Source organism: Salvia hispanica, chromosome 5, assembly GCF_029641045.1.
Source record: "Salvia hispanica isolate PSC_SH4W2 chromosome 5, Shi_PSC_v1, whole genome shotgun sequence".
Taxonomy (NCBI): domain Eukaryota; kingdom Viridiplantae; phylum Streptophyta; class Magnoliopsida; order Lamiales; family Lamiaceae; genus Salvia; species Salvia hispanica.
The window spans coordinates 26,704,538-26,776,181 of record NC_142696.1 but is presented as its reverse complement, the minus strand read 5'-3'; the positions used below and the strand labels follow the sequence as shown (position 1 = coordinate 26,776,181).

Sequence of the window (71,644 nt, the reverse complement as noted above, 5' to 3'; positions counted from 1 at the left end):
CACTATGGCATGAGCTGGCTCTCCGTCGAGATGTGCAGTTAGCGAACCAATCTCTGGGTCTAGGTCCACTAAGTTTGCCATTACAGACTCCTCTTCCTCCCTTTCCGAATGCTCAGTTTCTGACGACGACCGTGAATCCTCTTTCCCCGATGAATTCCACTCTTCTTCACTCCCTGATTCAAACGGAAATGGATCTACAGTTGACAACCCCGATCTGGTAGTTATGGCGGATGTTGATTCCTTAACTTGCCACTTCAACTGCACGTTCCTTGACCAAGATGGGTTGCTCCAGATTCCTGACCTTGAGCCCTTGCTCATAAACTGCCAAAAGCGAAATTCAAAAGATTAAAACTATTTACACCAAATCTCTAAACACATAAACAAACTACGCCATCCATCCCCGGCAACGGCGCCATTTGAAGAGTTGATTTTCTTGCTTGCTGTATCCTATCAATTTCTAATTACACACTTCCTAGATCCAGTAAATCAACTAGATCACAAGGTCTAGAGACTCACAAGACTGGAAGTCTGGTCGTTGGTACGCAAGCAAACCTTCAAAACCCTCAACCACAGATACTAAACTAGCACAGGGAAGTAGGGATCGATCCCACAGAGATGGACTCGTAAAATACATGCGTAGAGATTTGGAAACTATTTTTGGGTTGGCTGCTGCCACGCATATTTTGGGTTGAGGAATTTAACTAAGTGAATTTGGAAATAAAGTATGCTATGCTAACTGCTAGATCTAGGCAAAAAATGAATTATGTATAAGAACTAAATCAAATCAACTACTAGATCTGGGACTTCTACGAACATCTCTAGACCAAGGAGATTAAAACAAGTGGGGACCAAACTCTGAAAAAGGTAAGTACGGACAGAATCGAATCTGCAGCCTAACTAACTAAAGCATCAACTGAAAATGACTTCATCTTCTTCAACGAACATAAATAAATGCAGAGATCGAGAAAAACAAACTCAGATGTAGATTGGAAACATAATTTTAACGGTAAACGAAACAACGACGGAAATCACACTACTAGACGAAGCAAACCAAGCAGAACAAAATCCCCATAATCTCATGCACAAATTTCACCTCCCCTGTTCAGATCCACACTTCGGATGCTAAATCCACTCCGGATCCAAGCATCAGAACAAAAATCCAACCGAACACAACTTCAATACCACGATTCTCGAATCTCCTAAAATATTCAGCAACAAATTCAAGAGAACATCTCAAATAAACAAACCAAAATAGCAAGCATCATAATAATCAACACGAAATCTAACTTCATCAAAGCAAATCAAATGTAAATAGAACGGATAAACTGATTCAGCAACAAAAACAGCAAGCTCGACTTCCAAAAGTGAAGTTCGAGACGGAACAGAGTAGTAAACAGAAATTAAGAGAACAATTGTTTCTTCGCCCTCAAGGGACGGTGATGCACTGATACGAGACTCCTGAAAACGAAAACCACCCCAAATTTCCCATATCCCTAGTGTGTGTGCTAAGAGCGTGACTGTGTGTGGAGTGTAACCGATCTGCCATTCTTGTTGCGCACTCCTTTATTTATAAGCTTCGAGGTGGGGCCCAGCGAGGTATTGATTGACTTGATTGCCCTCAGCTTTTGGCTTCCTTCCTCTAGCTTTTCCTCGTGATTCCGTTCCTGCTCCTCGCTAGATATCCTCCTCCAGCATCTCCTGGATCTAGCGCTACACACACACCTGGCTTAACAAAACTTGTTAGATCCAGCAGAAATGTGATGTTTTTCACTACATAACCAATGCATGAAATTAGCCTTATCACTTATCTCCCTCAATTTCCGTCACCGTCAGTTCGAGGCAGTTGAGTTTTAAGCCCATTCATAAAAAAAACACATAACACATAATTCCTAGACCTAAACAAACCCTAAAAACACTAACATGCACTGACTCACATAACACATTTACACATGTCATACTGGCCATTTGCTCCCCCCTCTCCCTTCACAAGTGTCTGCCCCAGATACGGGCTGTGAAGTGAAAAATGGGAATGGCTAGTATGACAGACATACATTTATAACAGCACATATTATATCTAAAAACTTCTCACACTTAGACTATGCAATAGGCTAAGTGGGAGAGTTTCAGGTATACACATAGAATTAACAAAACAAAACAGAATATTACAAAACATGCTATATACACATATAAACTCCTCACACTTAGACTACACAGTAGGCTAAGTGTGAGTTAGCATGGTTATGAAAAAACACAAAACATAAACAAGACACATGCACCGAAGTAGCAAACCCTTTACTTCTCACACTTAGACTATTAGATAGGCTAAGTGATATGAATGGGGTTTGCTCACCTTAAATACACATAATTCTACCTATTTAACAAAAGTAAAAGAAAACAGAAATAAAAGAAAACTAAAAATTAAAAAGAAAATTAACTGGTCAGTTTGGGGGGTGGTTCGATCAAACGTTCCTCCTGCTCCTCCTTGGCAAAGGGGTCTGTGCAGGTGGTTCCTTTGGTTCCTCTTCAGTGGGTTCCGGTTGGTTGTCATCTGCTTCCTCTTGTTCATCACCTTCTTCTTCCTCAGGTTCGGTGGGCGCATCATTCTGGCCTCCATGTCCACTTGTTCCAGCTTCAGTGCTTTCATTTCCTCTCGCTAATTCCTTCAGTATGCTCTCCATCAGGGTTGTCAGCTTTGCCATCTCTGCCCGTGATTGTCTATTTTCCTCCGCTAGCTCAGTGACTGCCCTCTCCAGATTTTCTTGCCTTAGCCTTTGCGCTTGTTCAATCTGCCCAGCTTGCCCCTCTTGGACTTGTTGTGCCCTTCCACCAAGGGCTTCTCCCATTGGGTAGAATTGGGGCACTCCTTCTCTATAGTATACCAAGTTTGTGCGGACGAAGAAGTGTATGTCGAACAGGCCAGGAGCGTCGACCATGTACATCGGAGATAGGTCTTCTGCCTCTGTTATGATGATGTTCTTGCGCACGAAGGCTCCTAGTATGTGGCAGAGGGACAAGTTCCTAGCTGGGTGGGTTGCTATCAGGTGGCATTGGTAGGCTGTCCAGAATCCCAAATGCAGCCTCCTACCACGATTAGCGCACCACACCATGTACAATTCAGCCATAGATGTTCTGGCAGCCGAATTACTCTGTCCCAGTAAGTTGTATCCCAAGTAGAGTTGCACTAGTCTGAGCATGGAATTGTTGAAATGGGTGGATCTGGATGTAGTGGAGGCGAACTGACCAGCATCGGGGTGAGTTAGCTCCTCCCAGGCTTCTTGGGGCTCAAAGTCTATGTATCTCCTCGGTACCCCCTTCTCTCGGCTTCTCCATTCTGGTCCTATAGCCTCCTCCAGGCTACACATTCCCAGTCGCATGGTCCATTCGATCAGACTCATGGACAGCTCTCCACCGAATATCCTGAAGGAAATTGACACCTCGTCTAGGTCCGTTGTGACTTGGAACCTAAACGTGGTGAAGAACTCCTTCGCTAATCTCACAGATATCTCCGGGTCCTTATTCTCTAAAGCCACTCAAATCCCAATGCTTCCATACTGGCTAGGAATGAATCACGAACAGATAACTCATCTAAAGAGGGTATGTGGAGTACCTTTCCACATTTGACTTGCTTGCTGCTATCTTTCTTGTCGTCAAATGCGTCTTGAAGCTTTTTGGTGTTGTAGCACTTCATGTCCTCCATAAGCTCATCAGTGAGCTTTACCCTCCACCGTCGGTACACAATCCTCTCTACCTGAGGGTGGACTAGTTCTTGGTGGTTGTCGAGGAGCTGCTGCTCATGATACTCTTCCCCTTCTAGAGAGATATCGCTCTCTGAGTCTGACTCCTCGTTGGAAGTGTAGTCGCTGTCACTTAACCTCCTTCTTTCTTCTGTCTCTCTGATCACTATGCTGGCATTGGCTGTGCGCTGTTTCTTTACGACTTGCTTTGTCTTGACAGGGGCCTTCCCCTTTCTCTTTCTTTCCTGGATGTACTTTTCTTCGACTTCCATTGCCTTTGCTTCTTCGTCGGCTTGTGTTGAAGTGGCCTCCTGGGGAGTAGGCTCGGTCACCATGCGGGTACTAGTATCACTTCTTGTCGCCTCCTCCCGACCTACTGACTCTGATGCGAGGTCCAGACCCTCAGCCACCTTGTCAGCATTCTCCTTCTGGTCAGTCGACGTTGATGATACTGTCCATGTTGCTATTTGGGTGTCCTTCTGGCTAGCTTTCGAGGGCTCCTCCCCAGGTTTTGTAGGAGTAGTCCTCTCGTCTTCGCTAGAGACCTCCACTGCATCTACTGCTGTGTTTGCTCCTGCCTTGTTGGACTTCCACTTTCCTAAGCATCTCTGTGACACTCTCTGGGGTTTCTGCCTTTCTGCCTTGGGGTCGTTCTTCAACACTAGCTTCCTCTTTACTGACTTTGGTTTAGACACTATTGAGGCTTCCTCTGGTTGTGTTTCTGGTTCCTGCCTCTCCTCTTCATGTTTTTCAGCTTTCTCGGGCTGTTCTTCTATCATCTCCTCCACGGATTGGTGGACTACCCCCTCTGACTCATCTGCTTCCATGGCAGTTTCCCATCTTCCTACTGCCTGGGATGCGAGGTCCAGTACCTCAGCCACCCCTTCAGTATTTACCACGATCCTATCTCCCTTGTGTAAAACCGATTGGAACTCCTCACCCGTCATTAACCCTTGCTTCTTGGCTGTTTCGTTCAGGTCTATCTCCTCCTTCTCTGCTTCATTGGTTGTGGCTTCAGTGGTCATTATCTCCTCTGCTTCGCCCTTCTCGCCCTCGCTTACTCTCTCTCCGCTCTCCTTTTCCTCTATTTCTCCCCAGTTGGGATCTTGATAGGCGGAAAGAGGGCTAACGTCGAGCAGCTCTGTTTGTTGGTGTATGAGAGAAAGGTGAGAGGGTTCTGATTGTGCAGTTACTGTTGGGGAGGTCTTTTCGGATGTCGGGTTTGAGGTTTTTGGGGTGGTGATGGATGGGTTTACTGTGGTTGAAGTTGGGGTAGGGTTTGGTGTCGCCGGCATTCCTCCGGTCAGGCTAAATCCGGGTCGCTGTCCAATCCTTGTTCGGGTCCTGTTGCCTCCGGTACGCCGCCAGTGCGTCTAAAGGAACCATTGCCGGAATTTGTGTCGTCGGCGTGGGCTGTGATCGTTGTGGACTCGACGGCTGCGATTCGGCTGTAGCTCAGACTTCTGGGGGGTCTTCGCCGGTGGTAGATGCCGGGTTGTTGGTTGCTTTTCTCTTCGCCATGGTCTGTATCGGTAGTGGTTCTCTTTTTCAGTTAGTGGTTCACGGTGGTTTTTGGATTTGGGTGGTAGTTTCCAGAGTGGGGTGGTGGTTGTGGGTGAAAGAATGCAGGTAAGGGTTTGTAAAGTGAAGGGGAGTAGGCGGTGGGGTATTTTATAGTGGGGTGGGCAGTTGAGGGTTTTGACCGGTTGTAGGCGGTTGCCAGGTTGCGACGCTTCGGGTGGGAGGCGGTTGGGCATTCTCGCAGCTGATTGGACGTCCCCTGTCACGTCTCTGCTCCACGCGCCCTCCCAGTCTCTGCACTCGCCTGCAAAGCTGCAACACCCCAAAATTCAAACTTCACTCATCTCCCCCTTCTCAATTAGCTAAAAATAGAAATAAAGCAATTAAATGGCTCTTAAATATAATTCAGAGTTTCACCCAAGTGGTATCCTCGTGGTCAGTACGGACTCCAAATTAATATTTAAGATCCAAAAATATTTTTGGTATTTTTCTTACTTAACTTAAGTTAAATTACTAAATATTCACAATATTTACATCATTACTAAGGGTATTTAAAGTTTTACCTGGTCAATAAGCACAAATCATATTACGTTGACCAGGTGGAACTCCAAACCCCTTTTCTACTGGTCATTTAGACGCTATTGAAGTATAGTGGAATTTCTTCCACTATACACATCTCTTCATTTCCCCTATATATTTTTAATCTATGCCCATTAACGACAAAAGGTTCAGAGTTAGGGACACTCCCTGAAATCTCGACCGCTCCATTAGCACGTAGTGCAGTGATAATGTAAGGTCCTGTCCATTTTGACTTGAGTTTCCCAGGCATTAGCTTCAATCTTGACTGGAAGAGTAGTACTTTCTGACCAACTTGGAGATCCTTGGTTCTCAGATTTTTATCGTGCCACATCCTTGTTTTCTCATTGTACCACATGGCTGAGTCAAACGACTCCAATCTGAGTTCTTCCAGCTTTTGTAGCTGCAGCTTCCTTTCCTCTTCACAGGCCTTAGCATCCATGTTAACTTGCTGAACTGCCCAGTACGCTCGGTTCTCAATTCCCACTGGCAAGTGGCACATTTTCCCAAAGACGATGCGATATGGGGACATCCCGATAGGCGTTTTGTAGGCTGTCCGATATGCTCACAGAGCATCCTCCAACCTTGTGCTCCAATCTTTTCTAGAGGGGTTGACTGTCTTCTCTAAGATGCTCTTTATTTCCCTGTTTGAGATCTCCGCTTGCCCGTTGGCTTGAGGGTGGTAAGGACTAGATAGGCGGTGATGAACCCCGTACTTCTTCATCAATGCTTCGACCGTTCGGTTGCAGAAGTGAGTCCCTTGATCGGAGATGATTGCCCTCGGTATCCCAAATCGGCTGAATGTATGACTCTTGAGGAACTTGGTGACTTCTTTAGATTGACAAGTGCTCATGGCTTTGGCTTCTATCCACTTTGATACATAGTCAACTGCCACCAGGATGTAGGAATTCCCATAAGATGAGGGAAAAAGACCCATGAAGTTCATGCCCCAGATGTCGAACACTTCGTAAACAATCACTGGAACTTGTGGCATTTCATCCCTCGCGGAGATCCCACCGGTCAGTTGGCAGCGGTCACAGCCCTTGCAGAACTCGTACGCATCTCTGTTCAGAGTTGGCCAATAGAATCCGCTATCCAGCACTTTTCTGGCAGTCTTCCTTGGTCCGAAATGTCCTCCACATGCCAAGGAGTGGCAGTGCGTTAGTACATCCCGTTGCTCCCAGTCAGGAACACATCTCCTTATAACTTGGTCGGTTCCTGCCTTCCACAAGTATGGGTCATCCCAGAAATTATACTTTGCTTCACTATTGATCTTCATCCTCTGAGCCTTTGTCACGTTTGGCACCATTGGTAGCTCTCCTGTCACTAGGTAGTTGGCCAAGTCCGCATACCAGGGTTCCTGTCCTACTTTCTCCTTGCCCTTGGTTGTTGCGTACTGCCCAGTAAGCCTCATTACTTCTTCCTAGTCGATCTTCCTTGCGGAGAAAATCACTTCACACAAATGCTCTTCCGGGAATCGATCTCTCACATCCTCACCGTTCCCTTCTTGTACTATTCTGCTCAAGTGGTCCGCTACTTTGTTTTCAACCCCCTTTTTGTCTTCTACTTCCCAATCAAATTCTTGTAAAAACAGCACCCATCTGATCAGTCGGGGTTTTGATTCCTTCTTCGCAATGAGATACTTAATTGCCGCATGATCAGTATAGACGATGACTCTGGATCCTAATAGGTACTTCCTAAACTTCTCGAATGAATAGACAACAACCAACATCTCCTTCTCGGTGGTGTCATAGTTCTGTTGGGCTTGATTTAAGGTCTTAGATGCATAGAATATCACGTACCTCTTCACATCGATCTTCTGACCCAGTACAGCCCCCACGGCATAGTCACTGGCATCGCACATCACCTCGAAGGGGTGATCCCAGTTAGGAGCTTGAATAATCGGTGCAGAGATCAAATTTCCTTAAGAAGGTTGAAAGCAGCCTTGCAATGCTCGTCGAAAATGAATTCCACCTCTTTCTGGAGAAGTCTGGTAAGGGGTTGGGAAATCTTGGCGAAATCCTTGATAAATCTTCGATAAAATCCAGCATGGCCCAGAAAACCTCTTATTCTCTTCTGGTCAGTAGGGAAGGGCAGTTTGGATATGACTTCGACCTTAGCTTGATTCACTTGGATTCCCTTTTCTAACACCACGTGTCCTAAGACGATTCCTTCTGTAACCATAAAGTGGCATTTCTCAAAATTTAAAACCAAACTCCTTGCTTGTCACCTTTCTAGCACCACATCCAAATGTTGCAAGCACGAGTCGAAAGAGTCTCCGTAGACAGTGAAATCATCCATAAAGATCTCTATGCAATCTTCAATTAAATCCGAGAATATGCTCATCATACATCGTTGGAAAGTATCGGGGGCGTTGCATAGGCCAAACGGCATACGCCTATACGCATAGGTTCCAAAAGGACAGGTGAACGTGGTCTTATCCTGGTCCTCCGGATTCACGTAGATTTGAAAGTAGCCAATGTACCCATCCAAAAAACAGAAGTACTTCCTCCCAGCCAGTCGCTCCAGCATTTGATCGATGAATGGCAGGGGGAAATGGTCCTTCCTGGTTGTAGTGTTCAGCTTCCGGTAATCTATACACATTCGCCATCCCGTGACTAGTCTGGTGGGCACTAGCTCATTCCTCTCATTCTTAACCACCTGGATCCTTAACTTCTTGGGGACCATATGGATTGGGCTGACCCATTCACTATCGGGTACCGAGTATATAATGCCCAGCGAGAGCAACTTCAAGATTTCCTTCAGTATCTCTTCCCGCATGTTTGGGTTCACCTTTCTTTGCGAATCTCTATGCGCCTTGACTCCCTCCTCCAGCCTAATGTGGTGCATGCATACATCCGGGCTTATCCCTACCAGGTCCGTAAGGCTCCATCCAATAGCCTTCTTGTTTTTGCTCAGCACAGTTAGTAGTCTTGCCTCTTGCTCTTCAGTCAGCCCGCTATTGATGATTACAGGGAACGAGTCTTCCTCCCCGAGGTAGGCATACTTAAGGTTCGCTGGCAACCTTTTTAACTCCACTTGTGGGGGTATCGTGTCTGTAGGTAGAGGGTTCTTTTTAGAATCCTCCTCTCGCTCTTGTTCACCATCTGATTTTTCCTCCATACTGGCCAGTAGTAAAGCCCCTACGAATCCCGCTAGTTCCGACTTCTAACAGAATTCCGTAATTGTTCCTTGTTTTAGTTGGCCAGAGATAGGTTTAAGGGGCGGGGTAGATAAATGTCAATCATAGAATCAATGTTAACCTTTCTATTTAAGCATGCAGTAGCTCACTTCGATTTACATGCTCCAACTTTCCTGCCCCCAAATTCCATCTACGAACATAATTACCTCTCTCCCACAAGCATCCTATTTGTATTATGGTAAGTGGTCGCCAGAGGTTGATGAGATCGTGTTAAACACGATCATTAAGCTGAAAGGAACGATGCACTGGATGCTCCATGACTTCCCCCAATGGTTCGTGATGACAGCGCAACAGGAGGTGGCAGCGAAGATGTCTATCCAAGTTACTGAGTCGGAAATCAAGAAGCGACTTGATTTCATGAAACTTAGGTATGACACTTTCAAGGCGTTGCAGGACGACGGAGCTTTGTGGGACGTCCGGGCGGCATTTGTACGGGCCAACGATGACCTCCGGGCAATGATTCTCTAGGTATGATGTGTTACACTTTCAACCATTGCAGAAAACTCCTTTGGCCGGGGCATATTACTGTAGTGATTACCCCCATTTCTCGAAGCTCGCTTGCTTGTACATGTTAGGCGATGTAAAGAAGGAAGGGGAGGTAGAAGTTGTAGTCATATCTGACCGGACAAAGAAGGTATCCGCTGATGAGCCACGCTGTTACGAGATTAATGGATGCGACGCAGAGGTGAACTTGCTGGCGGTTTTCCCACCACGAACGGTTCGTCGTAAGCTCTTTCCAGAGGATGTCGAACCCCCAAGGGATCGCGAGTCATCAAATGAAGTTGGCATTTGTTTCATTGACTTGGACGCCGACGAGAAGCTGCACACTAGGATTGAGAAGGGTAGGGACTTGCCCACCCAACCCGAAGCAAAGAAAGACAAAGTTGGTCCATCAAGGTTCTCACCAAACACGAGTTTGTGTGCGTCGAACTCGCCTAAGCGGCGGTGGCCATATATTTACAAAAAACCAAGAGTGTAGATCGTGAAGAATGGATCGGCTCATGGGTGCCCAAATGACTAGTTACGTTTCTAATTGGTATAATAAATGTCATACATTTGGAAATATCTATTTGGGACCTATCTTTTGCTACTCGTAAGCTTGACTCATCGTGTAGTAGTTAAAGCTTGTGAATAGGTTTGGTTGTTACTATGTTATTTTGTGGTGTGCCCATATGTATAGTGAATAGGTGTTTTGAGTACTACATGGTATATTGTTCGCATGTTCCTTTTTGGTTAGGATTAACATATATATTATTCTTAGTTTATCTCCTTCAATATGCATTTGGTGCTATGTCCATTCACCACTTAAGAATACGATAATATATTATCCATTACTTGTGAAAAATTACATACATTGGATACACATATGTGTCTTCGTAGCATCAAAATAGAAGTTTGTTCATGGCTACACATATGTGTGAACGTAGCATCAAAATAACAACCAAAATAAAAGCTACACGACTAATATCCTAGAGTTCAATATGCATCATAAATATAAGCTTAATTAAACATAGAACTGTACCCAAAAGTCTCTGATCCAACTGCCATTCAAGCCCCCTTGTCATTCTTCTCGATACACATAAGTAGGTATCCACGATGAGCGGAGGCTGGCATGCCCAAAAAGACCTCCATCTCCATCTCCATCTGTTGCGGTTTATCACCTAGGATATTACAAAGGTGATACTTCTAGGCGAGTGTGAGACCATCGACAGTACCCAACTTATCAAACACATCTTGCCTAGCCTGCCCAAGATCGAACTCATACCCGATCCTGGATGAAATCACCTCCAAACGGTTGTTTTAGCTAGAAACTCCTTGAGTGCAGTGTCAGGACCATCGACCTTGCGCTTCTTACTACAGCCGAACTTTGTTTTGGATGTTTGTTAGTCACTGTTACCGAACTCATGTCCAGATTTCCCCCCCGGCCGTGAAGAAGGAAATGTCTTATCTGCTGACGGCTCATCCAGGCCATGATTGTACTCGTTTTCATTCACTTCAGAATGCGCGGCAGCATGGGCACGCATACGATCAGCCACATCATTTATCTACTCGGCACCGCCCCCACTCGCACGGTCCTTGCCGAAGATTAGCTTCTACGTTTCCCATAGCGTCCAAGACATATGGCGCATATACTGGGCGTCCTTGTCAGCCTACATTAGTGCATACAAGATTAGCCGTTTAGTTCAAGAGTGCTATTTCGAATATAGTATTTCCAATGATACAACTCCTTACCATAACGATTGCTTCCCATTGATCGTCATCACATTTGATCTTGTATTCATTGTTAAAATTGAACCCAACGCCACTCTTACTAAGTATACCTTTTAGGCTAGTGTAGCTCTTCTTCCAAGCAGTTATCTTCGATGTTACATGTGGCGTGCCTTTGATGTCCGTGTTTGGAAATTCCTTTCGGATGGCGTCCTCGATCTTCCCCAAATACCCAGCCCGAAAGCCGTTGTCAGACTTCCACCCCCTAGCGACGAGGTCGAGCATACAGGCAGCCATGACTTCTTCCTCTATAACCGTCCACATCCTACGAGATCGGTCGTCTTTACGAAATTTCCGGCGTGGTGACCGAGGGTTAACTGCAACCAATTGTACACATCAACTACAACCAGTGATGGCGTTATATGTATATTAGGTACATGAATAGAGTACTGTGGAATTTGTTAACAAAATGACTTCGTGATGGATTTCCCACTTCGACTACTCCAGATCCCCTCATTCTCATTCTGTTCGTCTAATCGCATATGCACAAAAGTCGAGAACAATGGGAAACATATCAATAACATCATCCTCCAGATTTATATGAACTTTGGAAACACCCAAATGACATGTCACAAAATTTGATTAGGTTCCCACACAACAAATGGTTCATAGATGATTGAAGTCACATGTATTCATAGCAACAACCAATCGTCAAAAATAACCAATAATTGACTCCAATTTTGCATATTAAACTCATAAAATCAATAATATATCCACAACTACCATCCGATCCGACCATATACATCGTCATATAAGTGAACACACATTCCTAGAACATCGTCTGCGGAAAATGTTGTGAAGGGTTGGTCTTGGCTTACCTCATTTTGGAGCTCCACTCGGTAAATGGTAGGGATGTTTGTGATCCAAGCGTCTGAGTTATATATTTGAGTACAAAGTTTGATTAGTTCTCCAAATGACCGCCTTTTATTTTAATTACGCGAGATATCAAATTTTTTGAATTTTTTAAGGGCAAACTAGTCATTTCGATTAATCAGGTCTTTTATTTTATGAGACAAAGCATAAATCTTTTACTTAATCAGGGCCCAAAATTGTTACCCCGAACGAGGTAATCAAATAAGTCGGTGGTGGGCCATACCCAATTTAATATGCTCAAGTAATAAATCTGACCAACACAAATCTGCTTAAGCGAATGACTCCAAAGGACATTATTTGTTGGATTGAGTTTCAGTATATTGTTTGTAATGTTAGATTTTGTTTTAGTATATTATTTGTAGAAGGCCCAAAATGTACTTAGAAAATAAATTCTTCTTATTTCTTTTGCATTTTATTTATGAATTCAATTTTCGTGTAATTAATTAATTAATACCTTGTTGTTATGCCAACTACTAATCATCGACTTAAAACCTCTGATTAAACAAACACCACATACTATGCCACACATAGCAACACATAGCATACCCATCGAATTAAATATCAAACATGATCCAAGCAACGTTGGTCACACATAACACACAATAATTAATTGATCAACCTAGCAAAAAATGACATATAAATTGCACATAACATATCCTTTCACGACTTATCATTTAAAAGACTAGAAAAGAAAATTGGCAGAGGCTAACTTAGCTAGGTTCGATGTCGACTTCCTAAAATGCAGAGCGCTTCCCACAGTTCACCTTCATCTAAAACCACCAACGAAAAAATGTTAAAAATAATTATAAATTCAAAATATGAATGTAGTAAAGAAATTCAAGAACAATGTTGCTTCGTCTTAAGACTATATCCACGGGAAAACATACACTAGGTCTTTATTCACTCCTTAGTAGATGAATAAGATTAGTAGAGAATGAAAAACAAGAATGAGATCAACACTCAAAACCGCAAAATGAATCTACACAACTGAAAAATCAAACTCTCAACGATCATCCACTTAAGCTGAATTTCTACCTCTTCTCTCGCTTTCTTTCTTTTTCTCTTTCAACAAATCTCAAGATTCTTTTATGTTATGTCGATGAACGGTCCAGATCTCAAGATCCCCTTTGCTTCATCCCAACCTTTTATTGAGTTAGTTATGTTGGAATAATTGATTGAACAATTATATAAAGCTCTCTATGATGATTAACCGAGAACGATAGAGAAGGAGCATAAACTGTAGAGCAGAAGCGTACCTTGATCCATAACGAATTGAAAGGCGGAATTGCTTTGCAGCGGCTATGGATCTTCCAAACGATCAGAGACATTCTTTGCAATAGTCTGCCGAGAGAATACAGAGATATCGAATGTTCTTCTGACGTCTGGGGACCATAAGCCTATCTTATATTTATATAAATATAACACCCTTTATTTTCTATTCGCTCCCTCGTCAAATAGAAAATCACTTTATGGTATCTACACTTATTTTTCCATAACAATTAAATACACTTTAGCCCAAACCTTAATCTTTATTGGATCACTTTAATTGGGCAACTGAAAGATAGCCATACACATTAAATTAGTCATGTGGAAGCCCAAATTTCTAACAATCTCCCACTTGGGCAACACATGACACCAAATAAATGTGTAAAAACCGAATGAGCGCTCAAAAGTGCTATCACATAGTGTATTTCCGAACAATCTTATTATCAACCATATCGACATAGGACTAAAGGGGCAGTCACCATATTTTTTCATGATTAAACCCATCAGTAATCACATATGCAAATATAATCAACAACAGATCAATTATGGAGTGTAGCATGGCAATTTCATGCAAGGTGATCATACATGTCTATTTCCAACTGGTCCTCCCAAAGTGAGATCAAACCAAAAATAATGGACAAAACATAATACTTTATTTCTGCAGAGAATAACATGAGTTTATAACTTTATGTTCAAAACTCAATATAGAGCATCAACTCTAACTACTCCCACTGAACGGAAGTACCCTTAAACAACATAACACTCATTTGGGCTACATGCCCATGAAAGACCTTGGGTGATAGTCCCTTAATGAGCGGATTTGTCATCATCAAATCCGTTCCCTTATGCTCTATATGCATTTGTCCATTCCGAACTCTTTATTTAACAACTAGGAAGCTCCTGTTGTTTTAGAATATAATACTGCAGAGTTATTGTCACAACATAACTTAAGTGGTCTTTCAATACCTTACAATATGCAGCCTAGTGACAAAATTTCACAGTTATATTCATTAACTAGATGCCCCAAAACAAGTTACGAATTCTGTTGTCATGGCAGAAGTAGCTACAAGTGTTTGCTCAGCACTTCTCCACGAAATGGCTCTACAGCCAACAGACACACGTAACCTAAAATGGATCCTTTACTGTATTGGCATCTAACAAAATCAGAATCAAAATGCCTAAAGATCTCTCCAAATGATCCAATTTTCTGTATGCGGGCATGTAATGCTTAGTTCTCTATAAATATCTCATAACCCGTTTTGCTGCTTCCTAATGATCCATATCGGGTTATTGAAATATCTGTCCAACATATAAACAATTAAAAATAAATTGGGTCTAATACACACTTGAGCACACATTAGGCTCCCAATCACCGAAGTATATGGAACCTTCTGCATTTTCTAAATCTCAAGATTTATCTTAGGGCACTGAATGAGACTAGGTTTGTCTCCTTTAGTCATAGGGGTATTTCTTTACTTGCAATTATGCATCTCAAATACTTTAGGCACCTTTTCACTATATCCCTTCTGTGATAATCGAAAATTATTTCTTTCGATTCCAAATACAAAAGAGGCTTCCCCAAGATCTTTCATTTCAAATTTATTCAAGAGAAAATTCTTGGTGTTAGTGCAACATATCATTATCGAAAATTATTTCTTTCGATTCCAAATACAAAAGAAGATGCATTTGCTCCCACTGAACTTGTGATACACACAACCATCAATAGCATTCTTTCTGAATCCAAATGAAAGAGCTACTTCATAAAATTTGTGGTACCATTAACGAGAGTCTTAAATGAGGTTGTTGAGATTGACTTTAAATGATATCATCCGCATGAGATTGAATGTTTACAACAATATTATCTTGAGGTTCTTAATATGCTTCTTCTTCAATGATAGTAATTGATACCTGATCATTGTCAGAAGCAGTAGTAGGTGTCTATACAGACTCCTCCTCAAAAGTAATGTTCCTTAACACATTCTTCCCCCAAACTCAACATCCTCAAGGAATACTATATTTCTCGTCCCAAAAATTAGTTCCTTTTGTGGGATCACAAAATTTAAAAACCCCTAAATTTTTCTGGGTAACCAAAGTGAGAATATATGCTACAGTCTTTAATGCCTCTCCCTAAAGCGAGTGCGACAAGGAAGAATGATAAATAATACTCCTTCACATATCTTTAAGAGTTTTATTTCGTCTTTTAGCTACACCACTCATGCTAGGCGATCCTGGCATGGTGTACAAAAGGACGATCACACACTCTTCAAAGTAGAAGGCAAAAGGTCTTTGACATTGTTCACCTGAGCAGTCATTTCTGTCGTAGTATTCGCCACCACGGTCAGATTTGACTTTCTTAATGCCTTTGTTGAGTTGGAGCTCAACATCAGCCCTGAACATTTTGAACTTGTCTAAAGCCTCAGACTTTTAATAGATTAAATGTAGGTGCCTAAAACAAGAATACTCATTTATGAATGATATAAAATATTGTTGATCATCCCAAGAAACCGAAGTGAATGAACCACAAATGTCCGTATATATCAATTCTAAAATGTATAGCTCTATTGGCACCTAATTTCTCAAGTTTGGTCTGCATTCCTTCGATACATTAAACACACAAATCAAGTTCTGAAAAGATAAGTGTATTCAATACAACATCTGACACAAGTCTCACAATCCTTTATTTTTAGATATAACCAAAACACTTGTGTCATAAATTAACCTAATTTTCATTAATTAATTTGCTTAGTCCCTTTTGATTCAATATGTAAAGCTTCTGAATATGAAGTAACATATCGAGCATATAAAGATTGTTATATGCACTTAAGAAATAATGTCCACAATACTAGAATTATTTGAAGGAAGAACTTTACTATTTCTGAATGAACAAGAGAAACCAAATTTGTTCAAAGCAGAAATAGAAACCAAATTCAGTCTAAATGACTGTACAATAAAGTATCCTTCAAAACCAGAATAATTTCAGTCTTTAATAACAATCTACAATGCCCAATAGTCTCTACTTCCACCGATTTGTCATATACCACATAGATGTATCTTTCACCATCAATTGACTTTCGGTAGCTCAGACAACCTTGACTGATAACCTTATGTGAGTAGTAGCACCAGAATCTACCCACTAAATATCATTAGGGACTAAATCCAAATTAACTTCAGAACAGACCAAAACAAGAATTGTAACTTCCTTTGTACGTCATGCGTGATATTTGTCACAATTCTTCTTTTATATCCATGTTTACCACAAAAGAAACAACTATCATTATCCTTATGTTATTTCTTTTGTGATGAACCCTTATCCATAGCAGCATTCTCGGTACACTTTTTCTTAATGCCCTTTACTTTATTTCTTGAGATACTGACCATATGTACAACACCAAATGCACAAACAAGTCTTTAGAATTCAAGCTTAAGTGAAGCAACATGAGACATTTTCATAATGTGCTCCCTTATGTTGCCCTTGCCATTATATACTTTATTGAGATCAAGCATGTTTGTCTCAACCTTATCGTTTTTCACAAAACGTTCCTTAATTTTGGCAAGTATTCACTGGCCTTGGTGATATACTCAGATGCAGTGCCTCGAAAGGCTTCTGTAGTGCTACGCTTAATGATCAGCAGACTTACACGATTTGAGTGTTCCCACTTCTCGTAGTTTCTCCTTCGATAAGAAGTACTATGTCCGTAGGAGAAGTAGGTTCTCAATCCTTAACGCGTAATCCAGATCCATGCAACCCAGAGCAATCAAAATATAATCTTTGCAATCCTTAAAATTTGACCCATTCAACACTAACATATTGTTCATGTTGGAAGAAATTGCAGAAGCAGACATCATAACTTAACAAAGAACAAAACCAAAATAGTTGTCATGCTCACATAATAAAATCCAAATAAGAAGGTAACATCTCGAGGTACCGGCACAACATCCATATCAAGTCTTTTGACAGTAATATGAACTTGTAATTGGTAACCTCATTGTAGTGATCAAACACTGACAATAAGATCTGGTCAAGTAATGTCCACCTTTTGGCATCACACTACTCACATGAACACTGAATAATTATCACGTATTTATCACCACATATATATATGTATTTCGTGCCAAACATTAATCTTCCTTTTGGCCGACTAATATCCGCATTAAAATACATACACACATACCGTCCTAACATTCGCAATAAAGAAATCTAGACAATAGAGGTTACTTTTGCAACGTCTTGCTTCGACTAATCTACATTGAATATTAGTAAAACATTACGAGGTACCGAGCACAACATCCACATAAAGTCTTTTGACAGTAATATGAACTTGTAAATGGCAACCTCCTTACAGTGGTTAAATACTGACAATAAGATCATGTTAAGTAGCGTCCACCTTTGGCATCACACTTCTCACAGGAAACTGAATAAGTGTCACGTATTTATTACCACACGTATATATGTATCTCGTGCTAAATATTAATATTCCTTTTGGCCGACTAATATCCGCATTAAAATACACACTCATGAGTAGAAAATAAGGAACATTAGATGTACCCAAGAATTTGAATTTAAAAATTCAAAACCGAATACAAACACTCGCAAAGGAGTCGTTTATAATTTTTCTAGAATAAAGTGATTAGCCAACGAGTCACTAGGTTCGCATACCTTGCAAACTCAGCAAGTCGTTAAATTCTTATGGCCAACACAATAGCTCCCCAACAAATCACAAATTGCTGATTCCTAATGAGATTCTATATATATTTTTTTTTTAATCAATTTTCACTAAAATCGACAAAATCCAAATTTTGATGTTTCCCAAGAACGAAACCAATAAACATAAACACATCCAAAAACAACATCAAATTAATTAAACAAATCCATAAAACACAATATATAGATTTTATGGATTCACCAAAACAAGCAATAACAAAACACCCTAATTCTCCATGAGGCATAAACCAATTCTCAATCACAAGATATCGCGCATACAAATTGATCAGTTCTTCACATAAACTGAAATAAATTCCTAATTCTCAAATTTGATACTCAATTCATCAACCGAAAACAATTCTCCGTAAGCATGCTGAACCAAAACCTCATAATGAATTCATTAAGCAAAAGAAAAACATCTGTATGCGTGCATAATTACATGAATGGAATTATCAAATCAATAATCAAAAGTATGCATGCGTGAATAACATGGAAACATAACAGTTCTACAAAACCAATTTTTGGGAACGGAGTCGGTTTTACAAAACAAGTTTAATAGTACTATTCTTCAATTCTTAAAAGCAAACCAAATCAATTCACGGTTATATGTATTATCAATTCACAATATTCATAAACCCAAATAAACACAAATCTAGGTATGCGTGAATTATAATTCACAAAACCATACTCAATACATAAAACCTAACTTGCGGCGGCTAGACATATACTTTAATTTGAAAATATTAAACCTAATATCAAGGAATTTGATTCCTTGAATTCCAAAGCACGATCATGAAAATAAAACCTTAATTTTCCTTTCTCCAATTCTCAGAGAATCATCAATAGAGTGGCTCTGATACCACTTGTTGGAATAATTGATTGAACAAGTATATAAAGCTCTCTATGATGATTAACCGAGAACGATAGAGAAGGGGCATAAACTGTAGAGCGGAAGCGTACCTTGATCCATAACGAATTGAAAGGCGGAATTGCTTTGCAGCGGCTATGGATCTTCCAAACGATTAGAGACATTCTTCGCAATAGTCTGCCGAGAGAATACAGAGATACCGAATGTTCTTCTGACGTCTGGGAACCATAACCCTATCTTATATTTATATAAATATAACACCCTTTATTTTCTATTCGGTCCCTCATCAAATAGAAAATCACTTTATGGTATCTACACTTATTTTTCCATAACAATTAAATACACTTTAGCTCAAACCTTAATCTTTATTGGATCACTTTAATTGGGCAACTGAAAGATAGCCATACACATTAAATTAGTCATGTGGAAGCCCAAATTTCTAACAAGTTATTCGTTGTTGGGTCTTTGAGAATCGGAAACTATGGTTATTGAGCTAAACCATGTCAGTGACCATAATCCCAATAATCTCCACCTTGGACATGAAATAATCAAGTGTCGCTTTCCATTTACATACTCCACCTTAACGAGGAACACAATCACCAGCTTCAAACAATATTTGAATTTTGAAACTGGAAGTGCTTTAGTAAGGACATCCGTTGCATTGTCCTATGTGTCCATCTTTCGAACATTTATGACTCCCCTTTCTATTGTACTCTCTCCGTCCAATCATTGATGTCAAACTTTCCTTTTTAGTTTGTCCAATAAAAAATATCATATTTCATTTTCTGGAAAAAATTCTCTCTCACATTAATATAAATATACTATTTTCCCTCTCCATCGGACAAAAAAAACAACATTTCCTAAAATCTTGTGCCATTTTTCAACTATGCCATCTATTATGGGACGGAGGGAGTATCCCTTATGAAATGCAATCTAATGTCAATGTGTTTTATCGCTCATGATATATTTGGTGCTTGGCAAGACAAATAACATTGTTGTTATCACATAGGAATGTTACTGATTTTGTATTTAGACCAAAATCACCGATGATCCATTTTAGCCACACGCCTTCCTTCATTGCCTATGTTAAAGCCTTATATTATGCCTATGTAGTTGAAAGTGCTACCACCGCTTGTAACGAGGACTTCCAGCTTATTGCACCTCCAAACATCTTGAATATTAACTCTGTTTGTGACTTTCTTGTATCAACGTTTGAGGCATAGTCTGAGTCTCAATATCCAATCAAGGGCTTACTTCCACTCTCCTTGACTCTATAAAACAACATCCTTGTATTCTTGGTTTGCTTCATGTATTTTAAGTATCTATTTTAGAACTAGTCAATGCTCTCTTCAATGCTCCTTTATGAATCTACGTGACACTTAGCATGAGCCATCAAGTCTTGTACAAATCATTATCACATTTTTCACTAGAGAGAATACAAGTGGAATGATTTTTAAATGTAGAAATTTGGTGATTTATAATTTAGTTTTTGAAATTGCGGGTTCAACTAGGATTTGGCCATTCTTAATAATTTATTTGTCAAATTGCTCTATTTGTTTATATATTTTTATTTTTATAGCAAAAATCAATACTAATTTTAATAAATATTTTATAGTACTCTGTATATATTTTGAATAAGATTGGAATTTATGTATGAATCTCGTGCGGCTATAGTAACCTTGATACTCCCTCCGTCCCATAAAAATATGGGTAATGGATACGAGAATCAAGACAAAATTGATAAAGTAAGAGAGATGATGCGAATGATAATTAAAGTAGCATTAGTGGATAGTGTGATCTACATTATTAAATTGATATAACTTTCTAAAAATGGAATGCACATGTTTTTGTGGAACGGAGGAGTAGTTAATAGTAATAAAGTATTTTCCACGTCCTTAAAAAATAGACAAATTTGTAAATGATAAGGGTTTTAATGTGCAAGTAAAGTAAGATAGAGATGAGAAAAGATAAAAAAGATGGAAAAGAATGGAGTTAAGAGCATCCTCATCCGTGCTCTTAGCTAAGACCACGGAGGTGGACCCGGACCCACTTTTACTCCTTGTCCTTAGCTAAGAGCACAACACCCACATCCGTGCTCTTAGCTAAGGACAAGCTCAAGGGTCCCACCATTCTATTATTCAATTTAAATACTCCAATTATTAAAAACATTTCTACATTATAAAAATACATTAAAAATAAAAATTACATAATTAAAATCCTAAAAAATAAAAATTACATAATTAAAATACTAAAAAATAAAAACACATAATTAAAATCCTAGAAAATAAAAAAATACATAATTAAAATCCTACAAATTAAAAATTACAAACGTGGAAGACTATTCCTCTAACTCCAATTGCCTCTTGAGACCCCGGATCATTTGCTCATGTGTTGTAAGTTGATCCGGAGTCATCTGAGACGTATCGTTCATATAGAGTTGACTCAAGATGGCCCACAACGTGTTGTTCGGGGGTGGAGGAGGCACAAAGGGAGCGGGGGCGGCGGCGGCGGGGGCGGATGGAGTCGAGGCGCGGCGGCGGGTGGTCGTCGCCTTCTTCTTTCCGACCGGCCGGCGGGAACTGCTCGGGCTAGTGTCGGGGCTACCCAAGTTAGCTCCGGCAAGCTGGGTAGCCACATCATCGGAGGCGCCGTCGGATAGGGCTACCGACCTGGACCGTTTGCTGGAGGAGCTGGATGAGGATGCTACTATGCCGCCCCTATACTTCGCATGTAGGCGCCCCTCCTGCCAACAATCGAGGTACTTGAACGGTTTGAACTCCTCCCATTGGTAGGTCGCCAAGGCGGCAGTGATGATGTCGAACTCGTTCGTGCCGCTCCCCGCCGACCGCTCTTCCTGGAGGTAAATCCCCTGGAACTTCCCGATTGCCTCGTTGCATCTGTAGACGCAATTGCGAACCATACTATCATTACGATAGATGGTTCCCGCCGGTCGGGTTTCATTGTAGAGGCGAGTGATGCGTCACCAATAAGTTTCCCCGATTTGGTTCGTGCCGACCTCCGGATCTTCGGAGACTGCCAAGTAGGCTTTGAACATCGCCATCATCTCACCCGGAGTGTACGGGGTGCGGGTGCCATGAACAGGAGTAGGAACAGAAGTAGGAGTAGGAGTTGAGCTGCTGCTCCCTCCCGATCCGGGTTCGGGTGCCCACCCGAACCCGGGGGCGTTTAGGTCGTGCACCGGGTAAGGACGGTAGCCACCCAGAGTTTGCGAACCTTGGGTTTGAGGAGGGGCCGTAAATTGGGTTTTCGGACTATATCCGGCCTCGGAGTCGAACCAATCGTGGTTCAAACCGCGATTGCCGGAGGGGTGATCGCCGGAGCCGGACATTGTGTAGTGTGGTGGGAATTTAGATGAGAGAGTATGAGGAGAAAAGATGAGAGAATGTAGATGATGATAGAATAGATAATAGATGAGAATGTGATTTTTTTTTGTGTTGGAGTGGGGGTATTTATAGATGAAAATGTGAATTTTGGGGAAAAAAATTGAAAAATAAATTAAAAGTGGGTAGAAAACGGATATAATTTTTGGGAAGTGGGAAAATATTTTTTTTTATTTAAAAACATTTTTTAAAATAAATTTCAAATTTTTTTTTAAAAAAAAATAAAAAAACGAAATTGCCAACGGCTATGCCGTTGGCCAATCAGGGCGTGCCACGTAGGGCTGCTCAGCGGCACGGACGTGCTCTTAGCTAAGAGCAGCACCGTGCCGCTGGCACGGACGGACGAGCTTCCTCCAACCGCTGCGGATGCTCTAAAGTTAGTGGATTTTGAGGTCCACATTATTAGTAACGTGAAATGTGTTAAAAATTTACTATATTTAGACTCATTATGAGGAACGACTAAAAATGATGAAACTAGTCTATTTTTAAGAATCGGGTGTATGAATCTTTTAGAGGAAATAATGAAAATCCACTTTTATATCATTGGATAATAAGTTAATTTCGACGCATGTTTTAAGAAATGTAAAAAAAAAAAAAAAAAAAAAAAAAAAAAGTCTTAAATTCGAAAATTCAGATGGAGGGAGTAAAATACAGTCATATCATCAATAAAAAGCTTGTAAATCGAAAATTCAGCATTTTCTCTCGGGAGAGGAAAGTAGACCGTCACTCACCGGCGAAACTTGTCCGTAGTATGTTGAGTACGCATGTGTAGCTCATTTTTTTTATGATCCTGCTTTTGATTGCGATTTTTTTACTCAAAACCCTATCCCCAATTCGTGAAATTGCTCTGGTCTGGAATTTAATTTTTGATTTGATTCTTTCTTATATGATGCTTTGCTACTGAAAATGAAAACAAATCTGGTAGATGGTTTTGATAGATTGTGGAAATGAGTAATTAGCAAAAACAATTGGTGCAGGGCATGGATCCGGAGGCAGCTAGAACTGCGCGTGATTCTCTCGACTTGGCGTTTCACATGTCGAACATTCTAGAAACTGGTTTGGATCGCCACACGCTTTCGATTCTGATCGCACTCTGTGAGATGGGCATCAACCCTGAATCTTTGGCCGCCGTTGTTAAGGAGCTTCGTAGAGAATCACCACCTCCTTCTTCCTCCACCGTGACAGGTATTGCTGAATTAATTTGTTTTGCTATTTGTTCATATATTGCTAATTTTGTTTGATTATGTGGTTATGTGGTTGTAACCTCACTACATGTTTCATTCTTAGTTGTATGATTTGCATTATTAATTCAGTGAAAAATAAAGATTTCAAATCATTCATTCAACATTGCAGGAAGGATTATGCTTAGTTCTACTGTAATTACATCAAAATAGTCTGTTACATTAAATTTGGATGAGAGAAGAGTTTTATTGTTTTCTTAAGATATTGAAATTGCTATTCATTGAGACAATTATGTGAAGCAACTTCTGTCATTGTTTATATTTTACTGTAACTGTCAAGAGGCTGTCTTTGGTTGAGGATGTATAGATCTTAAGAGCATTAGCAACCCTAGCCACCGCCTAGAAGGGCCCTTTTGCAACAGCTGAGTCGTGGGGGAAGGGGAGGGGCACCCGAGAGCACGGGCTCGGCGAGCCGTCTAGCCGTTTTTTTTTTTGCTTCTATAAAATACCCTACTCCCATTTCATTTTTCTAATTAATTTCGTAATATTTGATATAATTTGATAAAATGAATAAATGGGACGGTTGTTGGGAGGGCTGTGGGAAGGCTTCGATGATGTGGCTGGGCTGTGGGAAGGGCATTGCTATTGCTAAAGCCATAGTAGATTCTTTGAACTTATGTTCCATGCACTATTTAGCTGTCTTGAACATATAGTAAGTTGTACATTGTCAAGTATTTCAAAAACTCTTTGCGTGCTTTTCTCTAGCGACCCAACAAAACCAACCCTTTTGAAATCAATAAATAAATGTGAACTGAAGTAGCACATTAACTAACCTAAATATGCTCTACAATACAGTAATGTGCTACTTACTTTTGGTTTCTTCGTATTGTTAGTAGAATTTATGGGAAAGATTTGGTGGAGATATGCACAAGCTTCTATTATCTCGCTAATGTTAAGTTACATCCCGGTTACTTTATAGATAACATGTGATGTGAGGATGGTCTATGATTTTTAGTCAATTTTATAGTGTCTGGACTTTCTGTTTTCTTCTTTATTTCATAAAGAAATCAAAATCTCATATTATCTGAAATGGCTACTTTGTTGATGTATATACAATGTGGCGGTGCTGGTACCATTATCTTAATTAGCTTTCACATCCTATCCTACTTTTGCATATGTTGAAGAAGTTTTTCCAAAAAACAAAATGCATAGTTTTTCTATGATAAACTGAATCTATACAACTAATAGTGCTCGTTTGGTAGCCTAGATTAGACCAAAATATATGAATTATTTGGCTGTTTGGTAGATAAAATATGGCCATATTAGGCCATCAAAGCCCATCTCGGCCCGGAGTGAATTAGTTCAAAAGGGTGGATTATTTAACAACCTCACATAGTGCGATAGCATATCCTTATCTCTAAGCTCATCTTAATTAATTATCTTGTGCTAATTTAACACGGTTACCAAACATGCTTATTATATGAAGTACATGAATCCATCAATTGGCTCATCATAGCAATCAAAATCCTGTGCTCTGCGTGTGCACATCAAGTTTCTATAGAGGCAGCCATTTTATACGTTTTCTGCTATAATTCATAGAAAGTTTGTCCACGTTCCCCCAGTTTAGTTAGGGGATGTGATAATAAACGCCTGACATCTCTTTTTCGTCTGAACTGCAGGGCTGTAACCATGGCCTCACAATTATTCTACGAAGAAGAAGATGACTGGCAGCAAAGGGCTTTTGCTGCATTTTAGATTTTACTAATAGATGGTTTGAAATTAGTGTATATTTTTGTGCTACAGCTATTCCCTTTTGTTTTAGATTGCAAATATTGTCCAAATTTTACACTCCCTTCGCTCTATAAAATTTGTGACCTTTTGATCCACCGTGAGTTTTAAGAATATACTCTTTGTGCAAGTTTTCTTTTTGGTTTGATTGTCAATATTGTCACACTTGTTTATTTTGATCTGACAGCAAACTTGTCATACTTTCCTTTTTTATTTGACCTCACATTCTATCAATCTCCTCATATTTTATTACTTCCCCCCGTCCCATAAAGTAAGAATATTTTCATTTTTCGTCTGTCCCATAAAAATAGCTAATTTACGTTTATTTAAAGTTCTCCTCAAAATTAGTGTTTAGGGATCGAACCCATAAAGAGAAGGTTTGAATGAAAAGCTTCTAAAAAGATACTAAAAATGAGAAAAACTGAGCGAAGCTATATAGAAAATAAAAATAGACAAAAACAATAGAAATGAGATAGACATAAAACAGTTTATGGTGTTATGAAAGGCCAAAACACCTTGGTCATATGAAAGGCAAAGGCTTTGCCCTTCCACCTACTAAATTCACTCTATTCAACAATTTTTTCTATCTAATTTTTTTTATCTTACTTAAAACTTAAGCTGAATTAATTGATGTCGGATGGAGAGAGTATGTTTAAAGAAAGCCAAAACTAAGTATAACTATCACTTTAAACTTCAAATTTAAAATAACAAACACTCGCTCCGATCTTTAATATGAACATTTTGTTTGTCACGAGTTTAATGTATAATTGGTTGGCAAAGTAAGAGAGAGTGAGAGAGAGATAAATAATAATGTAAGTAGGGTTAGTGAAGAGTGAGTTCCATATCATTAGTAGTTTAGTATAATGGTATGAGTTATAAATAAAATGATGTGTAAGAATAATGTATTGTTTAAATATTCCATAATTAAGATGTTCAAACTTGGACGGACTAATAAGGAAATACTTAGTTCATACTTTTCAGTGATAGAGGGAGTACAACATAGTACTCTCCCGTCTCAACTAAGATGACACATTTCTTAGTTAGCACGAAATTTTAAGAGTTGTTGGTTAATGTAGTTATTTGGAGAAGAGAATAGAGTGGATGTAAGTATTAAAAGGAGAGAGAAAGGGAGTTGAATATGTAATTGGAGAGAGAGAAAAAAATAAGATTGGATGAATTGATGGGAGAGAGAAAGCTACCAAAAATAGGAATGTCTTATCCAATAAAAATTTCATAGTCATTCCTCAACATGGTGACATTGGTGTGCCTCACCAATAATTTCTAGACAATTGGAAATAAAAAATGTCCACATACCACATCACTTGGACATAAATTTGACAAACTTATAGCTAAATTTGTAGACATTCATTTAATCATTCTATGGAAAGTGAAATAATATTAAATATAGAAATTATATCATATGTATAACGAATTGTGTGGTACACTAAATCATTATGCCATCATTGTGCGGAATGATCATAGAATTTTTACTCATGTGTCATTCTTATTGGAAAAACTAAAAAAGAAAAATATGTTATCTTAGTTAAGGGGAAGAGATCCCCTACTGTGGAGGGATGCACAGCAAGGGTTGCTGTTTTTCACACTCATTATTTGATTCATAAAATAAAATAAATTTTTTTTTATAAAATAATGGGGTGTGTGGGATAGCACCCCCGCCTTTGCGCTCTTCCAAGGCATGGGATCCTAACCCTTAGTTAAGATGTGTGGAGTAATATTTTTTAAATATAAAAAATTATATTTCCTCCATATTAAAATAAAATATAAATATTTAAAACGACATGAATTTTAATGCACAATTGGTAAAGTAAGTGAGAATAATCGGTAAAATAAAAGAGAAGAAAGAAAAAATAGTAAAATAAGAGAGAGAAAGAGAAAAAAAAAATAGTAAGTGAATTGTGGGATCTATGCCCTAAAATGGAAAGATTCTAAAGTTTTTATTTTTAAAGAACAACTCAAAATGAAAATAGTTCTATTTTAAAAAAAATGGAGGAATTATAGAATGTGACAATTAGGCATGTCATGTCATGCAATGTCATTATTGATAGTATCGAAAAATAGACAAATGATAGGATAGGAGTATCAATTTAAATCGATAGTTCAGGTTTAAAAATTATTTTTGATAATTATAAGGATACTATTGGTTGGTTTGAAGTTTCAGTATTTAAAAAACATAGAGCTTGTTATCGAGATTTTAACTGCTATCTCCGTCTCCTAAATTTTGACACATATTTGATCCGGTATGGATTTTAAGAAATCCAATGAAAAGTGAGTTGAAAAAGTTGATGGGATGTGGGTCCTACTTTTAAAGTATTAGTTTTATAATAAAATATGAATAGGAATGAGTTAGTGGAATATGAGGTCCATTACAAAAACTGGTAAAAGTGAATGTGTCAAATTTTCAAAGACGAATTGAATGGTAAACTGTGTCAAAATTTGAGGATAGAGGTAGTAATTGTTTAATTATTGTTAGATGACCATTTATTTAAACACATAGATGCGCTTCCGTCTAAAATTAATAAACAATTTTATTTGGATTAGTAATAATAATATTTTTGTTTTCAATAGAATAAGTGAGAAGACTTAAAAAGGAAATCGTTCACCCATTTTACTTTGTCAAATACATTAAATATATTTTCCAATTCGTGTAAAAGGAAAGGAGAAAGTTGACTTTAATTTGTGGATTATGAGTTGTTGACAATTTGGTCATAAAATTTTGTAAATATGATTTAATGTATGAGTAATCTCTGAGCCATAGAAAGAGTTGAAGCTGATCACCTGCTTTTTCTTCTTTATCCATCATAAAAAATCTCTAAAATTTAATACTCCATAATTTAATTTTGATTCTATCTTCTTCCTCATCATTATCCGGATATGATTTTGTAGTGAGAGAGAATAACTCTGATTCCCTTTTGATATATATATATATATATATATTCTTCTCTGAAATTCCATCCATTATCGAATAAAAACCTTTCTCCAAATTCTCCACTGATAATTTTATTTTTGTATCACTTGACAGTTTGTTTGAATTACTCCTTCCCTGTTCTATATATATTCTAGAGCTATTATTGATCGATCGAAACCAAACTTTTTCATCGAGATCGAATTTCAGAAACTGTGGTGCGATCGGAATCAAATTGAATTTTAATTTGAATTTGTCGGCATGGGCGATGGCTCCGGCTCCGTGAGTCTGGATAAATGGAGGGATTATTTCCGAAGTGCGAGCTCCGACATTTTCAACATAATCGAGCATGCGATACTGATCGCTGCATCCGATTGCCCTCACGACTTCCGATTAAAGAGGGATCGGATTGCGGAGATGCTGTTCACGTGCAAACTGGTCAAGTGTTTCGGCTGCGATAAGAGTGAGGATAAATTGAAGAGCGAGATTGATGATACCAAGGAGAGCAAGGTGAATAGCTATGCTGAGGCTTTGACTGATGAGATTGAGGAGGAGTCGCAGTTCTATGGCGAGGTGTTGAGGATCAAGGATGTTGTTGATCACTTTGAGGATGAGGTTTGTTTTCTATTTTTATTTAATCTATTTCACTTACTTTCTTTATTTGATACAGTACTTATTATTATTTTCCCTTTGCAGTCTGATGCATTGTTGTTTGATTGTTTGAGGAAGCTTCAGCTCATGCCTTTGTCTGTCGAGATACTTAAGGTTCGACTTAAATGGTCTTGTTGCGTTTTTTGGCTTTGTTCTTGTTGACACTTGTTCATTCTGTCAGGCTACGGAGATTGGGAAGTCTGTTAATTCTCTCCGGAAGCATGGATCAAAGGAAATCCGGAATATAGTGAGGATGTTGATTGAGTAAGGAATTTTCTATATTTCTTATTTGATGTTGTGGTGGCTTTCTGTATTTCATCTTGTTACATTGCTCATCTTTGGTTTATAAAACAAGGATTTGATGGCACTTTTATATGATTCTTCTGTTCCTTTACTTCATAATGGATATATGAAGCAAGATGTTAAACTTTAGGATTTCATTATTCTTTAATTGTAATGCTGGGGATGTTGCACATGTATCATTTATTGGCGCCGAACAATACCTTTTACTTCATCAACTCTGCATCTAGTTGCTTATAATTTGAGCTTCTGATTTGCAGGGATTGGAAAGTGATGGTTGATTCGTGGGTTAATGCTACGGTAGCTGTTGCAGGTGTCTTAACTTGAAGTTTCTTTTTGAAAATGATAGAGATCAAAACATCTATCTAGTTTTGATTCAATGGATTATTCATTAATCACAATTTCAAACTGCAGATATGGCAACAGAATCTGTGAAAACATCAGTTGTTGAAGAAAAAGAGGAAGAAGAAGGTCTACCATCTCCTCCACTCGATGAAGGGGCTTTCTTTGCTACCCCGTCTTCAATGGAGCTGTCACAGGTGCCATATCTCATCTTTTTCAGTAAAACAACCACCTTTGTCATATACTGTAATTTGTTAGTAAAATGACTTGGTTTTCTTGTTTTTTTTTGCATTCAACCGCGATCACAAAGTTCTTTGATGGCATTGATGATGATGGAAGTGAGTTTCTTCCCTTTGTCTATTCTGCTGCTGTTTATTCTCTGGGCGTATGCCATTCGGTTCTTAGTCGAATTTCCCACTATAAAAAAACAAAGATGGATTATTTCTTAATGAGGAGGATGTTATTTCAGATCCTCGAAACAGTGGGGAGTTCAACAAGAACCGAGAAAATGGCAGAAAGCCGACTATTCCAAAAACAGACAACCGTAAATGGAGACCTCAGAACCCCCATGACTCACGCCCTCCTCCAAATGACAGGAAACCTGAGCCTAAGAGAAATGAGGAAGCTACATGGATGAAACAAGCCCCTTCAAAACCTCATAGGCCTTCCAGTGATGAACCTGGACTAGGAAGACCAAAGCCTCCGAGCACTGAATCGGCCCTCAGTAGATTTAAACCTTCTCCCAAACCTAAGGTTGAATATGAGACCATCAAAACCCAGAAGAAATCCGAAAATCGCCCAATGCAGAGGAAACCAATGCCTCCACAACAGGAGGTGTGTCCATTGCAAACACTGTAGTGATTGTATGTATCTATTCGAGCTATAGCTATCTTGTTTCTCATCACACTGCTCTATTGTACTTAATTCCAGAAGGTGAATTTGAAAAACGAGGCTTCAGTTCGTATGAAATTAGAGGCTGCTAAAAGGAAACTGCAGGAACGCTATCAAGAAGCCGAAAATGGTGAGCTTGCTCTCAACTATAACTAAATTTGAAATATACTACCGGTATTAGTCATGAATGGCATGATTGTGATCATATGCATGTTTATGTTTATCGTTGAACGTGGCTACTCACTGTCTGAAACAGCCAAGAAACAGAGAACCATACAAGTTGTGGAGTTGCAAGATCTCCCCAAGCAGAGCCAACAAAGGAATCCACACATGAGGGCAGGCAACCATAACAGGCAATGGACAAATGGACGACGATAGCATTGTAACTACTTCTACTAAACATAATAGTAATAATTCTCAATTCTCTTCCATCTCTTCCGGTCAGAGTCCACTGGAAGGATGTCGCTAACCAGACAATTCAGTTTATCCCCTGGAAAATTTAAGCAGCAGGTTGGCGGGGAGGGGTATTTTGGTCTACTTAATGAAATCATGTAGCATAGATCTTGTATTCGATTGTTTAGAAAAGCATAGAGTAGCCCATAATTATATGTCTTCAGACTTGGATTCAAACTTATATACAAATTGAAAAGGAAAAACAAAAGAGAATGAAAAGAAGTGAATTTCCTCATGGTTGTAGCGGGGTTGGGGGAAAGAATAGGAAAGGTGATTTCACTATATTTCTGGCTGGGGACAGGCCCTTTTACAAGAATATTTTTTTTATTAGGGCGGTAGCTCTGAAAAGACAAATTTCCCACCTTTTCTTTCATTTCGGGAGAAATACGATCGGAATGAGCTAATTCAAACCCCTCCGGTAAAATAAGAACAACCTCCACATTCAAACCCCCTTTCTTACCATTAGCAAGGACTTGTTTCACTTTCTTATCATAAGGAATTCGAACAACTGCTTCAAATACAGAATCAGGAAGTACTGTTTGTGGAACCTCAATATTTACGGGCTTATTAATATTTCTCTTTTTTTCTCAACTCAGTGTCGTACGAATCTAATAGTGGGGATCATAAATCTATACACGACTTAGTATACATTAAATCGATACACCCATAGGATAGGCACAACACATTATTCTTCTGCTAGATAAGGAAGAATCCATGGAAAAGGAATGCGAATTGATTTTGAATTATTCTATTTTAAAATGAATATTTTGTCTTTAACAAAGAATATGTATACGAGTCAAAATTTAGTGATCATGGCATACCAAATGACACGATGACTTGATATGTCCCATTAATCACTATTTAACATGTGGATATAGTAGAATTTTGGATATTTTAAACTATATATTGTATTTAGTGTTTAGGAATGGAATGAAGTTTTATACTCCCTCCGTCCCAAGGTATTAGACCAACTTTCCTTTTTGGGATGTCCCAACATATTAGACTCATTTCCTTTTTTAGCAAAAAGCATCTATCTTATTTTATTCTCCACCTACTTTTTTCTCTCTTCTCTCCCCTACTTTTTCCCTCTCTCATACTTTACTCTCTCCACTTTAACTATTTAAATATCAATTCCTTAAAACATGTGCCCAAAAGAAGCGAGTCTAATACTCCGGGACGGAGGGAGTACTAATTTGAAAATTTTCCAAATTGTTAAATGGATGATAAATACACCCACAAATATAATACTCCCTCCGTTTCGCCATAGTTGAGTCATTTTACCATTTCGGGAAGTTTCTTCATAGTTGAGTCGTTTCCAAATAAGGAAATAATTAGCACATTAACTGTGATTTAGTCATATTTATTAACAACCCTTATTACACTTAATTAAGTTAATTAAAGAATGAAAAACAATTCGCTCCAACCCTTCTCATTAGCCGCATTATTCTTCTCTCTCTACACAAAATTCTCCCCCTTCTCTCTTCTTCGACTTGCAGCCCTAGATTTTGAAATCCGCCGCCGCCCTCATCTTCTCTCATTTCGCCGACCCCAAACGATGGACCGCTCGCACATCGCCAACAACCTGAGACAACCACGCAATCCCCTCGCTGATAGCGATGGCTGGATTAACCCCCGCCTCATCCGTGTTCCAGCAGGCTCGCGCGGTAGAGGGAGAATGTCGGTCGCTTCCCGGGGAAGAGGTCGTATTTCGGTAAGATCCTGGAGTAGAGGTCGTATTTTGAGCAATTCCCGTCGTAGATCTCGACAATCAGCTGCAGATGATGAAGGGCTAATCCACCATCTATGGTTGTACATCTGCCGGTCTCACATAGGAGAACCCGCCGGAAGCGTAGGCGCCTCTCCCCTGACCGGAGACGTCACTGGCAGTGAAGGCGGCTCCTCCCCAACCGGATGCGTGTCTTGCAGCCAAGGCGGCGGCTACTCGACTGGAGGCGTAACTGGAGGTGAAGGCAGCGCCTCTCCGGCCGGAGGTCTTGCTGGTGGTGAAGGCGACGCCATCTTTGAGGTTACCGACAGCCCAGTAATGTCGGATGAAGAGTTTGTAAGGCGTTATGTCATCACCGATTCCGACAAGGTGTCATGGGAGAGAAACAAGGCTGAGGCAGAAAGAGAGGTGAAGACACTCTTTGGTGAAGGCGACTCCACCAATGAGGTGACCGACAGCCCAGTAATGTCGGATGAAGAGTTTGTAAGGCGTTATGTCATCACCGATTCCGACAAGGTGTCATGGGAGAGAAACAAGGCTGAGGCAGAAAGGGAGGTGAAGGCACTCTTCGGTGAAAATTGCTTGGATCCGTGATATGGGTGAGATCTTTCTATATGCTCACTTTGTCATCATAGATTTTCATTGGTGTATTGATCTGTGATTGTTGGTTATATATGTGATCTGTGATATGTAATTGAATGAATGTCTTTAGTGTATATAACTGTGATGGTGTTAGTGTTTTTGTGAATTTGGTTGGTGATTGTGTTGGTGATGTTGTGAATTTGGTTTGTGATGGTGTTGGTGATGTTGTGAATTTCGTTGGTGATTTGGTGAATTTGGAATGTCATTGTTGCTGAATTCACAACCTTAACAGCCCTTGCATCATTCTTGCACATTTACACCTCTTTTAAAAGCACAAAATGCATCATTGTTGCTGAATTCACAACCTTAACAGCCCTTGCATCATTCATGCACATTTACACCTCTTTTAAAAGCACAAAATGCATCATTGTTGCTGAATTCACAACCTTAACAACCCTTGCATCATTGTTGCACATTTACACCTCTTTTAAAACCACAAAATGCATCACTGTTGCACAGTTACAACCTTTTACAAACACAAAATGCATCAGCATATTGACAGCCTATTCAAAACACAAAACACTTGCATGATATGTGCATTCATGTGTATTCACTAAATGCATCATTCATGCACATAGGCAGTCTATCCAAAAAACACAAAAGCTTCTTCTATACCTTCATAATCCTAAGGATTGGGAAATCATCTCCAATCCTTGGTTGCTCCCCTGGTCCCGCAGATAAGCAATTGCTTGCATAGCTAGCTCCACTGGAACTTCTAGATCCATTGGAAGTTGATTTGTCCTCCTTAAATGTGCTTTCCCTATGTGGGGCAGCTTGTAGCTGTTATGACCCTGGACTTTCATAATTTCCATAAAACAGCTTTGAAGACTTAGGAAAACATTGTCCAAAGTCTGTGGCTCTAATTCATTGAATGATTTCTCAACTGCATTCACTAAATCATCCACACTATTGCATGCAGTCTGTTGTTGCAGTGATTGTATTGCTCTGAACCAACCCAAATCATTGACATTAGTGTCAGGGGAGTTAGGTGGTTGTTGCACAATTGATATTGAGAAACCACTTTGTTGTGCAGCTTCTTTGAAAGCTGGATCATTGTCTTTGATGTGTGGCCTTGCGTTGTCTTGTTGTATTTTGAGAACTTTAGTTGCCCCATCTGGCCACTTGGCTATGATGGCAGGCAATATCTGTTCCCAACAATGTGCCATGCATAAAATCATCATTTGCACAACATTACAAATTCATTAACAGTGTATCATGAGAAGGTAGGTACACTGGTATGTAATGGCAGATGTGCATAAATTAACTGCATTAAAGAGATGCAAACATTACCTTATTGATGAAGCAATCTCTCGTCACATCTTTTGTGATACTCTCTATGGCTTTTGTCTCCAAAGTGCCTGCCTTTCTGTTCTTACTTGACCTTTTGGCTGCAACTTGTTCGGTAAAAGGAAAAATTCCAATTTTTCCATCAAACAAGACTTCACCATTAACACCAAACAATGGCCTAGAAACTGCACACATGAACATTATTTTTGATATGAACTGCTTATTTTGACATGTTCTATGAGGTTCTTGCTCTCCGGGAGCAAGATAGAATCTTTGAGTTCCTTTAGTCATGTAGAACCACTTTTCATCAACATGTATGGTGTTATACATGTTCTTGAACCTGATCTTGTTCAAGATTCTGTCAAGTTCTATAGATTCAATGGTGAATCTCAGTCGCAACAGCTTGTTTTCAGCTGTTAGGTTGGGTTTAATGGCTGATGTATGTGGCCTAATTAGGCCAGCCTTAACCCACCTCCAAACAGTTGCTTTTGAACAACCTAAACGGGCTGCCACACTTAAGAGATTGCACCTTTTTGATAAAGGTATACTCTTGAATAACTCAATATCCAAATGCAACTTTTTGGGGTAAGGCCTCACTTTTTTTACATTTACCAATTGCATTGATTCTCCTCTTTGTTGTTGTTTTTTTGCAGTATTCCACCACCTTGTACAGGTTTGCCGGGAGATTTTGAATTTGTCTTGTGCCGCCTTAAGTGTGCCACGAGGAGGTACACTAGCCACGCACCTTCCGAAGATGAATTGAACCACTTGGTTCTTGAATTCTGAGGAGTACTCCTGATGTCCCATTATCAACATTCAAGAAACTTCAGCTGCTAAGGAGAGCATTTACTCCATTTGGTGGCTGAGCATTTATTTCAGGGGAGGACTTATTTGTTGTTAGCAGTAGAGTATTAATAGAGGAAGTAGAAAGTGGCGCCCCTTTTGGTTAATTGAAATGTTAAATGGCGCCATAATTTTTGACGAAATTTTTGTAAATTTCCTTTCTTGAATTTTAAATGTTACAGCTGCCAACATTCGAGTGAATAAAAAAAGACTTCATTTTACTCAAGTCTATGTATTGTCGGCTTGCTTTCTCTCTCTTAAACTCAGAATTTATTTTTTAATATGTGAATAATAAACAAATGAATAAATAATTTAAAGAATGAATTATGGTCGTACAATTTTTTTAGTTTAAATAAAAGTGTCAAATCAAAATTCATATTCAAATTTAAAAACTCCAACTACTTCATCTACTTTATTATCTATCCACTTAACCCACTAAACATCCCTTTCTTAAACTCCGTGCCCCTAACCTCCGCCTCAACTATTGCGAAACGGAGGGAGTATTATTTATTTTCAATATCTATTCACAGGTCATTGATTTAAGATTTGATGGGATTATTCTACTATTAGTTTTATTTTACGGAGTATAACCATAAGATAATTACTTAAAAGTTTTCTAATTTTATCTTTTTTATTTATATAAAACCATAAAATCAAGCAAAAACAATACTATCTAAAACTTTTAAATTTTGTGCATACATTGCTAGCAAGATTAATTTTAAAAATTTTAATTTTGTCGTTGTACAGTTTAATAACTGCAACACCCCAACCTTTTGCTACCTTTATAATTATTCCAGAAGAAATCCTTGTTTTTTTTTTCGACTACTAAAATTTTATGGTCGAGTAAAATGAGTTTCTTTTGTATATGGGCTTGTCCAAATCAAATTTTTGGGCTAGCAATTATTTTTTTATATTTTCTCTGGACCATTTCTTTTCTTGAGATAGCAATTTACTGGAGCCCAGTTGAATTCCAGCAATGTGAACCCATGAATAATTTTGAGCCAGATTCTTCAAATAAATCTGTTGAGCCAATACTCCTTTTAGCCCAAATATTCCTCCTCCACAATGATTTACGTTTCTTTTCAATATGCGAATCAAAGGTCACATTATTTATCAACCAATAAATCTCGCAATTACACCAAAGATTCAACCGGCACACATACTTCTATATTACGCGAATTACACATTACAAAGAAAAGAGAAAGCAGAGAAAAGGGGGAAGTGTTTTCTTTCAATCCAATTCAAGAAAAGTGAAGAAGAATAACAAAATCACCACCTTCTACCCAAGATCAACACGTTCAAAGTTTCAAACAAGGGGCTGTTTCGGCTACGAGGCTCGACGGGCTGAGAAATTGAGCGGAGCTGCGGCGAGTGGCTGTCCCAGTCAACGGCAGGGGTAGCGAACGGCTGTCGCGGCTGTTCGGCATGCTCGAGCAGCAGTGGTCGGCGGTATGTGAGTGGCAGCGGCTGCAGCGTGAGATTCAGAGAGAGAGAGAGAGCGCTTGTGGAGTGACTGACGATGACGACGGAGCCAAGGGAGTAGCAGTAACCGGTGCTGTTCCGGCTATAAATGGAGTAGGAAGGAGAAAGGCGCTGCTACTGAAAAAAAATGAAAGAGGGAGACCGATGGACAAATTATTTTAGGCATCAAGTGAAGAGATGAAATGAAAGAGAAGAGGCAGTCCCATTGTTTTGATCTTGGATTAACATTTGATTTAATGTTGGGCCTATGTTTCCAAACAAATAATTAGAAAAAGAAAATGAGAGACTTTGTTTAAAGTTGATTGGTGAAGAGAGGGTTTTTGCACGTGTGTCGTGTGCACGTGTCCCTCCTTTCAACAAAATTTATAATTTTTCCACTAATGCAACAAATATTACTAAGTATAAGCGGCAAAAGCGGGGTCGAACCACAGAGACTATGGACCTACTCGAGGTCGTTTCTATGACACAAGCGGAAAAGGGGTCGGCTGCTGCCACGATTCATTGAGTGGGTTAAAAGTCTAATCTGCTTGACCTGGTGGAATTAAACTGGACTCTATCTACCTGACCTAGGGGATGGGAAAAGTACGGACACTTGCAACTTGTAAACTGGAGTTAAACTGACTAGAACATCTGTAACTAAAGGAACATGCTGAAACTTTCCCAAAAAAAAACAGACAAAGATGCAAAAGTAAGTGAGGACCATTTTTCCTAAACTGGCTGGGGCTGGTAGAAAGCTGGGAAAAGCAAAAAGTAGATCTGATTCTCCTCTAACTAACTCCTACTTCATCTTCTCCAAAAAACCAAGTAAAAACAGAGCATGGGACAGAGCTTCAACACCATTGACAAAATAAAACAGAGCATGCATCAAAACGAGACGTAAACACGAAATTCAAGCTAGAACTACCAGATCTACGCTACTGGGTCAAGCAGAAAGCGAAATGAACACAAATTACCTTGCGTGCAACACCTAAATTAACGGATCTCAGAAATCGAGCACGCGAACAACTAAATCTCATCCTCTAAACTACTGGGAATCATGTAAACAACAAAGATCTAAACATCTAAGTCACCAATTGCGAAGAGCATCCAAGAAACATAAGTAAATAACATCAATAACATGAAAATAAACACCAAAACTTCATAAAACCGAAAATAAGTCGAGATCCAAAGGTGAAGTCGTCAATTCCTCCAATGAAACTACATATTTAAGCCAAGAAAGCAACAAACTATTGAACTAAACTAAGAGAGCGGTGGCGTTAAGCGCCTACGAGAGCTTCCTACCTAAACTACTATAGCGTTAAGCGCTCCTCTTCACTGTGGAAAGCTTCTATTTATAGAGTGGCTTTAACTTCAACCCTAAAGCAACTTCTTGTCGGTATTTGACCATTTTACCCTTGCAATAATTGAGGATCTTCATGTCAGCACGCCATACTGTCTCCTTGACCAGGTAGATGACTTTTTCTGCGCTTCAGCTCTATTCCGCCATTCTGTCTCCTTGACCAGGTAGATGACTTTTTCTGCGTTTTTGCTCCATTTCTACTCTTGTCGTCAACTTCCTGATTCTCCTAGGTCCGAGCAATAACTTCTGGTATTCTACTCCAAAATCAGCTATTTTGCATCTGCCGGGTCAATTAGCACAAACTCCTGGGTCCAGCAGATTTCTGCACACTTAAGCTCAAAATTTGTGCATTATCTCCCCCAAAAGTATATAATATCACCCAAAACCAATGCATGAAACGAGCCTTATCAATTGGGCCGACAGAATAGGTGGAGTCTTTCCAAGTGGGCTTAGTTAGCTTTTAAGGGGGCGTTTGGTTACACAAAAATATAACCCAAGAAAAGGGAAGGGTCAAGAAAATGTTTTTTTTTTCTTGAAGATTTTGTTTCTTGGTCGGTTGTTTGGTTGTCATGATTTGGTTGTCGGATTTGTTTTCAGGCATTTGGTTTGTGCAATTAGAAGTCAATGTTGACATATATTTTGATGAATTTGCCCTGCACCAAGTGGGTAAATTCAAGTTCTACCCTTCAACCCTACATATAAAATCTACATTTCCCTCTCATTATTCCCACCGTCGAGTTTATTGCAAGGAGAAGAAGAGCACCCATACAGAATAGGTCACAGAAGTGTGAAATAGTTTCCGTTTGGCGTCCTCTACATACGGCGACGGTTAGTCATTCCTTCAATTACAAGCATTATGTTGTCAGATTTTATATTCCGTCTTCATTGTGTTGCTTTAGATCTTGTATGTACATCATGTTTGTCGTATCTCCTTTTGTTGGTTTGTGTTGTTGGAGTGTTGGGGCCTACTATTTTGCTTTGGTGGAGGCCGTTACTATGCTGAAGTCAAGTAGTTGTATGTGTCATTGTGGGGTTGGCTCTGTGTACCTTTGTGCTTTGCTTTGGTGGAGGCCGTTACTATGCTGAAGTCAAGTAGTTGTATGTGTCATTGTGGGGTTGGCTCTGTGTACCTTTGTGCCCCCTTTGTGCTTTGCTGTGACATATCTTTTTCAAAGCATCGTGATCGATTGAAATCTACATCACTAACGCACAATTGTTTACAGTCCAATGTCTCAGCCAAAGCGCAACAAGTTTGTCAGTCCTTCGTTTGTTCAACGACCACTGAGTGAGTTGTTGTATATGTTCTTGCTCTTCTACATTTTATTGAAATGTATATCTCATAATTTTTGTGTAAATGAGTTCAGTGACCCCCGAGTCGGCCGAGTGCGTAGGGGGAACGGTGTGCGAACACAACGCAGCTGAACTGAGCGTGAAGAAGCAACTTTGTTGTCGACTATGAAGGAACTTGTTGTCAATGGGTGGAAATCCGATAACGGATTTCGCGGTGGGTACTTGGGGAAGCTTGAAAAGGTGTTGCATGCTCAGTATCCAACTTGCGGCATCAGAACCACCCCTCATATCGTTTCCAAGATCTCGGCTTGGAAGAAGAGTTACAACTCCTTGCAGAATATCCTTCAACGTAGTGGAGTTGGTTTCAACCTTAATGGCGATCACAAAATTGACTGCGACAACGACCAATGGTCTCAAATCGTCAAGGTTATATTTGTTCTTTTGCTTTATTTGGTTTGTCTACTTTTTCATAGATCAATAGTCTGATAACATTTTGCAATGTTTTCATTTGCATTAGGCTGATTCAAATGCCCGATTTATGCGCGATAAATCGTGGCCACAATATGATGATAGGCAGGAAATCTTCGGGAAGGACCACGCTAATGCAGCGGGGCTGAAGATATCATGGAGGCTTTTAATGGGTTGTACTCAGCGGATAGGAATGACAACATGGCTGCTGTAGGTAATTTTAACGCACCATCCGCTGGAGGTAACTTGATAGAGCCTACTGATGACATCTCTGCTGCTGACGAAACTGGATGAATATGGAGTCTCTCAACGAAGCTGCTGCTGATAGCACGTGCCAGAGTGTAGGAGGGTCTGAGTCCCATTCTCAGGCTTCTAAGAAATCCTCCGGTGACCATACTATGGATGTTATGATTGAGCTCATTGGGAAGATGCATGACGAGACCAATGCTCGTATGCAGAGCCTGTAATTTTGTATAGGGTACGAGCACGATCTTGAGAAGACCCAGCAGGAAGTCTATGAACTTCTAGGTCGCATTCCAAAACTCACTCTGCAGCAGAAGTTCGATGCGGGTGACATCTTGCTGGAGAAAATGGAACGCCTCAACTTCTTCAAAGGCATTCCAGAGGAAGGGCGTCTTGCCTATGTGCTGCATGCTCTTGCCAAGTTTGGCAAGCCATGATATTAGGGTCTTGAAAGTGGTACGTCGGTCAGCACGGTTGCATCCTCGGCCGTTATTATATTAGGAACTAGTTAGTTGGTTGAGTTGCTCGTATTGGTTCTGTATTACGGCAAACTCAATTTATCTTTGGTCTAACTCTACGGTCCTTTCTATGTGGTGATATTATGCACACTGTGAGTATCATCATTTTGAGCCGTATATGTATGGCCGGTATATATGTTATGAAAATCATAGGATTATGGCTTTAACATTAAGTGTCTTTTCTATATATCTATCTTTTTCTGTATATGTTGTTGCCTTAGGTGACATCAATGTTTGACCAATTTCAATTATTTGCATAAAATATGGTCATGGTTGCAACACTAAAAAGACCAATACTTGGATTCATTCATCCGTTAGGTGAACTTAAACAACAACCAACTACAAACACATACGACCACCGGCCACACTTACTCCATACAATAACATCTTACTTAAGATAATACCTTGCACCTAACTACACAATACGATAGTACTTCATAGACAATAGTTAAACAAATTCACTTAGGTAGCCACCAGCGGTTAGCGGAGCCACATGTACTCCCGTTTGGGGAGTACGTGGGTGGCATACACTTGTTGTCGGTGCGTGGTGGCAAGGGACGCCCCATTCTTCTCACTATCTCGCCATCCGGGCCAAGATTGTTGTGGTTTGGGTGTTTTTCAAATGTTGATGCATTGTCCCCACTGACCCCTTCGTCGAAAAGTCTACGACGTAACTTTGTACCCGCATCGAATATTGGCGAATACACTGATTCACTCCCTTCATTCTGCTGATCGGGTTTTCTCTTGTCGGAGATGATCACCACGGTATCACCACTATCGACTTTCACCTTTGAAAGTCCGAAGAGTATTGATAGGTTATTGAACTCTCGCTCTCCCTCATAGTAGTATGCACTGCAAATTCTATTTTTCTGTATAAGCACAACAAAAAAAAAATACAATATAAAGTCAATGACTGCATATTATGATTAACTCTGGTTTTCATTAGAAAATAAACTTACTTCTAATAAAGCAGTCCACACCGTATCAGGTGCAGTCACCGTGCTGCCGATAACGTTCCAAAAGACCCCATAAGTATCGACCACTTCCTTGAAGGCACGATACCTTTGCTCTAGCAATTGGAATCTTTCATACAACTTACTCCATGTAAATGTATGCCAACCTCCGTGGCTATAGTCTTTGATGCTTCGACCAGAAAAGGAATTGGGATGACAGTGTCTTCCCATTTGGCTTCTCTCTATGTGCGAATTATGGTCTGTAGCATCACAGCGTCGATCTCAGCAGACCAGTTTGCCTGGTAAATAAACGACCCCTGCCGAGGAATCATAACATTCATGGAGCTTAGTTTAATTTTGCCTATGTGAATATGAACAATGTTACTTGACTTGAGGCTGTAGGGATTTCTAGGACATCAATTGGTATTCATATACAAATTATTTGTAACATTACATAGAACTATTCCCATGTGATTTGTAAGTTTTGATTGATTACTCCATCCACGTCAACTCAATGCACTGGTGCACCTCCTTCACAGCTTGGTGGTATTCACATGTATATCAATGGGAATTCATATACAAAATCATTTGTAACACACGTGATTTGTAAGTTTTGATTGGCTACTCTATGGTAGTCCTTTTTTTATTCACATGTTTATCAATGATATCGTTGAAGAAAAGTTGGCATTCACGTGCATGTATTGGAAGAAAATTGTGAACTTCTATCCATAAAATGTGATAGAAGTAGCGTCATTTTTTAATATTCAATTACTACAAATTTTCCGATGGAGGGCGATGCGATACGTCCCTTTCCGAGGTGACTCCAGCTTTGCATACTTGCAATGCATATAGTTTAGTTATTGAAACGGATTATAATAACTTCTTATTTGCAGAAATTACCGTCCAAGTTTCGCGAGACTCTTCATGCCGGAGCACTGCTCTCAGAAATTGGTGAGCGATCACGTAATTGTTCTTGACCCTATTGCAATGCACCGTACTCGTGCTAAATTTGTTGTTTCGTAAACAGGTTCTGCCGACAGATTGGATCGCTGAGTTTGGACCAGAACTCCCTCCATAATGCCTTCTGGAGATGATAAATGGGAAACGATGGTTGGTACGTATGAAGAAAGCTCCTCGTGAATGGTTCTTCGAAGGCGGGTGGAATAATTTTGCATACTCAAATCATTTCAACCGCGGCGACGCACTTGTTTTCACATTTGACAGAAAAAGCTCTTTCCTAGTGACCCGATATGGAATGAACGGTTGCATGCCGCAACGTGATATGGAATGAGGTTTTCTATGTTATATTATCATCATTTTTGTATAACTTTTGTCTTCTATGTGGCCAGTTCCAGAGGTTAGGGATCCAAATGAATTTACTTCGAAGAGCGAAGACAATGATGGCTGGGGGGCAAGTGCCCAACCGCCCCCCTTATCGGGTTTCAGTTGTTCTCATTGCAAGTGATTTGGAACGGGGTCTTGTAAGTGGTCCTAACATTATATAAACCATGCTTGCCCCATTTTTTATATTATGTTTTTTTATAAATCTGGTGTACTTGGGTATTTTATAATTTTGTAACCAATGTTGTAGAGCCTTCCATCAGAGTTTTGGAAAACTGAAGTTGCTGACAAAGATACGGTCTATCCGGCCACACTTTGGAATGGGGAGGACGACTGGGATGTTTATGTACGAGATAGAGGTCACGACATTCGAATTAGGCGTGGGTGGAAAACGTTTGCAAAAAATAATCATCTCCAAGTGGGAGACGTGCTCAAGTTTGACTTAATGACGACGGACGCCACCAACTTACGAGTAACCATTAATCGCCAATTTTAATCTTGTACCTTGCACTCGAATCCTATGTATCCTTGGTCGTTCTGTTGAAATAAATTCAAAGTTTGGGATCATAGTTGTGTATCTGACCCTGTGAGCATTTGTTTTTTTAAAATATAATTAATTACCATGTCAAACTAATTTAAATTGGCAACACAAATAAGAGACCAAACATTCCCTCTTGAAACAAAATTGGAAACATTGTCAAGATATTACAACGTTTCATAAAGAGTCTTCAGTCTCATTACCAACAACAACAAGGTAGAATGATAATAATATCGATATGTAGAGATAACAACCATAGATATAAAGTAGGTCATACAACATCAGGAGGGGACGAACATGCTAGCGGCCTTCGTTGTCCTACAAATGGGAGCTAAATGTCACACATACTTCACCAATGTGGACCTCACTCGCTTAATAATGATATTGTGTGAAAACTTACATGTTGCCACATTGCTTGTGCAATCTCATCCTTTTGCTGATTCCATTCCGTGGTAGGTAAATTCAAGATCTCCATGCTCATCTTCATCATAAACTCCAGCTTCGGGTTCATGGTCGAGTAATTGCTCCAATGGATCAACTGCCATCTCCCCTCGTATGTAATTGTGCAGAAGGAAGCATGCTATAATCATTTGTACCTGCACTTTGATAGGATAGAATGGTGCACTCCTAAGTATGCCCTACCTCATCTTTAACACTGCAAAAGCGCTCTCTATCACGTTCCTTGCTCTCGTGTGCCGGATATTGAAAGTTTTGGCTGGATTTACAAGCCTCTTTGCAACTAGTCCCCATTCCTTCAAATGAACCCCTTTGTACGGAGTGAGGAAACCATCATTGTTTGCGTAACCATTGTTGCATAAGTAGTAATTTCCTAGAAAAAAAATTTCAACACCAATCCATTATATAGATCCAATATGTAGACGACAACAGCTACGCAGGAAGGATATTTTATAAACCATTCATTAGATTGGTAAGCATTTACCTATGTGAACCTTTAAACCGTTTGGTCTGTTCACGGCGTCATGTAATACCCTCGCATCACCAGTCGAACCTTCCCATCCGAGGAGTACGTACACGAACCGCATCCGATGATCACAAACTGCGAGGGTGTTGGTTGAAATTTGGCCTTTCCGTGTTTTTGTTTTTCTTTCTATGAAATATTAACTCTGTGATACAAAGATACACTAACCGGGCGTAATACAACCCAAATGAAGAACGAAGATAAAAGTACAATAAACTGAATTGAAATAATAAAAACAATAATCAAAACTATAAACCGTAAAGATATTAGCCAAGTCGAGGAGTCCTCTTTCCGCAAGACAAGATACGCCCTAGTAGTGCTCTCGGATTGGCGTGTCGTCCCCAAAGATAAAACAACTTCGTCTTGCAGCACCGCAAACATAACAAGCTTCAGCGAACTGGATGATGGCGAGGGCAGAGCTTCGACAGAAGACTATGCACAAAGTGGGAGAGAGCTATGCAAAATGATATGCAATCTTGTTGTGTCTAGTGTTGTTTAGAGAATGCAATGGATGCATGCCTATTTATAGGCCAGGTCCACTCATGCGCATTGATGGAGTCAACGGCCATTATGTGTGCCATCATGGCTTTGACTGTAACCGTCGGAAGTGACTAGCCGTTACGGGAGCTAGAGGAGACTGATGCATCTGGACACGCTACACGACGGGGTTCATCGTGAAACTTTTGGTCACACGATACGTCGGGGTCCATCGGGGACCTTTTGTCACCCGCTATGCGTCGAGGTCCGTCGTGGACCTCTTGGGACCCGCTATATGTCGGGGTCCGTCGTGGACCATTTAGCACCCATTGTGCACTTGGGTCTACTATAATTATTACACGTAATAATTCATCTTAATAAATCAATGTTTAATAAGATTCTCTCCACTAATGTGAGATAATTAACTCTTTTAATTAATCCATTGGTTTTATCTAATAGCTCCTTTATAGCTCACCACTGTGACAAACTTTAATTCATAATTTCTCACTCATCGGGAATCGGTTTAGAGAAAATGAATATACCACGGATATTTCTCTCATCGGGAATCAGTTTAGAGAAAATGAATGTACCACGGACATCTACTCCGAAAGTAGATCGTCGCTATTGCATTTAATTTTACAAAATTAAATGTCTCGTCACATTTAGATTGGTCAAAGTCCATTGACCAAACACGATTCCAACACCGTGTTCTATACCTTGGTTTGTCAGCATTCCGAACTAGTACGTTAATGTACGTACCGTCTAGGGCTCCTAAGCAACCCTGTCACAAACAAACAACAGTATTACATAACATATTTCAGTATTCATAAACAACAATGAAACAACTATAGCAATCCTAATAAGCTCAGTTATTGAGAAGCACCTTGAACCATTTCCATCTAGGATCCGTGCAATCCTCAGGGACGGAGTCAGGTTTTACTAGGAAAAGGGAGTGCATACTTAGAACTGCACGCAACACCTTATGAACATAGTGCGAGACCGTGTGTGAAGAATACAAAGTCATTAGATCTGGAAGTTTTACGCAATATCCTCCATCAAAAACAAGATTGCTTCATCAATGTTTTTGATTGATCTCATCTCCTAGACAACATTCCAAAGACATGTGGATTGTAGTAAGCAATACGACAAGGAGATCATCAATGCTCACCAAAAATAATACTCCCTTCGTCCCACTTTAGGAGTCCCGGTTGAGTTCGGCACGGGTTTTAAAAATATAAAGGAAAGTTGGTGAAAAAAGATAGTGGAATGTGAGTCCTACTATTTTATATTAGTTTAATAATAAAATATGAGTAGGAAAAAGTTAATGGAATGTGAGGCCTAATACCATTTATGGAATATTTCAACCAGGACTCCTAAAGTGGGACGCACAAAAATGGTAAACTGAGACTTCTAAAGAGGGACGAAGGGAGTAATCGACAAATGCAATAATAAAAACCAGATGTCAGAATACCAATTTATGCCTATAATTCAAATTTTAGAAAACAAATTTATGCATAAATCAGTGGGTATTCAATATTATGTATATAACTTTACAAGACTTCGGATTGATGGTACATTTCAATTAGGAGCGAAGATACACAAAATGTTGTGGACTCATTGTCCGTGAAGATATTCCAATTTGTGAATAAGGACAAAATTTGGTTGAATTGTTTCACATGGGTAAATGAATGGATCGAAACCGTTTTCGTTCATGGATGAATATGAAGGTAATTACGAGAAAAAGCAAGGGATCGAAACCTAACTGGTTCAAATTGACACTCCAATTCAACTGTTTGCCTCTGTCTTTCTGATCGGGTAGAAGAAATAAGTCGGATTTACCGAGGGCACACCTTCGCTTGGGAAGAGAATGAAACAGGAGGGATTCAAAGAGAGTTTTGACGAGGGGGAATTGGTTAGGGGCATTGATGAGGGAGAGTATGGTAATTTTATGGTCATAACTTGGTCCAAGATTCGAGGCTTAAATACAATTGGTGCCTCTTGTCAATATACAAATTTAACACGTTTCTGGACAAATTCCTCGGGGGCCTGTACTAATTTCTTGGGCCATGCTGTTACGATAACATGATAACCAAATATCTGTAATATCAAGATAAAAGCCACTAACATGACTTAACAGCATAACCAAACGTCCCCTAAATGTTTTGGGATGTTGGATTGAATTATTTGGGCTTAGATTAAATGATTATTTTGGGCCAGATGAAATGATAAGAAAAACGAGATCTGGCAAATGGAATATAATCTTGGAGGCGCGAAGGGCCGGCCGGCATCGCCCGCGATGCCACGGGCAGCCGCAAAAATTGAAAGGGAGATCAACTCAACGTTATGAAGTTAGTAGGATAAAATAAACATCACATAGGATGCATGTTTTTGTTTTTAATTTAATTATGTTCCTAAAAGTCTAATTTTTGTTTCGTGTGTTATGTTCTTTTAAAAAGGTGATTTTTGCACACTATTTTAAAGCCAGAATAGAAAAGTCGAGTTGAGGAAGTAAGCAACGAGGTGGGCTCTGTTACTTAAACTCTTTTATTTTCAATGATATGAATATGGTGATATCAGGGTGGTTTAAACGTTATGTCATGTCGTATTTTCTATTTTGAATTGCCTATCTGATTTTCTACTAGGATAACGTCCTACTAGACTTTGATGGTTAGTGAATTCGGGAGGGTCTAAGCACCTACTGAGGCTAGTGCACTGATAGGGATCGTGAGCAGCCTTTTGGGTCGGCCGGTCCAGTGATTGAGCTTGAGGCCACATTCTCGTTTCACATGATGGTTCAGATATGATATATGATGGATGATGATGATGATGTTTGTCTGTGTAGACACCTATTACTATGAAAATGATTTTTTAGTGTTTTTCAGCATTTTAAATTAAAACCCGAGTTTTACTCAACTATGGCTTGACCTAACTTTATTGATGAAAATATATTTGGCATGAGTTCACTTAGTGCATCAAGTACTCAGCCTTGCATGTGTTTTCCCTACGTGCACGTTGAGACGTGACGAGGATGGAGAATGTTGAGCATTGGGACGAAGGTCGGATTCAATAAATGTTTCGACTGTTAATGTGTCTTCATACATAGTAGTAGTCAACTCACAAATGCTTCCGCTACTCTAAGTTTTAAACTCTTATGTTCCTTGAATTGTTGGATGAAAGTGCAGGTTTTCGGTGTTGTGTTAAAGTAAAGGTGCGTCTAACTGATCAGGATGGAAATCCCAACCCAGCTGAGTCGTTGGCACGACGACCGTAACCTGATATCAAATATATTCCTCAACCCACTTCTACTGGCTAGATAGTGGAGGTAAGGGTCGAATCTCACAGAGATGGACACGTTCAGATAATTGTGGTGATAATCTGGGAGGTTTTGGTTAGCTACCACGCTTTTGGGTTGAGATTCTACCTAGACAGAAATTAAAGATGGTACTCTACTGACTAGTGGGCGTGAAAGTGACCGACATGTGGTTGTGTACGTGAAAATAAGGGACAAGATATCTCAGGGATATTGAAAAGTAGACAGTTACTAAATAAGGAAATATAGAACAGCAGGGGATATGTGGTGGCTGAGTGGCAACTCTGACAGGTCTAGAGGGTACAAACTTAAAGTAAAAGACAAAAGTAAAAAGTAACTAAAAGCAAAAGTGGTCCTAGAAAAAGTGGATTGTGATGTTTTCTTCTTCAACAAGTATGCATAGAAATTATATGAACACAAACTCCATGGATAAACTCAAATTCACAACTTCAAACATAAGATCCATCAATTAAAAAGCTTAAACTTGAAGATTAACGACTAATAACTCCAGATTATTCCTACTGGCTAACATGCAAGGTGGTAACGGCAACGCAAAACGAGAAATTCATGCACGAAAACTTAAACTGAGACATGAACTTGAAATTCCAATTAACAAACTCCATATCTGGTCTACTCAAACGAAGACATGCGTAAAAACTTAGAAAATAAACGCGATAACTAGATCTAATTTTCCTAGGCATAATGAAGCAGATTCAAACCAAAGAGAGATGCGTAAAACAAACTTCATAACTGAAACGTTTGGATCTTAACGAAATACTTCAAAAGGCAACAAGATTTAAGTTTGCAACAGATCCAACGAAGAAAACAAGTAAAGATTACACTGCTACTGTACGAGACAAACTGGCTGGACCGGTGGATGATGACTCTCCGGTGGACGTCTGGAACTTTAGGTGACCATGGTTGTGGCGAGGAACGAGAAGAATGTGGACAATGCTGAAGGAACTGATCTTCGAGAGAATTCTACTAAGTGTACTGGTTGGACTCCGAACTAAGAACTCTATCTCTCTCTTTAAGTGACTTCTTTTATAGGGAGGCTTGCTCTTACTTTTAGGGTAGACTTACTTCGTGAAATGACTCTCTTGCCCTTGTTTATGGTTGATCATCCCAGCAATCCTTCTTCTCCATCTCGAGCCTTTTCTCTGGCATGCATCCTGGTCAGTATTGCACCCTTCTAGCGCTCTTTTCACATGAGTTGTCTGAATCGTCTCCTACTGACTTGGACCCCTTTATCTTGCACACTTAAACAACTTCTTTGCAGATAATACATGCAATTCACGACATACTGACCAGTAACCAAGGCTTAGAATACGACATATCATTGGACTATTTTCATATAGACCTTGTTGCTTCATGATTTCAATCTATGATTTGGTATTTTCATTGGACTATGTGTCGTACTCTATGATCGTGATCCACCGTGCTTTCTATCCTTAGGTAAGTGCGGTTGTGACAATAACAGTGCTAGCAAGATTTGTGGTTTAATTTATCATTACATTTCATATTTGTAATTTTGTAAATATATAAACAAAAAGAAATTAAAATTTACATTATCATCATCTTTTGATTTTTTGATATATTTATATATCCCTCCGTTCCTCTACAGTTGAGGCAGAACTTTTGGGCATAGTGTATAAGACAATGATGTTTAGTGGGTTAAGTAGATAGGTAATAAAATAGATAAAGTGGTTGGACTTTTGAATTTGAATTTCATATTTTATTTGAACTTTTTATTTAAAGTAAACAAAAATTTGTTTACAAATTCAATTTTATAAATTGTTTATTTAGTTGTTAATTATCCAAATCTTCAAAATTAAATTTTGAATTTAAGAGAGAGAGAGAGAGCCGAGAATACATATACTAAAGTATAATGAAAAGTCTTTTTTTATTAATCCAAATGATTGGCAAAGCTGTAACATTTCAAGTTTAATGTTTGGCACAACTGTAACATTACATGAAATTTACAAAAATTTTCAGAGGGTGAATTATGGCGCCACTTCACATTCTGGCGAGGGTTAATCCAACCATCTCCATCGGCGAGGGGGTTGCGTGGCTGTCTCCGGTCGTCGGAGTTGGTGATGTGCGAGCGGTGCATTGTTTGGGGTCGGCGAAATGAGAAAATAGACGACGACGGGTGAGTTGAGAGAGAAGAGTAAAGTCGACGTTGTGAGTGAGAAGAGGAGGGCGGAACCTTAATTTGGTGTTCGAATTTCAGAGGGGACGACGGATTTTAGATCTAGGGTTAGCAGATGAAGAAGAGAGAAGGGAGAACGTTTTTTGTTTTAGAGAGATATGGGGAATGCGGCGAGTGTGATAAGGGAATTAGGGTTGGGGATTTTTTTAATTGTGTAATTAGCTATTAACTTTGATAAGGGGTGTTAATTAAACCAGCTAAACCATTAAATATCCTGATTTTTTCCATTTTTAAAAACTACTCAACTATGAGAGAACTTCCCAAAATGGAAAAACGACTCAACTATGAGGGAACAGATGGAGTTAATACTTTACACGGGTCTTCTTTTAATGCTTATAGCATCATAATCCAAAACTAAGACTAAATCTACACCTTTAGATTTTGAAATGAGTGGATGAGATTGAAATTCACAAATTTCAATAAATAATAGACAAATATCAACAAAAGGGTAATATCGTCATTATGTTATCATATGATAATTTTTGTGAGTTTTTTTATATCAACATAGTGTATTACAAATATCAATAGAAGGACATGAGTATTTCAACACAAATACACGGAAATATCAACACGGTTTTATTGATATTTTACATACACTATATTGAGATTTGTTGATAAAAAAAATATGTTTACAGACATGTACGAAAACTGAAATAAAACTTATCAAATTTCATCATCTAAACGTCGTCCGAACATATGCAATTGATATCTCGTTAGAATTCTTATAAAATTACCTTTAATTTGATATACTTTTTGCGAAAAAATAATTTAAATAGAGAGAGTTACGTAAATCTAAAATTTTGATGAGAGAGAATTGTCATTAATACCATTTAAATTTATTTACTAATTATTTAAATTTAAAATATAATTCATTTGACATTATTATAATTGATCTCTTCATCTAATGACTAAGAATTAATTTTAATTTGAGATTGTTAATTAGTTGATCATAGCCCACTAATACATATATTCATGTACACATACTCCATAAAGAAAAGCAGAATAGTTCCATCATATCTTAAATCAATCACCTTTAAATATATAATTTTACATATATACATGTATTTTATCATTCCATCTAATAATTTGGAAAGTTTTTAAATTCTAAAACTGTATTCCATTCTAAATACTTACATATCCAGAATCCTACTATATCCACATGTTAAATAGTGATTAGTGGGACATACCAAGTCATCATGCCATTTGGTATGCCATGACCACTAAATTTTTATTATAATACTCCCTCCATCCCAAGGTAGTTGGGGCAATTTTTTTGGGCATGAGATTTAAGAAATTGTTTTGTTAAAGGTTAAAGTAGAGAGATTAAAGTAAGAGAAAATAAAGTCTTTACCAAAAAAGAAATGACTCAACTATTTTGAAAAAACAAAAAAAAGAATACGACTCAACTACTTTGGGACAGAGGGAATAGTGAAATGAGTATCCAAATTCATAAATTGTAGTATAGGTAACTAAATTAATAATTTTTATTAAAAATAATTTATTGGTAATTAAAATTTAAAATTTATAATTTTATAAAATTAAATGTAATATTAAAATTAAAATAAAGCAAAATGAAGGATGAGAAAGGGAAAAAGAAGATAATTTTTAAATAGTATCATATTTAGTACATCATTGAACTAATATCATATTGAAACAGTTAAAATGTTTTCTTCCGAAATTGCCCAGCAGCCAAAAGGGCATTTTCGGAAGAAAACATTGCAAAATGACCAATTTTGAAATAAACCCTTAGTCGAGGGACTAATGGAGATATTTTTAAAATCCAGAGACTATTGGCGAGATAAACCCATAGTCCATAGACTGCTTTTGTAGTTCACTTTAAACGTAAAGGTTTTCATCAAACTACTCAACACTAAATCATAGTAGTCTAAGCCTAGAACTCTATCTTTTCTTTATATTTTCTCACATCAATTCATCTTTCCTATATTATTTTAAGGAATAAGTCAAATTCTGGTCCGTCCCACAAAATTTGAAATTGAAATATTATTCACGAAATTCAATTTTTCTCAATTGTCTTATCAATGCACATATCAACATCTTTTGGTGATATTAAAACAACAATATTCAATAAAATAAGAAAATAAAGCATTATATAAGAAAACATATTTAGTTTAATGAAACACATTGTTTTGATTATCGTTAAAAGATGACATTTTGTGCATGAATGAAAAATTTGAGAAAATCGAAACTTCGTGATTTAATATTCTAAATTCAAACTTCATGGGACAGACTAGAATTTGACCAAATTTCATGATTTAAATTTTTAATTTGCTTTGAATTAGTTGTGATCTAGATTTTAGAAACCAAACCAAAACTTGAACTGTTTAAATTGTGAATGATTATAATTAAAAGTACTTAAGCGAACTAAATACTCCGTAGATACGATACTCTTATCTTGCCCAAACAATATATAATAGTGAAGTACACTTGCTGGATTATTCTTACGAAAATAAAGGCAAGTCAAGTTTTTGGCGCCGTTGTCGGATATTATTTAAGTTTATATATACTTGAAATTTTGAAGTATTTGAATTCTCTAATTTAGACATTATTCTTTAATTTATTTCTTTATTGAGAAAAAGATATCTTAAAATAAAAAGTTTCTAATTTTAAAGGACGAACCAAAATTAACGTGAATCTTATAGATTGAAGATTCATGAATTTGCCCCGGACTTATTCTTGTAAATAAACCCAACAAATAAACAAGATAACCCAAGAAATGGAACAAGAAAAATGGATAAAAGGATAGAGAGGATGGATAAGTGTTATGATTTAGGTGAAAAACAAGAAAGAAATCCCAAAGGCACTTTCACATACAAACACCTAATGGCTCCACAAACTAGCAACACAAGAACTAGCAAGCATACCTTTACAAATCAACCTTAGCCCGGCAAAAGATTGAATGCAACTCGAAGGAATTTGATAAGTCTTCAAAAGATGAAGAAGGTGAGCTCTCAAATATGGAGAAATGGTCTCTTACAAATATTCAAAAGCTGAAGACAAAAACACTAGACATGGGTATTTATACTAGAGGTTAAAAGTGCAAAACAAAAGAGGAAAAATGAGCAAAAATCGCAAGTCGCACAAAACGCCCGGGTCGGGCGTTTTTCCTCTCCAGGCTGGGCAAATTCTCTGTGGTCGGGCGTTTTGCTTGTTGGACTGCGCAGCTTTTGTAAAACGACCATAACTTCCTCATCCGGGCTCCGATTGAGGCGTGTAAGGTACTCACGCGAAGCTTTTTTGACGATGAAGACAATGGTGGTCTTAGAAGAGCATTTGGACACCATCTTGATAGGAAAATTCTGGTTTGAGTCAGACCTCCGAATCCGGCTTGGCTCCTTGCCATATCTCCACCTTCTTTTCAGACCACAATCAACCCATGGCCCTCGATGTCGTTGCATCCTATGATTGTGAATCCCCAGATTCACATCAAAAATGTAAATAGTTTTTTTCTAAAAGACAAAAACAATAGTAATTTCTTTCTTTTTTTTATCGTAAGTGAGAAATGAAAATAGATTAACTTTATAAGATAAATTAAAATTAAAAAAATATATATTTTTATAAAATGGGGTAACAAAAATATCCTTCAACTATTCGACCATATTCCAAACAAAAACATGTGCACTCTATTAGTAAAACAAAAGAAAATAAAGGTATTATTGGTTTTCAGTCTCAAAATGGGAATTAAAAGAATTCCATTTACAAAAAGGCATCAAAAGAAAAATAAAAGACGTCTCAAAGGAGTGGGAGAAAGTTAAAAATCATTTATTAGGTCACCTCCCCTATGATTGCATCTTTCATTCAAGGAAATTAAACCAAAACAAAACAATGTTTAAGATATTGACTTTGATCACCGGCACACAATCACCTGACAACCTGATTGGGCGTCCCACACCAATCACAACCTGGCGTGCAACTTACGCTCCCAAGTGTTATCTCTTGGCAGTGAATCTATAATTGATATAAATAAATAAATAAATAAACCATAAAAAGGAAGACCTAAATCCTGGAATAAATATAAAAATCAACCCATAATAAGAGGTGAAAAGAAGAAGACAAAATCCACCTCGATCACCCCTCCTCCTCCTCTATCTCTCTCTAATCTCTAATCAAACTCAGTAGTAACTCTGCAGATTTAGAGAGAGAGAGAGAGAATGAGGGAAGAGAATGATTCAAATTGGTTTAGGAAATGGGAGGAAGAATTACCATCGGCAGAGGATCTGATGCCCCTTTCCCAATCCCTAATAACACCTGATCTAGCTCAGGCTTTCAATATTCAAAGTGAAGAGGAGGAGCCGGTGGCTAGGACGCTGAAGAGGCCGAGGCTGGTGTGGACCCCACAGCTGCACAAGAGGTTCGTGGACGCCGTCGCCCATCTTGGGATCAAGAACGCCGTCCCCAAGACCATAATGCAGCTGATGAGCGTTGACGGCCTCACCCGTGAGAACGTCGCCAGCCATTTGCAGAAATACAGGCTCTATTTGAAGCGAATGCAGACCAACAATACCCCCGCCTCCTCCGCCACTGACCGCCTCTTCGCCACTTCCCCCGTGCCCCCGCATTTCCTCCACCCTCCCTCCGACCACTTCATGCCCTTCCTGCACTTCTCCACCTCCCCGACCCCTCCAATTAGAAATCCCCAGGATGATGGCACGAAAATTCTCACCCTTTTCCCCACCACCGATCGCTGATACTGTTCAAACTCTTAAATCTTGTTTCATATCCTACCTTCTTTATATAAGTGTGGATAACTCTCCCTCTTTTATAAGGGGTGAGTGACTCATTTCTAATAGATGCTTCTTATATTGGTTTCAATCTCTGTTCTTAGATTTAGTTTTTCTTACTCAGCTTAATTACCAGAGTTGTTTGTTTGTTGTGAATTACTAATCCCTCTCTATTGTATTTGAATCCACATGCACTTTTTTCTTCATGCTTATTACCAACTCCTTTTGTGTTTCTTGTTTCCAAATGTGCCAAATATTGTTTTTTCCACTCAGTTACTTTTATGGCACTTCACTTCATCATTAATAATATCCCTTTTTTGGCTATGGACACTTACTCTCTCTGTATTAAGCAACTTAAGGCCACAATTTTCAACTGCTTTATAATTCATTTTTAAGTACACTGGCTTTTATGATTCTTCACTACATTATTGTTTTGATTTTATTAGTCTTGTTGGAACTTCTTTTGAATTAAGATCTAATAATAATCTTTCTTCATCTATGGATAATCTATTCTTGGATTTCCTATTTTTAAGTTGATTTCCTGGATTTTATTTCCCACAGCTTATGAATATTTATAGTGCAGAAGAGAGAATTAGCTGATGTTACTTGCTTGGTTGATCTAATTAATTTCTCTTTAAATGCAATTCGGATAAGGTTTTTCTTTCGTTGTATTATAATGTTAGCCTATACAAAAGTTGTGCTATAATAATTTTTTTTAAAACTTTCTATAAACTATACTCCCTCCGTTTCTTCATAGTTGAGTCATTTTACCATTTCAGGAAGTTTCTTCATAGTTGAGTCGTTTCCTTATATGGTAACTTTTTCCTCTCTCTTACTTTACTCTCTCTACTTTATTCACTTTATACTTTATTCTCTCTACTTTTTCCTCTCTCTTACTTTTTTATCTATTTATTTAACACATCCAACATTCATTTATAAAACTTCGTGCCGAAAAGTTCCGCCTCAACTATGAAGAAACGGAGAGAGTACATTCCATTGTTTTACATTTCTTGCTTTTTCAATAAAACACTTTTAGCTTTCAGTGATTTGCTCTATGAGAAATAGAAGATTAAAACCTTAAAGATACTAATTTAAAAAATCCCAACAAAAAAAACATCGATTTTCATCTTATGAAATTGTTGATATATATATTGGGGATCTTTTGTATCTTTCTATATATAAAATTGTTTTTTTGTGTATTTGTAGTATAGAACTACTTGGAACACTGAACTTTACATTGAAGTGCCCTAGTACACAAGTTGATATTTTTAAATTACTTTTTGCATATCAAAATTTTGTTTAAAAAGAAAAATCAGGCAGAAGAATTATTAGCAGTTTGTTGGTTTGTGATTTCATTTTCATGTGGGCCAAGCTAAACAACTACGTAGACCACGAGATAGAATCGCCTGGCATTTGATTTTGTTTTATAACGTTCCTTATCGTAAGATTTTTAATTCTTTTATTTAAGCCATAGATTTTTAAAGACTTCATAAATGATTTGTGATTTTGTGCATTGTTTCGTGTATGATAGATCTTCTGGAGAGTGACTAAAATTGACCAAAACATTGTTAATGACTGGAAAAAAGCAGTATTTTAATACACTGAAAGATGTTGATTTGTATACGAATTATTGAAAAAAATTAAAATTTTGTAATTTTATATATTTTAATTCATGAGACTGATTAGAATTTGAACAAATATAATAAATTTTTAAAATAAAGTTGCTATTGTCCCTATGTCTGACTAAAACTCAGAATTATAGTACTTAAACAATAGGTGGAAAAAGATTGAGCGAATGAAACCAAAAAATGAACTATTCATTTTGCAGAATTAAAAATTAAAATATTAAAGAGAAAAATGTAAGTGGATGCCTCCCTATAATGGATAAGATCAAGTTTCAAAATATGTATAGAATAGTTAGAAAATTCTATACAATATTACTACTCCGTATATAATTATTGAATCAACATATGTAGACAAAAAATATACAATATTACTACTCCGTATATAATTATTGAATCAACATATGTAGACAAAAAATAGTGTTAGCAAGTTATTCGACGAGAACATAATAACATCAATCTATATACAGACACTTAAGCAATAAACGGATGATCATATCCAAATAGGATTGTGTTAAAATGACAATACTATTTAATATAACACCATACCACCATTAGGGGCCCCAAGATCTAGAAATTGGACGGTTGCTAAGCTGCCATATAGCAGCTCATTTTATTTGTGTTTAATCAAATTAAAAGGCTGAAGGGAATACTATGAATTTTCTTTTCTAATTCATCTTCATCCATTCACGCCTAAATTTATCATTATGCAAATTTCCTTATCATTCTCAACCCAAATTTCACGCTAGATTCTGCAAATCACTCAACCAATCTCGATTTTGATTCTCGATCCTGCAATATCTAGCTCCAAATAACACGCCACATGTTCAATCCAGTTTGAATTCATCTCAATTTGAGCTATCAATCTCACCATCGGTTCAATTAATCTAAATTTGATTCCTCTAGAATTGACAGCGATTTCTTTGCAATTACAGCACTTGTGCAATCGCTTTTTGTGCTCTCTGCAATTCATTCACAAAATCGTTCGATTATGGGTGAATCGATTATCAACTCTGACCTGTATGTTTTTCCAGAATGTGAGCTTTGTTAGATTATCAATTCTCGATTCAGATTGTTTGCTGATTTGTCATATTCAGATTCAGATTGTTTTGATTATCATTGGTTGGCGAGTTTTTCTTTTTTAATTTTGGTTGAAGGGTAGTTTGCGATTTTGGTTGATGAGAAGTTTTTGGTTGAACATTGTTCTGTTTCAATAGATTTAAGGAATGATGCAGAATATGCATGCTGTGATTTTATGGCAATACCATGTTTCTGTTTATGTAGTTTCTATGTACTAATTGTTGTTTTACATCTTGCTGTTTATATAGTCGTATATTGCAGTCCATACTATCGTATATTGCAGTCAATATTATCTGAACTGATTCGGCTTTGATTTCTGTGAATCTCTTCTTGGTACTTTCTTTTTTTGCTGCTGATTTCATAAATTTCGTTGTTAACTGTTGGTTTCAGTTTTGTTCACAATTTTTTTGCAGTGTTATTCATTGAATATTACAGTGTTACCATGGTGATATGCAGTTTACATGTTATTTTAATAATTTTTGTTCTTGTTGTAGTTTAAAGAAACGATTGCAGATTAATTATTAAATTTTATATTATTGTTATCAGGTTAGCATTCCATTTCAGTAATTAGTGTTTGTTAACGAGAATAATTTTATTTTTATCGAGATTGCAATATACCGCTATATGAGTTGCAGTGCACCCAATAACTAAAGGTTCGGAAAAGTGATAACAAAAGCCATTTGGTGTCCACGAAGGAGAAGGCTATAAAGTTGAACAACAAACCATTGTGTCGGTGTTATAAAATGTGGAGAATTAGGTTACCATGACTCTAGGAACTGTGGCCCACAAAAAGGAAAATAAAATTGTTAGTTCATTTTTTCATTACCAGATTGCAGTCTTATACATTGTATATTGCAGTATTAGTATCATCATATTGCAGTCTTATACATTGTATTTTGTTGTATTAGTATCGTCATATTGCAGTCTTAATGTAACGATTGCAGACCACACTATTTGTTTCAATCTATTATTTGCAGAAGGATTAAATATTAATTTTATACTATTGTTTCCAGTTTGCCTTCCATTTCAGTAATAAGGTAACTTCAATCCTTTTTAATTATAAATTTTTACATTATCATATTGCCGTGTTGTTCAATGAATGTTGCAGTTTTGTTCAATGAATGTTGCAGTACACGGCTATATGAATTGCAGTGCACCTAATAACAATATTCTGTATAGTGTTGAGACACATTCTTTACCTATATATTTAATCTCAAGCATGCAAGCATTTTATAATTAACTGAAATCCAAACAACTATAGAAAAAAAAAACGTCAATCAAATTAAGTCACCCACATTGTCTACACCAAAACAAAACTACATGTTTCAGTATTGAGTTCATTCACACAGCCAAGATTTCATTCATGTTAAAAAAAGCCAAGAGTTCATTCATTGTCTATGGTTTCTTGTACTCTGCAACCATCTTCTCCACATCTATCGGTCCTCTCTTTTTTGCCTCCTCGAACAGATGTGAGGCAATTCTCAACACACAGCCAAAGGCTCTATTGTCGTTATTATACAACATTGTTGTACAATATTTGGCACGAAGAAGCTGCAAAGACTTTGATTATTTGTTTGTATGATCACATTTCCAGGCGGTGACCTTCGTTCCCATACGACGCATTGCATAAAGTTCACAATTTATGGTGTCATCTTTTGTACTCCATTTCAACTCTAGAACATTCACTTTTGCTTTTCGAGCGATTTGTCCCTAGCTAGAACATTCACCTAAACTACAAAAAAGATAGTATTTCCATCATGATAACCAATACTGCAATATTGTAAATGATGCACTGCAATCTATGATCAACAATACTGTAATATTGTAAATGATGCACTGCAATATTTGGTGATATACAATACTGCACTATTGTAAATGATGTACTGCAACATATAATCAGCAAAACTGCGGTATCAGTATCACATATATAACCAGCACAACTCAGTAGTTTGGGCATGCAACTGTACAAATTTGTAAAAGATGAAATATATGAAACTGGAATTCCAAGATGCACATCACAATACACATGAATCAAGATAGGTTACAATGCACTACACAAACTCCACTAATCAGTCAGTAAACAAAAAGCATAGTGCAAGCAACATAATTCAGATTCATCAATGTTTAGTAATACTAATGATATTACATAACTTAGATTCATCAATAGTTTGAGAAAGCAAACAATTGAGTCATGAATCGAAATTGAGAAACCAAACATGCAAAGAATAAAAATTCTCAAAAATATCCATGTTCAAAATTCATTACACATGATACCAACCACAAACATGCACTATATAGTGCATTAGTATGCAATCACATAATATAAGATATGCGATTTTTCAAAACAAACATGAACTGCGCAAAATAGAATTACAAAACCTACCAAAATGAACATAACATAAACAAACATCTTCTAAATCAAAGTAATTAATTAGCGGGTAGAGAAAAGAAGAAGAATCAAACACTATCCACAAATCATATAGCAAGCAAAAAACATAGATCTAGCAATTCAGATTCCTCAATGTTTAGTTATACTAAACATATTACATAACTCAAATTCATCAATAGTTTAAAAAAAAACGAGCAATTGAGTCATGAATTAGGATTGACAAAGCAAACATAATCAGAAACCAACCAAATCAGAATTGAGAAACACAAACCCTCCAATTGCACCGGTAAACAGAGTAACTCTGAAATTTACCCGGGTGTAGTCGGAGAAACAAGCAGCTAAACTCAATTCACAATCGCCAACAAAATTTCTTCGTTTGGCCAAGCAAATTCCTTCTAATCGTCGATGAAATTGAATTTTCGAGGGTTTCCTTTCGATTCGCCGTCGCCGTCCCTTCGTAATCGCGATTATTCACCGATCATTGATGGCAATTCACGTTAGGTTTCATAAAAGAGTCGGAGTGGTAGGGGAATTTGGGTAATGGGGAGAGAGAGAGAGCATCGCTGATTTTGTGGAATGAATCATCACACATAATTTGGGAATTTACCATATTAGTTATTATTTGAATCAAAACAAAATAACTAAATTACCCATGAACTGCAATATCCACTTCCTTATTTTGCAATTCGGACGTTTTAAATCAGATCCGTCCATCTATAAGATCTGGCGGTCCAGATTGGTGTTATGGTATCACCCTAAAAAATAAGGGTGCACCCTAGTGCTCCCCTATCCCAATATTGGTAGTCTTTAATAAAGCAAATTAAAATTATAATTTAACTTCTCATATGTAACATCCTATACATATAGTATTCAATAAAATTACAAATATATCATTAAAACATAAATTTTTATTTGAATCCTGACCTGCGTCACAACAGTTACGCACATAGCATGTTACTAGTAAATTACTTATTACTTCATCAACATAAGATACAGAGATACTACACAACTAATTAAGTAATTTAATCTAACCAATAGTACTACATAAAGAAAAGGAGCGTAGTTGATTTTCCATATTGATTTTGTCTGAAATAGGGGTTTCATTCATTGTTTGACAGTTCACACTCACATGAATCCAAATCCATGAGACCTATCCCAATCGTTGAGTTTGTACAGAAAAATCAATAAACAAACCATCCATTATCCACCAACTCAATAGTTTTATAACATCAAGAAATGGAGAATTTTTATTTTAATGAGTTTACTAAGTTTGTAAAATATAATTTGTTGGCAAGCTGTCATCGGATTATTCTCAAGGAATCATTAATCATTCGGCTTTTCTTTTCTTCCACCTTGGGCCATGTGCTATAGATTTTTTACTCTACATATTTCGAGTGCAAAACAAGATCTCACAGGATGTAGTGTTGTCAATATATATTAAATAATTCACTCTTTTGATTCAAGTAAAGGTATTGCTTCCTCCGTCCCATTGAAAGATGATCCATTTTCCTTTTTAATTTGTCCCAACCAAGATGATCCATTACTAAAAAAGAAACATCTTTATCTCTACTTTATTCTTTATCTTTACTTTATTCTTTATCTCTTACTCTCTCCACTTAATACATAAAATAAACTTGCATAAAATTCTGTGCCGTCCAAAGAAGGGGTCATCTTCCTTGGGACAGAAGGAGTATTTTGTTTTGCCGATTGGGAGATAAATAAGTTCAATGACATTGGAGTTCAAACATTAAATCCAATTACTAAGCTTTCAACCAATTAATTTTGTTGGAGTGATTTGGATTGTGGATGATAATGTTTCCAATGACAGCAGTACAGATTGAATCCAATATAGACGTCCCTAAGATGATAAAGTCAAGTTGAATACTTGCTACTCGCTCCATGAATATTGCACTTTTAATTAGACACAAATCTTAATACTCTTTCCAAATAGTGGAGTCATTTTATTATTTTAGTATTTTAGTATGTTGCATAATACCCTTTTCTTCTGACTTACTTCACTCTTTTATTTTATTCTATCTTCATTCTTCTACCTTTTCTATTTCCTACTTTATTCTTCCTTTACTTAATTCACTTAACACATTTTTTCTTGATCTCCATGCCAGAAAGAAATGTCTCCACTACTACGGAACGGATTGAGTACATACTCTTAATTGGTAAAGTAAAAGAGGTAAAAAAAAAAATAATTAAAGTATTGTTAGTGAAAAATGAATCACGCCTTATTAGAGAAAATAAAATTTCTAAAACTAAAAAATGGATACTTTTGTAGGACTAAGTAAAAAAGAAAGAGAGCATACTCTCATGGGACGGAAAAAGTATATAAAAAGAAACATAACAGTACAATCAATAGTCTTTGATACGGAAAGTAATAGGCAGAAAAATCCGAGATTCCTTAGCCAGGTTTAACACTAACCCACGATAGGAAACCCTGCATCCATTGTAACCCTCTGCGGAGAGTGAGAGGGCATCAATTGGGCACCGGTGATTGGCGGCCGGAGGTGATTTGGGCGGCAGTGAGACATCCAGATTTCGCATTAGTGGTGGTAATGAACCTCATCGCCTACAAGGCGGCAAGCCAGAAGTTTTATTCCCAGCTTTAGGCAAGGGATTAGGCTACATGGTGGTAAGAGGTTTAAGCATAGAAGTGAAGGAGATGGTGGTGATGGTGGGTAGCACCGAGAGGGTTAAGCTACGACAGAAACATATTTTACATCTTAATATACAAATTAATCTGAGCTACCAAATACCTCATTTATTACGATAAACAGTACTAACATCATCGCCTGGAACATGTTTTCGTGAATTCAACAATCTGTAACTCAGAAATTTACTCAACTTCTACGGAAATAATAATAGATTAGATATCATGAACAGCAAAGTGGGTCTGTAAAATTTTCCCTATATAATATTTAACAAATAACAAGTCCAGCTTGTGACCACTTTTAACAATCAAAATACAAAATTATAGGATCTAATTTCAACCGTCTTTAACAAAAAACAAACAAACCTAAAGTGGACACCCCAGAGAATACATGAATCTCCCAGTTTCAACTGTTATCGATGGTTCTGGGAGTAATCAAAACTTAGAGGCTGCTGACAGAAGGGGGCCTACAACGTACATACATAACAGAATTCATTAGAAGTTGTAAAATGGACAAGACGGATTCTACATAAAACAGAATGAATGAATTGGCGCATGATAAGGAATGACAAAATGCATCAAATGTTCCTTTGCATAGGTCCTATCCTAGTTTCAGGAATCCATATCTAAAATTAGCACATTCATTGCACGATCCAATTCCAGATGAGACATAGTTATGCAAAATTGACAGCACTGACAGCCAAGAACTCAATAATGTGGTAACTTCGATAATTCTCGACACTTTCTTTAGAGATGGAACTGCCATGCTTTTGCCTTATTTGATATCCAGTAATTAATTATAGGACAAAGATAAACTCTCTACACCTTTTTTCTCCGCTCAACTAAAATATGAAATAGGTGCAATTTGATATTAGTGCTTAACTATTTCCGTAAAGTTTATGCTAGCTTCATTATCTAAATGATTGTTTATGAAGTTGGATCAAGGCATACTTGTCAAGACTTACCAGGGGGAAAAAATGGCAAGCATCTAGGAGGATAATGTAAATTAATTAGATAATATGCAACTGACTAAAGGGAAAAGCAACATGAGAGAATTGCAGAATGTACCTGAAAAGAGGCATGCCGCATTTGATCATATGATTGAGCATACATCATGGTATGCATTGGAAAGGGCATATATAATGCATCCCTAGAATTCTGACTTGATCCTACGGCACAATAAGGGCTCATCACTGGGGTCCTGTAGTTGAGGGAAGCTTGAGGAGGAGGCATCTGACCCATCTGTGGGAAGACAGGGTCATACTGGACAAATGGAGGCTGAAAACTTTGCAAACTAAAAGGTGCCATCCTAAAACTCTGACCAGTGGGGATGCTCTTGACATATCTGCATCTTAGAAGAGGGAAAAATGAAAATAATATATCAATCCCTATGCCAATTACAACAAAAAAAAACTTGAGATTGAGAAAATAGAATATTCACAAAATTCATTAACTAGAAACTGGGACATCGTTGCAGTCATAAAAAAACAGAGGATTTAGAATTTCAAATGTGTCACTTTTGATTACCTGTCATAACTGCGATCATAATCAGGATCAATGCGGTCCTTCTCCCTATCTCTTAAAATTGCAACTCTCGAAAAATTTCCACCTTCCATGCTGCAGTTCCTTCTTTCCCAATCCAAACCCAAGTCTCTTGAAACTTCAGTGTCATCAACAGCGGTGTTCGTCCTATCTGAAGCTGCCCAAGGCAATGCCTCTTCTGCTTCAGAATTACTAGGGCTGCTGAAAATACGAGCTCTTGCTCTGTCATACTCTTCCTTCCTCTCTTCCACAGTTCTTACTGGATTGCGTTTATGGCCAATTTCATTGAGGTCATTAGAGGAAGCTTTAGGCCTTGGTCTAATTACAATCTTGATCTGATCAAGTTTATCATTTTCCGACTCTTTTGCAGGAACATCTGACAAGCAGACTGCAGGGAACTTGGACTCTGGCTTCTTTATAACCAAAATCCTGATTCCATGGCCATCTGAAACATTTTCCTGAACCATGGTTTGCACACCATAGTGTTGAGCAACACGGTGGGCGGCAAGACGAAGGTATGAAGTCGGGAAGTGAGGAAACTCGAACTGCTGTAGATCATTGTTTTGCATGAACTTCTGTATATCAAGTTCCATCCGCAAAACTGAATACCCAGATAAGATGTATGTCATCACCAATATATTGCAAATTAACTTAATAAGCAGAAAATGACCCATATCTTCATAATATATGAGATATGAACTCTTATTCTCTTAATGAGTGTTTTTCTGAGCATATGTGCTCTTTACAACAATTTTAAGATGCTTTTGAGATAATAGGTTTATCTTAAATTTGGCAATCCCACATCTTATTGTAAAACCCATAATTTTAAATTAATGTAACTACAAGTTTGTCACTAGTAATAATCTTATATTCTATAAGCTAAATGTCCAATAATGCTTTTTTAATAAGATGATACATCTAATAAGCTCTAAAAACATCTTTATGTATGCAGGAACTTATGAGCTCTCTAAGAAATAAGATAAGTAGCTAAAGTGGTCAAACACCCTCTTAAACTAAAAAGATAAGTGTTGAAGTTTGTGATTTGCTTGTCTGTAATGGATGTACGATAACACAGTATGAATGTCAAACTTCTTGTATTCTCTTTAACAAAACATGGTTTTCAGTCTATCATAACATTACCGAATAGAGAAGATAAACAATGATAAAGTAATCAACAAAGACCGCAACCTGTACTCTTTCTTATCAACCTATGCTTAGCCAATACCTCAACCATCCGTGTCAACGACAAAATATCACACATCATCTAGTATTGAATTAGCTACCACAATCACATTGCAGGAGCAGGGAAGGGATATTCTCCTCCCTTAACTCCATCTATGATAAAGTTTGCATTTAGTACTCACTTACTTTATATGCACATTTAGGAACGATTATAAGCGTTGTGATTTGTTTCTTCTTACTTCAACAGCAGTAACAAATACGAATAAATCTAACACAGAACACCAATTTTAAAAATGTGCTGTGGATAGCTTTCTTGTATCTTCAGCTAAAATTTCAACAAGCAAACTTTTCCGAAATTCTAGATTATGCAACATATAGCCAACGAACCAAATCCAGTTTGTTTAAGAGCAACCCAAACTATCATACAATTCAGATCTACAAATTTCAGCAACGCAGTTGAATAAATTCAACGACGTAACACATCCAATGATCAAAACTAGAATTCTAACTAACACGCATCTCAAAATTACTCTCAGAATTGAAACTAACTAGTAGCTAACTAACTAAGGAACAAAACTGCAAAAAATGAAGTTAAAAAAGAACTAACTAGTAAGACGATGGCGAGGATTCTGAAGCGCCTCGACGAGAAAAGGATCCACCATGGAAGCGTAAGACGGCGGTTGATCCCCGTCAGCCATGTGCTCCAAAACAGTCGAATCCATATCCATATCTCGTATAAAAGAGAAAAAAAAAATGCAAAATCAAGAACAATCTACGGCAGTAGATAGAGAGATATGGTGACTCCTAGTGAAGAGAAGAGGAGGGGAATTGAGAAAAGGGAAAGGCCCTTTCTCGAATTTTCCTTGGGATTATCCCTCCACCGGTCGAAGAGAGTGATTGAGGAGAATTAAGATTTGGATTTATATGGCATTTTTTCCTCTGATATTTTTCTTTTCTTCAATTTGCGGATTTTTATTATACATAATTTGTCAATATTTGAATCGGGTTATATTCTAATGCTTATAGCACCCTAATCCAAAATCAATACCAAATCTCTATTTTAGATTTTAAAATGAGTGGATGAGATTAAATCTTACGAATCTCAACAAATAGTAGACAAAATATCAACAAAAGGGTAATATTGTCATTATGTTATCATATGATAATTTTTGTGAATGTTTTTTTATATCAACATAGTGTATTACAAATATCAACTATGACATAAAAATATCAACACATATTTAATGAGATTTTTACATGGTTTTATTGAGATATTTACATAGTTTTATTGAGATTTTTTAATGTATTTGTTGATAAAAATCTGGTTATCAGCATTTTCAAAAATTAAAATAAAAAATATCAAATTTCATCATTCGGACGTCGTCGGAACATATGCAATTGAGATCTCGTTGGAATCTTTATAAAATTATCTTTAATTTGATATATTTTTTACAAAAAATAATTTAAATCGAGAGAGTTACGTAAATTTATAGTTTTAAGATGATTTTAATGAGAGGGAATTGACATTAATACCCTATAATTTTATTTATTAATTTTCTTAATTAAAAATATAATCCGTGTAGCATTATTTCAACCACTAGATCTTCTAATCTAATAGCTAAGATTTAAATTTGAGATTGTTAATTATTTTGCAATTGATCACTCCCCTATTTGAATCAGCACAAATTTAAAAATCCTAAAAAAATAAGTAAAATATGAATTTACTTTTATATAACAATATTAATTTTATTATAAAATTGAAAATTTATTATCTTATATTGCCACTTCGTTTTAGGATCCTAACAATACACAATATTGTGGAACACAAAGATGGGGAAATTTCATGTGTCTTCGGATTCTGATTATGAACCCACGGAGCAAGAGAAGGCACAACTTAGTAAAGAGAAGGCGCGACGTGAATTAGAGAAGGAGCAGCGTATGCAAGAAAAAAAAGAGAAGGCGCAGCGAATAAAAGAAAAAAGAGAGAAGGCGCAGCGTATGAAAGAAGAAATAGAGAAGGCGGCGCAACGCATGAAAGAAACAAAAGAGAAGGAAGAGAGGAAAGAAACAAAAGAGAAAGGTTTGGGTAAGAGAATGAAGAAAACAAGGGCAAGAAAGTATCCATTGTTGAGCAACTATCTTCGCTGTATTTTCCAGAAGAGGCGCGTGTAGAGAAGTATTTGCGTGTGATTCCCAAACAAGATTGCATAAGCTTTGAGAATTCTTGGGATAAAATATATCGATATGAGTTTCTCATCGCCCATAAATTGGAAAACCTGTACAGATTTCGTTGTTTGGTAATCGAACACCTTAAACACTAGTTCTTTGTTTACCTTTTGGAAACAAATTTATTTATTTATAAACCTACATTTTACTCCTATCACTGTTTTATATGTTTATGGTGTCAACCATCTTAAGGGTGCGTTCTGGTAGAAATGCAGTGCTTTTATCAAGTTCTCATATTATGGGTATTCCCAGAATTTTAATTAACTAATCTCGATTTTTCCATTGTTTGGTAGAATTATTTTATGTCTTATTCCATTGTTTTGTAGCCCTTTTACATTATGCTGAATACTTATATTAAACATTGTGAAGACATGTATGCCCTTTCTTTTTGAAGAGAAATGTCTCCCTTGGCCTCTTCCGTCCTTGCTCCCCTGCAAATTGGCGCAGATTATTTGCTTGATTCGCGCCATCTTCACATCCTTCCCTCCATATAAGCATGTGCACCACCTTTTCATTCCATCGCACACCCACTCTGAAAACCATCCACAGGTAAGCTCTCGGATCATCCGACTCCAACAAATCAATGATCCTAGATATGAAGTCATTGTTCACATACTTCTTAGCCACCTTGGCTTCCAAAGAGGACGAGGTCACAAACTTGAGCAAGAACTCGTATACCAGCTGCAAGTGTGACCACGCAGGATCAAACATGTGCTCATCATCGTTCTCATTTTCACCCGAGCATGTGCTTCTTGACCGACATTTGGGTGGGAAAACACGGAACAAATTAATGGAACACATCTTGCAAGAAGCTAAGATGGCATGCTCTGAGAACTTTGGAGGGGTTTCGGATACAAAATCGACTAGCTAGACCAACGTGGCTCGTTTTAAGCTCATTTTCTTGAACATTTTTGGTAGGATCAGAGAAATCAAACACAACACAACAAAGACTCAACTAACTAATGAACAGATTCATCTTCTTCGAGTTTGAAACATTTTAAAACGTAAGCAATGGCTCGATTCCTGCAATCACACTGGCTGGAAACACCGCAGACGAAGCCCGCTTCGCAGCGAAGCCGCCTGAGCAGGCAGCGGAAACATCTTTAAACTGCTTCCACATTCTTCCCTTTTCGAATTTCTCTCACTATTTTCTTCTCCTCAGATAATTAAATCGAACAAATTACACGAATGAGATAAAAAAAAAAAGGGTGAAATTTAAGTAGTTTCAAACTTCCAAACTAGTAGCAGAGTTTTATGATAAATAAAACTGCGGATCTGATGAAAACCACACCTGATCAACAATGTGCCCTACAATTTTATCACAAAATGTACAAAAATGAGATCTCCAAACAACAAAACTAAACCGAATCACAACATGAATTTCAAAATAGATAACACAAACAAACCGAATCTAGAGCTACACCATCAACTCCTACATCATATACCAAAATTTGAGTTTCAACAATAATGCGCAATGTGCTTGCACATGAATATAGTACTGTATAAACCCCAAATCTTAAACTTGAGTCATCAAATTAGCTATTTCTGTAACGGCTTACCTGTGGTTATCGGAGCCATCGATTTACCGCCGCCTAGGAGTGTCCGGTGTTGCCTCTGTGTGTTCGGTGCTGAGTGACATGCAGAGCACCTCGTCCCACTGAACAAGGGCCTCATCGGAGATCATTTGCGTAGCTACAAGCAACAGAATCAAGCTCAGCTTTGCAGCCTGGTGCAGGGCAAGCTATCTCTCCCACTTTTTCTTGGATCTTTGCTTCAATGTGGCTGGCTGTGCATTCATAGCAGAATGAGTGTTGACACGTGTCGTTCGCGAACATCAGCCAGATCGTTTTGTCTTCCAAGCATATCCCACAGAAGATTTGGCCCGAACCCTTATTATTTCTGTATTAGTTCAGGCTCTTGCATTGATGAAGATGGATAGTCCAACTCTGAAGCAAAAAGTGAGGCTATCAGTGTTTCTTGGAACAAAAGCTCCTCAGCATAACCAGCATCATCAATTGTGAATGCGTCCTCGTACAGAACATCAGAAGCAGGGGCTTTGCCTCTCCTGATTCCTCCAGAGTGTGCTGAGATAGGAAATATATAGGGATCAACACCTCATGAGAGAGACACTAATGCTTCAGCAAGCGCAAAGGTAATATACTAAACACAAGTCTATCTACTTGCGAGCAAAGGTAAAACGACAACCACCTGTAATATACAGCAGGGGACCTTGCATAGAGACTAAAGTAATGACTCTTTACATGCTTAAACACCTTCATAGCTTGCCTCAAACAGAGCTACATAACCGGTTGTTGTATTTATAGAATACCACAAACGCGAAAAATGCATAAACACAAAGATTTTCCAACAGGGCCCACCTAGGATACAGAGGTTGACCAAAGCATCCAATACATAAATAAAGAAACACAAAACTAGAGCAAACTTGTGGCATGTAGATTGAAGAGTTTTAACAAGCTTATTAGTGACAAAAGTAGTTATCTTTTGATCCAATTCAAGACTCATAAGCCTAAATTTCTTCCAATCTTCAAGAATCAAATCAATTCGATCTGGACTACTCTCCCCCACACTCAATCACAGGAAATTAAGCATCACAAATTGAGGGGACACTTCTTGGCTCAAAGAAACAAACTTTTTACTTCAGGGCAAAATCCCAACACAAAAAAAGCACCGGAATTCAAGAGCCCACATCTAAAAATTCCCCAAAAAATATCATCTTGAACAGTCATAGCCATATAGAAAGAAAATAGACAGCAGGAATCCACAAACCATGGCTACCTTATCACACAAAATACTCCGGTTACGGCTTTCCTTGTGCAGGTCAGAAACCTGAATTTTGCCCAGGCAATGAGGGACTCGTGATGGGTGGGTATTATGATGGGTAGAGCTCGAAAACAACGAGGGCAATTTGAGCATAAAACAGGAGAAGACGAAGTCGCGGAAGCCCAGAAAACCTTAAACCACCACTTTGCTCCGATAGTGTTCTGCCAGAGTCGCTGAAATTTTTGCGGATATCACCGATATCCGGAAGTTTTTTGCGGGGTTCACCGACAAATTCGGCCGCTACCAAATGGTGGAGAAACGGGAAAATGACAGGTTTTATGGCCTTTTATGCAGTAATATGAGTTTATACAAGCTACCAATATGCCCTAAATGAAAGTTGACGCTCCTCTCTTATTATAGTATGATACTAGTTGATATTCATCGTTTCTCTTCTTATCAAATCACTAGATTACTAATTCATTCGTACGTGAATATGAGTCTCATTTCTTTCTAACAAGATTTTTAAGAAATGTTAAAAAACAGGTGGAAGAAAATTAGTGGATTAGGGGCCACTTGTAATATTAATTTTAAATGATATGTAAGTGGAATTAGTTAGTGGAATTGATGTCACTTTACAATTTATGGTATTTTGTAAATCGGGACACTTATTCGCGGACGAACCAAAATGGGAAAATGAAACGGAACTCCTATTCGCGAATGATAGGGCAGGTTTTCGGTGTTGCGTTAATTTAAAGGTGTATCCAACTGATCAGGATGAAAATCCCAACCTAGCTGAGTCGCTGGCACGACGACCGGAACCTGGTATCAATAAAATT

At 38.0% G+C, this 71,644-nt stretch overlaps 5 protein-coding genes, 2 long non-coding RNA genes and 1 pseudogene across 12 annotated transcripts; 3 read left to right on the top strand and 5 right to left on the bottom strand.

The window, feature by feature from the left end:
• Positions 1-10,581: 10,581 nt before the first annotated feature.
• On the bottom strand, positions 10,582-11,565 carry LOC148926560 (uncharacterized protein At2g29880-like; annotated as a pseudogene).
• Positions 11,566-23,056: 11,491 nt separating this feature from the next.
• On the top strand, positions 23,057-25,478 carry LOC125188532 (mitotic-spindle organizing protein 1A-like). Of its 4 annotated transcripts, none has more exons than XM_048085449.2 (3): positions 23,057-23,160; positions 23,389-23,596; positions 25,272-25,478. In XM_048085449.2, the coding sequence occupies exons 2-3, from the start codon at positions 23,392-23,394 to the stop codon at positions 25,277-25,279; spliced, it is 213 nt and encodes a 70-aa protein (XP_047941406.1). In that variant the 5' UTR covers positions 23,057-23,160; positions 23,389-23,391; the 3' UTR covers positions 25,280-25,478. The 4 variants fall into 4 exon arrangements, with proteins under 4 accessions (XP_047941406.1, XP_047941404.1, XP_047941407.1 ...); XM_048085447.2 differs by having other exon boundaries at positions 23,057-23,169; XM_048085450.2 differs by having other exon boundaries at positions 23,078-23,153.
• Positions 25,479-28,216: 2,738 nt separating this feature from the next.
• Positions 28,217-31,175, top strand: LOC125188531 (putative mediator of RNA polymerase II transcription subunit 26b). Its single transcript, XM_048085446.2, has 9 exons — positions 28,217-28,918; positions 29,000-29,068; positions 29,136-29,218; positions 29,515-29,567; positions 29,669-29,793; positions 29,907-29,934; positions 30,066-30,430; positions 30,527-30,617; positions 30,744-31,175. Exons 1-9 carry the CDS (start codon positions 28,565-28,567, stop codon positions 30,863-30,865), a joined length of 1,290 nt encoding a protein of 429 aa, XP_047941403.1. The 5' UTR covers positions 28,217-28,564; the 3' UTR covers positions 30,866-31,175.
• Positions 31,176-32,941: 1,766 nt separating this feature from the next.
• Positions 32,942-35,934, bottom strand: LOC148926559 (uncharacterized). Its single transcript, XM_089058066.1, has 2 exons — positions 34,599-35,934; positions 32,942-34,453 (listed from the first exon to the last, which is right to left on the bottom strand). Exons 1-2 carry the CDS (start codon positions 35,409-35,411, stop codon positions 33,926-33,928), a joined length of 1,341 nt encoding a protein of 446 aa, XP_088914192.1. The 5' UTR covers positions 35,412-35,934; the 3' UTR covers positions 32,942-33,925.
• Positions 35,935-54,640: 18,706 nt separating this feature from the next.
• Positions 54,641-55,566, top strand: LOC125187736 (transcription factor MYBC1-like). The gene has a single exon (XM_048084365.2). The coding sequence runs from the start codon at positions 54,758-54,760 to the stop codon at positions 55,292-55,294; it is 537 nt and encodes a 178-aa protein (XP_047940322.1). The 5' UTR covers positions 54,641-54,757; the 3' UTR covers positions 55,295-55,566.
• A 3,719-nt stretch (positions 55,567-59,285) lies between these two features.
• On the bottom strand, positions 59,286-61,065 carry LOC125191345 (uncharacterized). Its single transcript, XR_007171085.2, has 2 exons — positions 60,731-61,065; positions 59,286-59,761 (listed from the first exon to the last, which is right to left on the bottom strand). It is a non-coding gene; the product is annotated as an uncharacterized LOC125191345 (long non-coding RNA).
• A 2,250-nt stretch (positions 61,066-63,315) lies between these two features.
• On the bottom strand, positions 63,316-66,701 carry LOC125188158 (uncharacterized). 2 transcript variants are annotated; one of them, XM_048084910.2, is made up of 4 exons: positions 66,409-66,701; positions 64,605-65,220; positions 64,146-64,428; positions 63,316-63,544 (listed from the first exon to the last, which is right to left on the bottom strand). In XM_048084910.2, exons 1-4 carry the CDS (start codon positions 66,527-66,529, stop codon positions 63,491-63,493), a joined length of 1,074 nt encoding a protein of 357 aa, XP_047940867.1. In that variant the 5' UTR covers positions 66,530-66,701; the 3' UTR covers positions 63,316-63,490. The 2 variants fall into 2 exon arrangements, with proteins under 2 accessions (XP_047940867.1, XP_047940869.1); XM_048084912.2 differs by having other exon boundaries at positions 64,146-64,422.
• A 1,646-nt stretch (positions 66,702-68,347) lies between these two features.
• On the bottom strand, positions 68,348-71,238 carry LOC125191046 (uncharacterized). Of its 2 annotated transcripts, XR_007171023.2 has the most exons (4): positions 70,824-71,179; positions 69,319-70,111; positions 68,644-69,178; positions 68,348-68,559 (listed from the first exon to the last, which is right to left on the bottom strand). It is a non-coding gene; the product is annotated as an uncharacterized LOC125191046 (long non-coding RNA). The 2 variants fall into 2 exon arrangements; XR_007171021.2 differs by lacking the exons at positions 68,348-68,559; positions 68,644-69,178 and having other exon boundaries at positions 69,222-70,111; positions 70,824-71,238.
• Between the last annotated feature and the right edge of the window lie 406 nt (positions 71,239-71,644).

Bases quoted from the DNA above. Each gene is read 5' to 3' on its own strand.
- LOC125188532 (XM_048085449.2), top strand. From the start codon at position 23,392: ATGGATCCGGAGGCAGCTAGAACTGCGCGTGATTCTCTCGACTTGGCG.
- LOC125188531 (XM_048085446.2), top strand. From the start codon at position 28,565: ATGGGCGATGGCTCCGGCTCCGTGAGTCTGGATAAATGGAGGGATTAT. The intron at 28,919-28,999 runs GTTTGTTTTCTA...TTCCCTTTGCAG, and splicing joins TTGATCACTTTGAGGATGAG to TCTGATGCATTGTTGTTTGA. The intron at 29,069-29,135 runs GTTCGACTTAAA...TCATTCTGTCAG, and splicing joins TGTCTGTCGAGATACTTAAG to GCTACGGAGATTGGGAAGTC.
- LOC148926559 (XM_089058066.1), bottom strand. From the start codon at position 35,411: ATGTTGATAATGGGACATCAGGAGTACTCCTCAGAATTCAAGAACCAA. The intron at 34,454-34,598 runs GTAATGTTTGCA...TGTTGGGAACAG, and splicing joins GAGATTGCTTCATCAATAAG to ATATTGCCTGCCATCATAGC.
- LOC125187736 (XM_048084365.2), top strand. From the start codon at position 54,758: ATGAGGGAAGAGAATGATTCAAATTGGTTTAGGAAATGGGAGGAAGAA.
- LOC125188158 (XM_048084910.2), bottom strand. From the start codon at position 66,529: ATGGATATGGATTCGACTGTTTTGGAGCACATGGCTGACGGGGATCAA. The intron at 64,429-64,604 runs GTAATCAAAAGT...CCCTCTTCTAAG, and splicing joins TATGATCGCAGTTATGACAG to ATGCAGATATGTCAAGAGCA. The intron at 63,545-64,145 runs GTACATTCTGCA...TGTACGTTGTAG, and splicing joins TGCGGCATGCCTCTTTTCAG to GCCCCCTTCTGTCAGCAGCC.